Source organism: Panulirus ornatus, chromosome 22 (genome assembly GCF_036320965.1).
Source record: "Panulirus ornatus isolate Po-2019 chromosome 22, ASM3632096v1, whole genome shotgun sequence".
Lineage (NCBI taxonomy): Eukaryota > Metazoa > Arthropoda > Malacostraca > Decapoda > Palinuridae > Panulirus > Panulirus ornatus.
In genome coordinates this window covers 22,875,676-22,947,764 of record NC_092245.1, presented here as the reverse complement: position 1 = coordinate 22,947,764, position 72,089 = coordinate 22,875,676, and the positions used below count along the sequence as shown (strand labels likewise).

The following is a 72,089-nucleotide window of genomic DNA, read 5'->3' as shown; positions in this document are numbered from 1 at the left end:
GACTTAATCCTTGTGTAAATCAGGGATTCCATAATGATTACCTGACAGATCATCTCTCGTATAACTTCAAAGAAAAAAAGAAAAAAAGGACGACTGTGATATACAAAAAAAGAAGAAAAAAACAACAACTAACGTATCGTGTTTATACTCTCATTTTCTTTTCATGGGCGATCACCCATTTTCATTTTGTACCAGGCACTAATGAAAAACCACCGCGTAAAACAGTGACGATGAAGCTTTGAATCACATTAATCACAGTTTAACACAGCGAGATTAATCCCTTGGGTCTCAACACCATGGCAGTAACGTAGTGTTGTAGGAATACGGTGTTTTAATCTCACCTGTTGACACAAACGAGGAAATCCTCTCCTTCCCCCTCACCCCCTTTTTTTAATATATATATATATATATATATATATATATATATATATATATATATATATATATATATATATATATATTTTTTTTTTTTTTAATTTTCCAAAAGAAGGAACAGAGAAGGGGGCCATATGAGGATATTCCCTCAAAGGCCCAGTCCTCTGTTCTTAACGCTACCTCGCTAATGCGGGAAATGGCGAATAGTATGAAAAAAAAAAAAAAAAAAAATATATATATATATATATATATATATATATATATATATATATATATATATATATATATATATATATATATATATATATATATATATTCTTTTGCCCTGGACTGAGGGTTATGACCCCTGACCGTAAAGGTCATACATATTTAGGTCACACAGCGCTTATCCCTGCAGTGACCAGCATTGTGTGGTTGGTTTGTGGTAGACAACTGTATGTGGTTGGTCTGTGGTAGCTAACAATATGTTGTTGATTTGTGGTTAGGCAACTGTATGTGGTTGGTTTGTGGTAGCGAATAATATGTTGTTGATTTGTGGTTAGGCAACTGTATGTGGTTGGTTTGTGGTAGACAGCAGTATGTGGTTGGTTTGTGGTTAGGCAACTGTATGTGGTTGGTTTGTGGTAACCAGCAATAAGTTGTTGATTTGTGGTTAGACAACTGTATGTAGTTGGTTTGTGGTAGACAGCAGTATGTGGTTGGTTTGTGGTTAGGCAACTGTACGTGGTTGGTTTGTGGTAGATAACGGTATGTGGTTAGATTTTGATAGACTACGGTATGTGGCTGGTGTGTGGTAACCAAGAGTGTGTGGTTGGTTTGTGGTAAACATTATGTGGATGGTTTGTGCTCACCAATAGTGTGTGGTTGGTTTTGTGGTGTCTAGTAATGTCTGCTGCTACACAGGCATCAATAGTATATTGGGCTATTCAGTCACTAGCACTAGCAACATCCGGTGCTATACACTCACTAGCAATATTTGGTGCTATACACTCACTAGCAGTATCTAGTAGTATAAAATCACTAGCAATAACTGGTGCTATACAGTCACTAGCAACATCTGGTGCTATACATTCACTAGCAACATTTGGTGGTATACAGTCACTAGCAATATCTGGTGCTATACAGTCACTAGCAACATTTGGTGCTATACAGTCACTAGCAATATCTGGTGCTATACAGTCACTAGCAATATTTGGTGCTATACAGTCACTAGCAATATTTGGTGCTATACAGTCACTAGCAGTATCTGGTGCTATACATTGACCATTAATATGGTGCTACACTTGGTGATAAGCGGTACCGAATAACAAATACTGACAATATGAAGTACTGCTACGTAATGGCTAAGCTAATGATACGTGTTGTTTGATGCGTTAGCGTTGTTATATGATATATAGTGGTGCCAGCTATACAACTTCGGTATAATGCTATAAATCATATGGTTATCATATCCTCATACCAAAGGCTGACCTTCATATAACAGACGTTAAGTCACCAAAGGAAAAAAAAAAGAAACTAAAATCCTTTTGCAGACTTCGACTCTCTCGCCCTCTTGCACACCTGGTGTCTGACACACGAAGACGTATTGAGACAAAGGGAGCTTTGGGGGGTGACTGAAAAAGAAAATAGTTAACAGCCCAGAAAAGTCTGAATTCCTTTTGAGTTTTTCTTTCTTTTTTTTTCACTGGAACACAGTCTCCACCAAGGGAGTCTGGAAACCTGGAGCGGCCTGGCTGGACCTTGTGGAAAGAGAGTGAGCGCTTGGACGCAGCGGGAGAAGTAATCAAGGAGTAATCAAGTCATTCCTTACCACAGTCTGGACGTGTTGAGCTTCCCATCAGAGAGGGACAGAGTCAGGAACCCATCTGAAGAAAAGGAAGACTTCACTTCGCTGCGGAGGTGTAATCATCCCTGGCTATAATGACGAGCAAGGTAGTGGCGCTGTCATCACAAGTGTCAGAGGACGAGAGTTGAGAGGCTTTTCTGAGACCAATTCAACGAGGGAAGTAATTCCAAGTGAAATTGTTAAATTAAAACTAGTGAATAAAACCAGTTCAAATGATGAATCATAACTCAAAGCCATCCTGCATCAAACTGAGTAGGAAAAGAGTAAGGAATTGTCGTTCATTTCGTATCACTGTGTACTTCGAACGAGTGATCAGTCTGTGTCTTTCTTCGATTCAAGTGAAGCCACTGCCACACTCATCATATTGATCACTGAACTCACTCCATCATACACAGTTCAGCGACTATGACATTTGTGTTCCACAGTTCAAAATGATATTGTGGATATGATCGGCTTACGGGAAGAGTCAAGGACAAAGACGACTCTGTTGGTTACCAGGTCCAGGTGTCTGGGGATAGAAATATGAATATCTTTATGACTGTTGATTGGAGGAAGCTTTAGTGACTGTTGATTGGAGGAAGGAGTTAAAGGAGATGTAGATTTTGGGATGGACGAGAGAAAGAGAGGTTTGGTGGAGGGTTCTTGGGTGTGCGGTGACCAAGTGAAGGTTAAGAAGGGAGAGGAGAAGTGGGAGGGTAATGCAGCTTTGGGCTCGGCGGTAGAGTCAATCAGTCAAATGTCTTTGGGAGTCAGCTAGATACTGAGGATCTCTACCGTCATCACTTGTTCGGTTTTTTCTCCTTTTTGTTGTTAGCTGAGACGGCACGGGTAACTCATGCCCTCATCAAGGCCATCTCTTTGACACTATACATAGAGATATACCCTAGCCGAAGCCAGGTACCCATATCGTCAACTAACCACTGGGTATGGATGAACAGCTAGCTTGACTGTTGACCAACTGCCGCAACAAAGATACGGCTCGTGAATCGTCATGGTCCACAACGCTAATCGCTATCCCAGTAGTACATTTCTCCTGGTCTGGAGATGAGACAGTATGGCAGCTTACTGTCGCACACTGACACACCGTCCGGTTCAGCCGGAGACGTCACTCGATTAGAGATTCTTGCATCGTCTTCTGGAGACGAGGAAATTATAACTTCTGATAACAGGAGTCTTCACTATCTCCTTTAATTCCCGGGCGAGACTTGGTGAAGGTCATGTAAATGTCACTTGTTGCAGTTACAGAATGCATAAAGGATTCCCCAAATTCCATCTGTGGTTATTGGAATAGGACGATTACATTAATTTTCGTCGTTAGAATGACAGTACACATGATTGTAGTGTCCACAAATGTAACAGGGTCAGGAATTCTGCAGCATGTTGGAACGACCTTCGAGCTCGATGTTAAGATCCATGAGCACGACCTGAGCAACCGTTGAAGACGAAGGGAGGAACCTTCAGCACGATGGAACGACCCTCTCAATGTCTTGGTGAATCGTCCTCGCCCTAATGGTCTTAACTGTGTGGTGAAGGGTAGCACGGTCTTGTTCAAGGGCCGCACCGTCGTGCTCAAGGGTTACACCGTCTTACTCAGATCGCACCGTTTTGCTCAAGGGTCGTACCGTTGTGTTCAAGTGTGACACCGTCGTGTTGAAGGGCCACATCGTCGTTTTCAAGGATCGCCTCATCGTGCCCAAGGGCTGCATCGTCGTGCCCAAGGGCACCGTCAAACCCAAGGGAGGAACCGTCATGGTCAAGTATCGCACCATAGTACTCGAGGATTACCTTGTCTTAGTCGAGGATTGTACCGTCATACTCAAGGATCGCACTCAAGGCACATAACCATCGTACCCAAGCATCGTAGCGTCGTGCTCAAGGATCGTAAAAATCGTGTTGAAAAGATCGCATCGCCGTGTGGGTCAGAGGCTTTTAAAAACCGAGAGAGAGATTATACGAGGCTGTGATATGCAGCAATATCGTGTGACCGAAGGCAGGTTATCCGGTGGTTGTGGTGGCGTAGCCAACCGGCCGTGGTGGCTCTTGATGGGATTGTGGTGTCCTGGGATTCCACCCCCCACAGTTCCACACCAGCAGCCTCACCACTTCATCCCTTTTTTTTTTTTTCTTTCTTTTTTTGGAACTTCTGCATCGCACTATGTTCCAGAGCTCACACTGAGCTGGACCACCGCATTCCAGGTGACTGCAGCTCGACACATCCCTTGGGTACGGTGGTTCTGACCCTTTACGTGAGTAGGACGACCTTTGAGCACGACGGTGCGGCCTTTTGAGCACGACGGTGCAGCCTTTTGAACACGACGGTGCGGCCTTTTTAGCACGACGATGCAGCCTTTTGAGCACGACGGTGAGGCCTTTTGAGTGCGACGACGTGACTTTTGAGTGCGACGACGTGACCTTTGAGCACGAAGATTTGACCTTTGAGTATGATGACGTAATCTTTGAGCACGGCGGTTTGACCTTTAAGTATGACGACGTAACCTTTGAGCACGACGGTTTGACCTTTAAGTACGACAACGTGACCCTTGAGCACGACGGTTTGAGCTCTGAATACACTGACGTGACTCTTGAGCACGATAGGACGATCTTTGGGTACGATGGCCTGGCACTTGACCTGACACCTGAGATTCAGGTCAAAGGTCAGATCATATTATACACATGGGTCGTACCGTAATGCTCGCAGGTCGTAGCATCGTCTCAAGGGTCGCTTCTTCGTGCTCAAGGGTCGTGCTTGAGTCGTACCATCGTGCTTAAGGTCGTCCCGTCTTACTCAAGGGTCCATTTCCTTGTTCGTTTCGAGACTGAGAACGCGCTGATAGCGTAGTTGTGCTTCCCTTTCTTCCGGGGGATCTCGGACTGTTGAAATGGAAAATTAGAAATCAAGGGTGATGCGGTTTTCCAGGGAGGCCAAGATTTTTTGAGGAAGGAAATTGGACCTTGATCTTCAGTTGTTGTTCGGTCGCATACGTGAATATCTTTCATGATCAACTGAGGCTCGCGGGTCCCTCACGGACCACGAGCACAGGAAGAGAGTGTATGTAGTCTTGGAATGATTATACCTAACACCTGAAGAATGCATTTCGAGATAATTCGTCTGGTGGATGTAGCTTGACGTTGATAGCCTTAATGACCCTTGACAAGCTGATAGGCCTTAAGCCCAACCAACCAGCCTTGTGTTCCATAGACTCGTAATGAGGAGTCGAGGTCTTGGTACAGCAATACTGGCATAAGTACAGATGTCGCTGCTTCGTCCACCACCAGGAGTTGAGGTGATTCTTATACTAATGGGTCCAAGAGGCTCATGGAAGAATGGCATTGCCTCTTCCTATAATGATCTGTTCTGTTCTCTTGTCTTGCCTTATTAGTGGGCTGTCAAGACCTCAACTTCTCACAGTATGAAGGTAAGGACGTTGGTCAATCGTCCATTCCTCTCGCACCGTGGTTCAGTAGTTTCGTCAGTGGAAGTCGCATTTTTTCTCTTTAGATTTACATCCACTGAGGAAAGTAATAAAGAACATGGGTGTAAGATGCTGCTGCCCAGTGATTACTGTGAGACCGTTTGTAGTCAGCCGTCTTTCAGGTTCCTTCATATTAGGTCGGTCGATAATGTACACCAGAGGTCTCACCAGGAAGGAGCAGGTTCACAGTTTACAACGGTTTTACAAGTGTATTAACCCGTAAAGTGCGGAGGGAGGAAGAACTAAGAACCACACGACACTCTTTAAGAGGTACGATGGTCCCACGGGGCCTTTGTGAGAGTGTATGTCGTCTTAGACGTAAACCTTAACACCTGAAGAAGGCGTTGAAGATTATTATTTTTCTCTTTCGGTTGATGGCTGCACCTTGGCCATGACGGTCTTATTGCTCCCTGGCAGTTGATGATTCTTATAGCCAAGCCAACCAACCAACCTACCAATACAACATGCTGTACCTTACCACCAGATTTGTCATTTGTTACCTTTGCACTGTTTTGATGGTGGTGGTTCATTTAAGAGGTTTACGCCTGTGTACACTTAGGGCAGTATTGCTAGATGTGGACGTTCCTTGAGTAAAACTGTATGTGATTCTTCTTTCCTTCCTTTACCTTATTCACCTGTATATATATTTTTTGTTGATTTTTCTTATTTCCTATTTCCCTCGTTATTTTTGTATTCAGAGATCTTTTCTTTTGCATTGTATTTGTTCCACTTTACAACACATCCCTGGAATAAAAAGATGTTTGTTTATCTCTTTCACTTCAACTGGTTTACAGTTGCGAAATTTTATCACGGAACCACATCCTTGACACTGTGTATGTGCGCTGTCTTGAAAGCCTTTCACTCAACATGGAACTTGTTTCAATGTATGGGATCTCCATTGTAGAACCTCGTTTGTACTGGCAGACTGATTGTATTTCCATGTAGGTTAATCATAACATTCTGCTGCACCACATCCGCCACTCTCTCCTGCAGGCCTCTCATAACAGACAGTACACGATCTGCTTCCCCCAAGAACTGGGGTTTGCTGTATAGATGCCGCAGTCATTCTTCGTCTGAGCTTCTATTCATTATCTACGGGGATTTCATTCGCTCGTCTGTCTGTCTAGGGTGGTTCTTTTCCCACCTATTAAGATCCCTTTGTCTTATCAGCTTTCCTACCATAGCCTCTCTCAATCCATCCCTTTTCGTTCGGGTGTGATATTGCTTCTCGTTCATTGCTCTACAGCCATTATTTCGGCCACCTGCTCTCCTGAGCTGCCTGCGCACGTCTCAGGTTCTAAAACCTGGACCTGCGGCACGCCATTGGCCGCTTCTTCCTATGTTGCAGTGTGGAGGCAAGCCATGTAGAGCGAAACACTGGAATTCCCTTCCTTCTTGCGTCCTTCCCTCTTCAGTAACCTTTCCACTTCGACAAGTCGAGTCTACAAAACGCGAGAAGTTCAGACAAACTTTCCTTTTAATTCCTGTTTTCATTGAACTCTAACCTTAGGCCTTTCTAGCTGACGTGGGCTCCATCCGTGCAGGCTGTTGCCCGTATCATGTCGGCTACTGTGAGAGACTTGACGTCGGGTGAGGCATTGCCGTACCATCACCAGCTTGGTGGATTTCTGTCCTGATTTTCATTCTTTCGATGCCGTTGGCTTGTGGCAGGACGTCTCACGATCGTTGGTATGTCAGTGATTACTTCTTACGAAGCGACTTGGCGCAGGCTTGGGGATGAGATTCCATTTTCTTTGAACTGGGTTTCAAAAAGGCGTTTGATGACGTATGTCTGCCTGACGCAACGAACATCGATACATGATATTATTCCTTTGCCCACCGGTGCTCGTAAATGACCATAGACTGAGCAACAATTCTTTCTTTGACGTATAACGTAAATTCTGTTGTCCTCTTTTTTTGTGTAAAATATGCGTCGACATTCTACGATCAGGTGAGTTATGGAAGAGCACGTTAAGGAAACGCGTTGCGGCAGCCATGCACAAGCATCGGACCCAGAGTTTTTCGCCATACCTGACCATACCTCCCCACGCCTTGCAGGTGTATCCTTGCATTCCACGTCTCAATCAGCCAGGATTTGATGGTGCTCAGGCAGTGTCTTACTGCTCACAGGAACCACTGCATGAGGGAGTCAGCTTCCGAGTGAAGAGTCATGACGCGTCAGTCTTGCAATGTATTCCATGGGATTCCTTGTTTGAAGGTAGGGTCACGGAAAGTGGCCTCCAGCAGCCTGGCTGAGCAGAAGAGCCACATGACAGCCGTGGGGTTATAAGACTTACGGAAGTATCGTAAATTGTACGTAAGGTGAGGTATGACCCAGACTGAGCTTTTGGGGTGGAGGACCTTCGAGACCATTATGAGGTATACGTCAGGTAAGGTAAGGTCCCAGACTCCAGCTGTAGGGGAAGAAGACCTCCAAAATCATCGTAATGTATCCGTAAGGTAAGGTAGGGTAAGGTAAGGTCCCAGACCCCAGCTGTAGGGGAAGAAGACCTCCAAAATCATCGTAATGTATACGTCAGGTAAGGTAGGGTAAGGTCCCAAACCCCAGCTGTGGGGATAAAAGACCTCCAAAACCATCGTAGTTCATACGCCGAAACCATCATGATTTGTACGTAAGGTGAATCACTTTATTACTATTCTGAATTCTCGTATTGGCTCTTTGTACTGAGGGAGTTTAGCAATCCATTTCCTAACTTCACCAATCATCATCTGGGACTCATAACCCCAGAGTAGGTCAGGGAGCATCAACGCCTTAGACACACCTAAGTCTTTACCAAAGACATAGTTAGGCCCTCATACTCCCACCACTGGAGTCTTTTGCATCATGATAACCAGACCCTTACCACGTCTTTATCTATAGCTGTGAAGTGCACATCCAGCTGAGGTGAAAGTTGCTAGGCGGATGGAACAGGGCCATCTAAAGTGTCTCAAGATACTTGGATTTTGATCTTCATCTAAGAGACATAATCCCATCGGCTCGACTGCTCAAATTCAGGACCTCAGGAGGCAGGACTAGGGTCGTAGCTGATAGCAAACACTACAGCATCATCAGTATACTGCACGTCAGTGGCAGGTAAGCTACCAGTTGATGGCCTGTACTGAGTACGTACCACCAGACTAAACATATTTTGAGAAGTGTGGTAGGAAGGAACACAAGCCTGCCTCACCTCACATGTTACTGGTGAGTCACAAATAACCTCCTGACATTTGACGACGTCCTCGGTATCAGAGCAGAGCCCAGGTATCGGACCGATGATCTTGAGAGGCTGCCTCACGGAACGTAAGATCTCGACAGTGTGCCTCTAGATGAAGCGAACCACAAAGGCCCAGTTGAACCGCAGTGAGCTGTTTCAGTCGACACTGTTGATTGCGTTCTGAAACTTATGCGGGACAGATGTTCACTTATGACTCCGGCTGCTGAAGAACTCTGCCCTGGTGAAGAAAACCTCAGATTCGCACGGCATCAGAGATCACAGAGGCTCACACTTAGCTCACTAGCAGGGTAATAGCACTGTAGCGACAGCTATAATGTTACACCTCTTCTTACAGTTATAAACACATAAGGACCCTTTTCCAGGTACGAGAAATGGGAACCTTTGTGGCCACAGAAACCCGATTTAGGATCAATCTCTAGAAGTGGATGAACAATTGGGTTCACTGTGGACCGACTGCCACGACAAGGATACGAACCTACGCCTTCGATTCCTGGGGGGCCTCGTGAAATGCCTGACGATCAGCAACGCTAACCGCTACACCACGAAGGACAGCATCAAGACCAGGTCTTAGCAGATTCCTTCCAGATGCCTTGCCACAGGTGTCCTCTGAGACGCTTGCACAGTGTCCAAGAACCTCATCTACACTGGAAAGCTGGAAGTCAGTGCCAGAAGAACAGGCTACTGGACAAGACTATACACACTAACTCTCTACCATGAGATCATCTCATACCACAGACTAGAGCAGGATATGAGGACATGAAATAAAGTCATTAATCATTTCTAGTTCCATGTTCTAGACAATTTTTGGATATATAATGCCGCCACAGGATTAGTGAATATGAAGATGGGAAAACATTAGAAAGTACATTAACATTATACCTTGCTGAAATATCAAGATGGATTTGAGAAATGGTTTTGCATACGTTGACTTAGGAAAACTGGGTTTGAGTCCTGATGTTACGGTTAAGATTAAACAAATTGGAAAAAAAAAAAGTTATCCTCTTGGAAAGTGAGCGAAACTATGAAAATAGAGTATAAGAAATATTAAAGATAGAATTGATTAATCTTAACAACAAACTTGAAGAGAAAAATAGGCAATAGGACACCACAGGACCATTCATAAGTGAACGTTGGACCTTTATTAACGAGAACAAAATCCGGGACTCTGTAGGCATGAGAGCGTATATAGAGTTCAGTGTAAACAATGAACTGAAGGCTTAACTCAGTGCTTAGGCCCAAGAGCAGAAACCTGGCGGAGGATATTACATTATTTACGAAAGATGTTCAGAAATGTGGATTATACTCCAGTTAGTCCCTAAACGAACTTAATCTAACCTAGCCCAGCTTAACCTAACCTAGCCCAACCTATCCTAATCTAACGTAACCTAACCTAAACTGACCCAAGTTAACCTAACCTAACCTAACCCAAGTTAACCTAACCTTACCTAACCTAAACTAACCCAAGTTAACCTAACCAAACTTAAGTTAAACTAACCTAAGTTAACCTAACCCAACCGAAGTTATATTATATTACATCATGTACGAAAAATGTTGAGAAATGTGAAACTGATTATACTCCTGTATTTACACTCTGATGGCTGGAAGACTGATGGAAATAAGTATTATTGATGAGTTTACAAATTTCCTAAATAAAAAGTTCAAAAACCCATTAAAACATCAAGGCTGCCGGAGTACCAGAGTCAAGTTTTCCACAATTTAATGGAAAATCATTTAGCACAATAGATACTAGGATGAAAAATATAAGGAGTATCTGACGCCATCTATTTACGCTTCAAAAAGCTTTGATGATGCTCCGAATGGACGGCTGGGATGTTAGATACGATCACAAAGAGTTGCCGGATGAAAGACATACAAGCTCTTGTGTAACTTATGATGGACCATTAGTCTCGGTCTTTCGTTCCCATGTTCTCATAATGCTACAGATGATCCAGAACTAATGGACTTGAAGACGATAAGAACAAAGGAGATAAAACAAAACTTGCGAGTTTAGACGCTTAGAAAGTAAAGCATTTTTTTCTTTTTTTTTGGTAGAAACGAAAAGATAACCAGTGCAGTATGTGTGGAAATATACCTGCTGAAGTTCAAAGAAGTGTTCAAGAATCTTCGGAAAATATCGTCAGTGTAGATGTTGTCAGAAAACGGTGATCAAACTCGAAATATAAGCTGAGAGAGAGCTAGGTTTCATTGTGGGATACGCCCATTATGTTAGAAACCTCAGATCAGCAGGACAGAGCCTAGCCAATAACAGGTACTCAATACGTGAATTAAAAAACAAGCAAATATTGGTTAATAGGATAAGGGACTGAAATAACTCTATTGTTTGAACATAAGCTAAGGTTCCGTCGTGATGTGACGTTACAATGGTAATTAGAGAGTATAATGACATCCGCTAAAGATACGCTTTTTCAGCTTAGAGCTTAGAGGGAGAAGCTTGAAATATCCTACTGGGAAATACATCTTATAGAAACTCATTGAACACAGAGGTAAACAGCTTGTTGATCCTATTTATGGTCGCCAGACACTCTCTCTCTCTCTCTCTCTCTCTCTCTCTCTCTCTCTCTCTCTCTCTCTCTCTCTCTCTCTCTCTCTCTCAGAGTATTTCGATCACAGACAACGAACCCAAGCATGAACCAGTGATCATTATTTTTTACACAAATAAAAACGCCAGTATTGTCCTAAGACCTTCATTTCCCATCTTCTACAATTTTTCTATGACTTTGCAGAGCCTTAGCTGTCTCTTTATTCATGGTAGTAATTAGAACTGCTTCATAAAGGACTTCTTCCTATCATAATTTTGATATCGGTGTTAGATGCAATGGTGTACATTGGTTCAGCGGAGACTGGGTTAGTCGGCTCCATATTCTATGAGTCCCGCGGGTCAGCTAGTCAACCATGCGAAAGGAAAACGTGGAAGGCAGTAGTTCAGGGGGGACGAAAGTAATACTACAGTTGTTGTTGTTGAAGGCTCGCGAATCTCATTTATATCGATGGAACACCTGGGTACTAACCACATTTAGCAGGGTACAAAATGTAGAAGATGATATATATATATATATATATATATATATATATATATATATATATATATATATATATATATTTTTTGTCGCTGTCTCCCGCGTTTGCGAGGTAGCGCAAGGAAACAGACGAAAGAAATGGCCCAACCCACCCCCATACACATGTATATACATACGTCCACACACGCAAATATACATACTTACACAGCTTTCCATGGTTTACCCCAGACGCTTCACATGCCTTGATTCAATCCACTGACAGCACGTCAACCCCGGTATACCACATCGCTCCAATTCACTCTATTCCTTGCCCTCCTTTCACCCTCCTGCATGTTCAGGCCCCGATCACACAAAATCTTTTTCACTCCATCTTTCCACCTCCAATTATATATATATATATATATATATATATATATATATATATATATATATATATATATATATATATATATATATGGGAGGGTATTGATTGAGAGGGTGAAGGCATGTACAGAGCATCAGATTGGGGAAGAGCAGTGTGGTTTCAGAAGTGGTAGAGGATGTGTGGATCAGGTGTTTGCTTTGAAGAATGTATGTGAGAAATACTTAGAAAAGCAAATGGATTTGTATGTAGCATTTATGGATCTGGAGAAGGCATATGATAGAGTTGATAGAGATGCTCTGTGGAAGGTATTAAGAATATATGGTGTGGGAGGCAAGTTGTTAGAAGCAGTGAAAAGTTTTTATCGAGGATGTAAGGCATGTGTACGTGTAGGAAGAGAGGAGAGTGATTGGTTCTCAGTGAATGTAGGCAGGGGTGTGTGATGTCTCCATGGTTGTTTAATTTGTTTATGGATGGGGTTGTTAGGGAGGTGAATGCAAGAGTTTTGGAAAGAGGGGCAAGTATGAAGTCTGTTGGGGATGAGAGAGCTTGGGAAGTGAGTCAGTTGTTGTTCGCTGATGATACAGCGCTGGTGGCTGACTCATGTGAGAAACTGCAGAAGCTGGTGACTGAGTTTGGTAAAGTGTGCGAAAGAAGAAAGTTAAGAGTAAATGTGAATAAGAGCAAGGTTATGAGGTACAGTAGGGTTGAGGGTCAAGTCAATTGGGAGGTGAGTTTGAATGGAGAAAAACTGGAGGAAGTAAAGTGTTTTAGATATCTGGGAGTGGATCTGGCAGCGGATGGAACCATGGAAGCGGAAGTGGAGCATAGGGTGGGGGAGGGGGCGAAAATTCTGGGAGCCTTGAAGAATGTGTGGAAGTCGAGAACATTATCTCGGAAAGCAAAAATGGGTATGTTTGAAGGAATAGTGGTTCCAACAATGTTGTATGGTTGCGAGGCGTGGGCTATGGATAGAGTTGTGCGCAGGAGGATGGATGTGCTGGAAATGAGATGTTTGAGGACAATGTGTGGTTGTGAGGTGGTTTGATCGAGTAAGTAACGTAAGGGTAAGAGAGATGTGTGGAAATAAAAAGAGCGTGGTTGAGAGAGCAGAAGAGGGTGTTTTGAAATGGTTTGGGCACATGGAGAGAATGAGTGAGGAAAGATTGACCAAGAGGATATATGTGTCGGAGGTGGAGGGAACGAGGAGAAGAGGGAGACCAAATTGGAGGTGGAAAGATGGAGTGAAAAAGATTTTGTGTGATCGGGGCCTGAAGATGCAGGAGGGTGAAAGGAGGGCAAGGAATAGAGTGAATTGGATCGATGTGGTATACCGGGGTTGACGTGCTGTCAGTGGATTGAATCAAGGCATGTGAAGCGTCTGGGGTAAACCATGGAAAGCTGTGTAGGTATGTATATTTGCGTGTGTGGACGTATGTATATACATGTGTATGGTAGTGGGTTGGGCCATTTCTTTCGTCTGTTTCCTTGCGTTACCTCGCAAACGCGGGAGACAGCGACAAAACAAAACAAAAAAAAAAAAATATATATATATATATATATATATATATATATATATATATATATATATATATTTTATTTTGCTTTGTCGCTGTCTCCCGCGTTTGCGAGGTAGCGCAAGGAAACAGACGAAAGAAATGGCCCAGCCCACCCCCATACACAATGTATATACATACACGTCCACACACGCAAATATACATACCTATACATCTCAATGTACACATATATATACACACACAGACACATACATATATACCCATGCACACAATTCACACTGTCTGCCTTTATTCATTTCCATCGCCACCTCGCCACACATGGAACACCATCCCCCTCCCCCCTCATGTGTGCGAGGTAGCACTAGGAAAAGACAACAAAGGCCCCATTCGTTCACACTCAGTCTCTAGCTGTCATGCAATAATGCCCGAAACCACAGCTCCCTTTCCACATCCAGGCCCCACACAACTTTCCATGGTTTACCCCAGACGCTTCACATGCCCTGATTCAATCCACTGACAGCACGTCAACCCCGGTATACCACATCGATCCAATTCACTCTATTCCTTGCCCTCCTTTCACCCTCCTGCATCTTCAGGCCCCGATCACACAAAATCTTTTTCACTCCATTTTTCCACCTCCAATTTGGTCTCCCACTTCTCCTCGTTCCCTCCACCTCCGACACATATATCCTCTTGGTCAATCTTTCCTCACTCATTCTCTCCATGTGCCCAAACCATTTCAAAACACCCTCTTCTGCGCTCTCAGCCACGCTCTTTTTATTTCCACACATCTCTCTTACCCTTAACATTGCTTACTCGATCAAACCACCTCACACCACTCATTGTCCTCAAACATCTCATTTCCAGCACATCCACCCTCCTGCGCACAACTCTATCCATAGCCCACGCCTCGCAACCACACAACATTGTTGGAACCACTATTCCTTCAAACATACCCATTTTTGCTTTCCGAGATAATGTTCTCGACTTCCACCCATTCTTCAAGGCTCCCAGGATTTTCGCCCCCTCCCCCACCCTATGATTCACTTCCGCTTCCATGGTTCTATCCGCTGCCAGATCCACTTCCAGATATCTAAAACACTTTACTTCCTCCAGTTTTTCTCCATTCAAACTTACCTCCCAATTGACCTGACCCTCAACCCTACTGTACCTAATAACCTTGCTCTTATTCACATTTACTCTTAACCTTCTTCTTACACACACTTTACCAAACTCAGTCACCAGCTTCTGCAGTTTCTCACATGAATCAGCCACCAGCGCTGTATCATCAGCGAACAACAACTGACTCACTTCCCAAGCTCTCTCATCCACAACAGACTTCATACTTGCCCCTCTTTCCAAAACTCTTGCATTTACCTCCCTAACAACCCCGTCCTTAAACAAATTAAACAACCATGGAGACATCACACACCCCTGCCGCAAACCTACATTCACTGAGAACCAATCTCTTTCCTCTCTTCCTACACGTACACATGCCTTACATCCTCGATAAAAACTTTTCACTGCTTCTAACAACTTGCCTCCCACACCATATATTCTTAATACCTTCCACAGAGCATCTCTATCAACTCTATCGTATGCCTTCTCCAGATCCATAAATGCTACATACAAATCAATTTGCTTTTCTAAGTATTTCTCACATACATTCTTCAAAGCAAACACCTGATCCACACATCCTCTACCACTTCTGAAACCACACTGCTCTTCCCCAATCTGATGCTCTGTACATGCCTTCACCCTCTCAATCAATACCCTCCCATATAATTTACTAGGAATACTCAACAAACTTATACCTCTGTAATTTGAGCACTCACTCTTATACCCTTTGCCTTTGTACAATGGCACTATGCACGCATTCCGCCAATCCTCAGGCACCTCACCATGAGTCATACATACATTAAATAACCTTACCAACCAGTCAACAATACAGTCACCCACTTTTTTTAATAAATTCCACTGCAATACCATCCAAACCTGCTGCCTTGCCGGCTTTCATCTTCCGCAAAGCTTTTACTACTCTTCTCTGTTTACCAAATCATTTTCCCTAACCCTCTCACTTTGTACACCACCTCGACCAAAACACCCTATATCTGCCACTCTATCATCAAACACATTCAACAAACCTTCAAAATACTCACTCTATCTCCTTCTCACATCACCACTACTTGTTATCACCTCCCCATTTGCGCCCTTCACTGAAGTTCCCATTTGCTCCTTTGTCTTACGCACTTTATTTACCTCCTTCCAGAACATCTTTTTATTCTCCCTAAAATTTAATGATACTCTCTTACCCCAACTCTCATTTGCCCTCTTTTTCACGTCTTGTACCTTTCTCTTGACCTCCTGTCTGATTCTTTTATACATCTCTTATATATATATATATATATATATATATATATATATATATATATATATATATATATATATATATACATATATTCCCTCAAAGGCCCAGTCCTCTGTTCTTAACGCTACCTCGCTAACGCGGGAAATGGCGAAGAGTATGAAAAAAAAAAAAAAATATATATATATATATATATATATATATATGTATATATATATATATATATATATATATATATATATATATATATATATATATATATATGTGTGTGTGTGTGTGTGTGTGTGTTATTTTTTCCATGTTCTCGCCGTTTTCCGCGTTAGTGAGGAAATTCCAGAAACAGACCATAAAATGCCACATCCACTCACATCCATTTTCTAGCGGTCATGCGCAATGCACCGAAACCACAGCTCCTTCCTTATCCCCATCCAGTCCCCACAGACCTTTCCATGGTTTACCTCGAACGTTTCACATGCCCTGATTCAGTCCACTAACAGTACGCCGCCCCAAGTATACCACATCGTTCTAATTCACCCTATTCCGTGCACGCCTTTCATCCTCCTAGCATGATCAGACCTAGATCGCTCAAAATATTTCCCACTCCATCCTTCCATATCCAGTTTGGTTTCTCCATTCTTCTTACTTCCACTTTGGACACGGTGGCATCTACCAAGGGAAAATGGTGTCTGCATCAAATGAAGGTCCTCTGAACACTTTTGTGATCCTTTTCTAATGGATGAAGGACTTCCTGTGTCCTCCCTACACTGCGGAGGATGTGACCAACAGGATGTGACGGACGTCGCGATGGTGGTGGTGTCCAGTTGCCCAAGCTGTCGGCAGGGGTATGGGCGCCGGGGGAAGCTACTGCTGCTGCCTCTACTGAGGCTACATCCTCAGGAACTCCCCGCTGCAGACGTAAACGCGTCCAAAAAAAAAAGATCGGGAACCATCCGTTGATGAAGTAGCAAGCACTCCCTCACCATCTTTCAAAAGATCTTTCAGCCTCTCCGATACGGCATTGCGACACTCGAGCACGACGATACGACACCGTGAGCACGATAGAACGGGACGACACTTGAGCGTGGCAGGGCGACACTTGAGCACGACGGTGCGAAACGCGTGAGCACATTGGCACAGCCCTTGAGCACGACGGGACGACACTTGACCACGACGGTACAATCCTTGAGCACGACGATACGACACCGTGAGCACGATAGAACGGGACGACACTTGAGCTCGACGGGACGACACGAGCTCGACGGGACGACACTTGAGCACGACGGGACAGCCCTTGAACATACTATGGTACGGCCCTTGAGCACGACAGCAAGGCCCTTGGTTATTATAATGGCGTGGTCTTTAACTCTACCCCAAAAGGATAAGTCAAAGAGCAACCCGGTTTTACTGAAAAGGGTCGTACAGTCGTGCTGAAGGAGTCGTACTTTCGTGTTCACGAAGGTAAAGAACTTCCTATACGCCTCTTCCCGGCGTATCCTGGTCTGAGCATATTTGGGCAACGTCATCACGATTCCTTCTCTCACTGTAAATGCGTATGGCAGTGACATGAATTTGCTGACTGGAGATCCATTTTTTGATTTTCTAATGACCATAACTTTAAAACGAGGGCTTGCAGAAGATGACAACGTAGCGGGACAAGGCTAGTCACAGCCCTAGAGATTCAGTTCATGACGAGACATGACAACACCTGCCATACGACGTGAACCGTCATAACATTCTCAGAACTAAGAATCATGGCCTCTAGCCATGCCGACTTCCTGACTCATCCACCTTCATAAACATCCTCATTGACTGAGCGTCGGGGCCAACCATCACTCACGTCTGCCTCTCAGTTTTCATCTGTTGTAAACATTGTCGGGTCCCCAGCACCATGGCCATCAACACGCCTGCCTCCCGGCGAGATACTCCTTCGATAACATGGTCACGATCCTCAAGCCTGGCTATCTGACGTGCACCACTGATAACATCCTCATGACCAGACACCACCTCGCCTGCCTACCAACATAACCCTTCAGGACAGACTCATAAAGTCACATTGTGGGCTGCTTATAACGGAGCCTCTCCGAGGGAGGACTGTGCTGGTGGCTTGAATACTATGAAGGGTTCTGTGTATGGATAGATAAGCGAGGAAACAGAAGACCTGATGGTCAGTGACGAGCTTATCTGCTGGAGTACATGGGCTATTCAGACAACAGAAGACCTGTGGTCATGTGACGAGGTTGTCTGCTGGAGTACATGGGCTATTCAGACAACAGAAGACCTGATGGTCTGTGACGAGGTTATCTGATAGAGTACATGGGCTATTCAGACAACAGAAGACCTGATGGTCTGTGACGAGGTTATCTGATAGAGTACATGGGCTATTCAAACAGAAGACCTGATGGTCTGTGACGAGGTTATCTGATAGAGTACATGGGCTATTCAGACAACAGAAGACCTGATGGTCAGTGACGAGGTTGTCTGATGGAGTACATGGGCTATTCAGACAACAGAAGACCTGATGGTCAGTGACGAGGTTATCTGATAGAGTACATGGGCTATTCAGACAACAGAAGACCTGATGGTCAGTGACGAGATTGTCTGATGGAGTGCATGGGCTATTCACACAACAGAAGACCTGATGGTCTGTGACGAGGTTATCTGCGGGAGCACGTGGGAAAACCAGATAACAGAAGACCTGATGGTCTGTAACGAGATTATCTGATGAAGTACATAGGAGTTCCAGGAAACGGAAGACCTGTTGGTCTATGATGAGGTTATCTGCTAGAGGACAGAAACACTGCCCTACATTCCTGATCTGTTATGTACATGGAAAGAAGGATAGTGCAGCAGAAGGCTCTGCCTTACGCCTGGTGAAGCACACCTGCGATACGCTACGCAGTAGGATCGATATGTGGGGACGAGTAGGATGAATATTCCAGCACCCTGACACACTCTGAGTGTTCTGTACACGGCCTCTCTCTCTCTCTCTCTCTCTCTCTCTCTCTCTCTCTCTCTCTCTCTCTCTCTCTCTCTCTCTCTCTCTCTCTCTCTCTCGTAAACTTCTTTACTCTCGCACCTTTTGCTACCAACGAGAGAAAATGAACCACATACTACTTAGAAGTCACCTGATTAATCTAGACCGCATGAAATATTCTTTTTTTTTCTACCAAAGACATTATTGAGGCGTAGAATAAGCTCCCAGAACATGTTTTTTTTTTTATATAGCAACGCACTTTTGAATATTTCCAGTAAGAGGCTTGATCACCTCTCACTCTCCGGTATTGAATCATTCTTGTAAGCAATCATCGTAAGGTAGTGGTGTATTGGGCTATGTTCTAAATTCCTGGCCTCGCCCAGGCCTTGCTGCAGCAACGTACCAACATTAGCCACCCCGTATCACCTGCTTTAAGGGAACAGTTAGGAATTGTAGTGTAATCCTTCCACACACATACATGGTAAACATACATACATATACATGGTAAGTTGCGAGGCAGAAGCTCTAAAGTTAATCTTCATGATTATCTGTACAAGAAATAGGGAAGTGATTCATGTCTTTGTTGATGGGATGCATGATATAGTCACGGTCATTCTAATTTCTGTCTCTCGTATAAGATTTTTTTCCTTTCGGTCTATTTGTCCTGCAAGATATTTTTTTTTCTACCTGTTTCCCTGTCTGGCGTGTTGCCGGTGGGAGTGGCGGGTGAGGGAGAGCATCTTTGCTTAACTGTCCTTTTCTTCTAGTGCTTTTAAGGAGACTGTGCCTCTTTCTCAGTAGTGTTAAGACCTGACCACCTCGCTTGGACCTTGAGATCTGTTGGTATGTGTGTCTGTGAAACTCTTATGTAACCCTCAACACACACGCCCTTCGCTTCGCCCTCGCCTCATGGCAATAGCTCCTCCTCAGGTGCACGTAGGTGGAGAAATAGGTGAGTGTCCTCTCTGTTTGTTCGTGTTACGTTTGTCCTTTTGTTCTTATTCCTTACCTCCTCATAGACGTAAACTTAATCTCGTCCCCTTTTACGTGTCTTTTATCTCTGTTGAATCACCCTTTGACCCTCCACTATGTCAAAGCAGAGCATTGCGTCTGTAACATTGCTGGATCAATGCTCCCAGGTAGACTAAAGAGGAAGAGCCAGAAGCGCCACACGAATTTACCTGGACAAATTATCCCTGGCAGCTATGGTCCTCTCCGCACCTGCCCTCCTGTTTCAGGGCCATTCTCTTGAGTCGTGAGCAAGTCCAGGGTCTTCCAGTGTGTTCCTGTTTCCAGCGTCTTGTGGCAGAAATTCTGTTCTTGCTTCGGGGTCTTCAAGTATTTTGGACCATCTGCTTGTTTATCAAAACTCTTTTCTTATATTAGTTATTGGTTCCTAGTTCTCTTATGTTCTGTATTTCTGGGTCTTCAATCAAAGTTTTTATTTCCATTTATCATACCATTTGAAACTGTAGTCGAGATTTTTGCCTGCATTATTGTATCACATTCAGTATGTAACCATATATCTTGTGTATCACTGGAGTTAGAAGCCACATATTGAATCTTTTGTTCTCCTGTTTTCCTTCCAGTCCATCTTCTTTTACTGCTAATAGGGCTTTATTACGCCCTCTTTTGTTCTGTCAACCACCATGTCATTTCCTTGTCTCAGAAATGGCTTCCAATCCCTTTCTTTTCACCTTAAGTGGATCGTGTTGCAACGTCTTGCCTCATAACAAACCTCTAGAACCTCTCTAACAACAAGCAGTCTCTTTTCTTCACTAGTTTACTTAAGTGGGTTCAGATGTTCCCTTGTTTTAATCAGGTTTCCGTCCTTCTTCTTGTAACGTAATTTGGTTTCAGAACCTCTTCATGCATTCTTAGGTGGATTCCAGCATCTTTTCACTGTTTACATATAGATCTAATTTAGGTTCCAGACTTACGTATTTCATTCAGACTCCAGACCCTTCACGTTTATTTTCATTGGATTCCAAAGTCCCATAGATACGTTTAATCAAGCTCAAGGCTCCTTCCACATGTCTTGGACTTTTTGAATTCTTCACGTATTTAAGTTCCAGGCTTTTTTTTTCACGTGAATTTAATCTCCTTACTCAAAAGGAGATTACTTTTTACGTGATCGTGAATAATGCTTCTGTTATATGGAGGACGTGTGTGTGTGTGTGTGTGTGTGTGTGTGTTTGTGTGTGTTTGTACCATGGAAGCTCTGCAGAAATATACAGAGTGGAAAAATATGTGAAGGGAGCGAATTCAACGGGAGAGGTGAGAGGATTATGGGATTAGGAGTGAGGTTGGGGGGGGTGTGGTGGGGAATGTTCACTGGTACAGAGTGTGAGGGAGTGGCAGAGTCGGATGAAGCGAGTGCACTATCTAGGTGAAGATAGAGGAAGAATGGTGGGCTGAGGTACTTAGGGAAATGAGAAGGATATAGAGACAGACCATTGAACGATGAATCTGGGGAGAAGGGAGGTGAAAGTCCTAGCCACGGTAAGACAAGTATAGGCTTTCACTGTGTTTAACCGTCGATGGTTGAGAATAACCTGGACACATCTCGTGTAGTGGAGAGACAGTATTCCATGTGAGGAGGACGGGAGATGGTATCTTGTTGAAAATAAACAGCAGAGAAGCATGGGTCATCCTCCGGGTATTTTTCAGCCACAAGCTCCAGCCTCTCTTATATACCTTAGATTTCAGTCGTTTCCAAGTAACCTTTGTTATCTCCAAACCTTCTAGCTTTCTATCCATATCTTACTCTAATCCCATATTTTACGTGCCTTATACTCCAGAGTCTATTCATGTACCTTAGACATCGAAGTATCTCGTAGAATCTTGAGTACCTCAATATGGAATTCGTAGAATCTTAAGTACCTCAATTTGAAACTCGTAGAATCTTGAGTATCTCAATATGGAACTCGTTAAAGAATCTTGAGTACCTCAAGATGGAACTAGTAGAATCTTGAGTACCTCAATATGGAACTCGTTAAAGAATCTTAAGTACCTCAATATGGAACTCGTAGCATCTTGAGTACCTCAATATGGAACTCGTAGCATCTTGAGTACCTCAATATGGTTCCAGCCCCTTTCCGTGTATCCTGTGAAGACTCCAGGTTATTTCCAGGTATCGTAATCAGATTACATGAACCCATCGTACATTTCAGGAAGATTTCAGACGTTTGTTATAAAGTTCTAGGATTCCTCCTCGTGTTTACCTCAAGTTCCAAGTTCTTTCGTAATGTGTTTGTGTGTGTGTGTGTGTGTGTGTGTGTGTGTGTGTGTGTGTGTGTGTGTGTGTGTGAGTGCGCGCGCGTGCATACTTGTATACACTTATGCTTGAGTATATAGTTACCAATTTGTTCAGTATTGGGAGGGAGTTCTACACTTGTAGGTCCCTTCTCTTGAACTTTCTCTGCTATCATAAGTATTTTTAAAACTTTGGTATACTGTCATCTTTCACAATCTCATTGCTTAGTTAATTTCACTCATCCACTGCATTTATACTATGAAAGAGCCTTCATCTTGATAGCAAGTTTCTCCTTAATTTCGTGATACAGACTCTGGTTGTTCTCTTCTGCTATCTGTAAAGGACCTGTTGGCTGTTGATGTCTTCCAACTGGTCCAAAAACTTTGAGGTTGTCACCGAGACACCCCTTACTCTTTCTCCTCCATGTTGGACAGTGTATGGCCTTATTATAGCCTATCACTGTAACTCATTTCTCTAAATTCTGGTGCTGTCTTTGTTGCCCTTCTCTGAGCTTTCTCTATTAGTTCTTTGTGCTTCTTAAAGTGCGGGAATCAAACTTGAGACGCGTATTTTAGTTTTGGCTGAATGTAAGTTATGAACTCTTTGCTGAATATTTCCTTATTCATGAGCTTGAATGGAATTTCTATATCTGGCAGGAGACAGTTTGTGTCCTTAGTACCATTCTGAGGATGGGGGTCTGGCAACAGGTTAGGTGAAGTGTCCCCTCCCTCACACACACACACACACACACACACACACACACACACACACACACAAAATTCCTGTTGCTATTTCTTGTAGACGACATTCGTCTCGAGGTCTTTCACTGTGTCTCACCCCTGTTGCTTTGTGTTTACTCGGGCTGAATTTCATCCATCCATCACACAAAGTTTGGAGATTGTTTTGTGCTCAATTTATGATGTGATGCCACTCTTATCGCTCTACTTTCTTCATGACCTTGGCATCATCCCAAAACATGCTCAGGCATGAGTTCAGTCTTTGTGGTTAGTCCTTTGTATAGATCAAGAAAAACAATGTTTCCAGGACCGAGTCCTGTGGCACGCCACTGGTGACCACAATCCTTTTCGAAGAGGCTTCTCTGACGGGCGTCCTTTGTTCCCTCCCACTAGCCTGAATTTCAACCCATCCATTTCTCCCCCTATATTCATGCCTGAAGAAATAGCGCCTTTATCAGTCTCCTAAATGGTACAATATTAAATACTTTCCCACGGTCCAAATACAGAGGCCACGATCCTCTCCTGCATTTAACTTAAACACATATGGGAAAACTTCCTCACAACCAAGAGTTTTATACGGAACAAGACCTCTTGCCTATCTGTTTATGTCTTCAGTAGATATTTCAGTGTTTTTCAGGGCGCCCCCGGCAGTTCAGTCTCACTGGTTTTGGTGACCACAGTGTCTCTCACCGTAAATACTCCTTTGAACTTGTCATTCAGCCTCTCTTCACTCTGGGTCCCTTAGCCTGATTAGCTGGTCTTTCACTGAGATTTTGATTCTGACTGACGTACAAAGGAGGGTTACATTATCTCCTGCCTCCTCTATAATAGTCTTTTCAAAAGTTGTTCTGTTCCTCCCTTCTGGCCTTACTGTCCTTTTCTTCTGTTCTCATATACGTATCAAATGTTGGTTGGGGGGTTTGTTGCTGCCTCAGTGCTCATTTGATTGGCTTTGTTGTTGGCTCAGTGCTCATTTGATTGGCTTTGTTGCTTCCTCATGCTCATTTGATTGGCTTTGTTGCTTCCCATGTTCATTTGATTGGCTTTGTTGCTGCCTCTGTGCTCATTTGATTAGCTTTGTTGCTGCCTCAGTGCATTCCTAAGTTCTTTTGCGTTTTGAAATCTCTTACTTAACCACAGTTTTCGTTTCTTTTACCCTTCCTCTGTATGTGTGGGTGAAAGGTGCACATGTCCCTGTTCCTTTCTGATAAATTCTACAGAATCCCCCATAACAAAGATCTATATTATGTCTACAGAACTCCATTTTCCCATTCACGTGCCTATAAAGATTGCTGAGTTCTGTGTAGTTTCTATTATTATACTTTTTTTGAGCCGAGTTTCCTCTCTTACATACTTATGGTTTTATTTACTACATCGTACCCAAGCCTTACATAATCACTTCTTCCTATTGGTGTAACACTTATGATATTCTTAATCTCCATGCCAATATGTATGAGGTAATGTCTAGTAGTATTGGTGTATCAGCCCCTTGAATTCTAGTGTAATTACCTACTTAATACTGAATGGAGTTGGGTGTTCTACATTCGTAGGCCCAATATCTTGACACTTCTGTACAGCTTTTCAGACTTGTGTATGCTGGACACGTTTACAATGGTCTTACTTTGGTGATTCCATTCATCGATTATTCTTATACAATACTCCTTTATACTTTACACCTTTTTTTCTAACAAGTCTCTGGTTTAGATTCATGTTATAGCCTTTAGATGTTGTATCCTTGCATCTTCCGAAGAACTGTTTGCTTTCTAGACCATCAGGATGAATTAAGAACTTCAAGGTTGCTACCAGATCACTCCTTACTCTTCTCTCTTCCTTGGTGGTGGACACATCTAAGACGTCTAACTTTTCCTAATACTTCAAGCTTTCTTACTTCTAGTATCGTCTTTGTTAACATCCTCGATCCCATCTTTGTAGTAGTTAACTGTACATCTCTTTAGGGGCGGTGACAAAATACTGATGTGTGACAAAATACTGATGTCCGTGTCCTTCAGATCACCACTGTTGTCAGGGCATCGGGGAAGATCAATGAACTGAGGAGTATGCGGAAAATAATGCAGAGCAATGGACTAGAAGAACTGAGCATCGTATACATAATACCGTGTAGCGGATGTGAAAACGTGCGCTACTGAGAGACTGGTTGAGGGCTGGAGGAAAAGGGTATATGAGCGCAAGAGTGACTTCCAAAAAAACTGGACTTTGAACAACAAGGTAATAATACGTAAGGACGATAGTTCACATCTTCCTAGATAGTGTGATGTCTGGTGTTCCACCAGAGGTGCGCGAGAAAGGCGGGTCGAAGCAACATACATCCTGCTCTAACATTCTACGAATACTCGAGCTGGTTTTCTGATGTGGTCTAGGGCAGCTGAGCGGGTATACCCTGCAGGACTGGTCCTCTAAGAAAGGAAACAGAGCAGGAAGTGTAGCTTGAGCACTCGGGAGACTGCGTGCGCCACACGAAGCCTAATGGATGGATCCCCTTCGCTTCCCGCTCGACCCTAATGCTTTTGTCTGCTGGCCTGACCTTTGGATTAAACCTCCATTCCAAACTTGTGCTTTATTACCACTTCGATTCATTGTCCATCTATCTATCTATCTATCTATCTGTCTATCTATCTATCTATCTATCTATCTATCTATCTATCTATCTATCTATCTATATATATATATATATATATATATATATATATATATATATATATATATATATATATATTGTTACGAATTCAAATATAATATATATTCGGACAAGGTCGCCAATTTATATTGTTACGAACTCAGCACTTATTATAGCAAGGTCGCCAGCAACATATATATGTTACAAATACTCTACTGGTCCTCGTCTTTGCAAGGACGGTAGATTTGTAATATAGCACAACTCAGGATGACGCTATCTTAACGTTATAGGGTTAAACAAACACAAAGGTTAGAATTACTTATAATGAAAAGAATTCAAATGTACAAGGTGAACACATAAATCAGGCACGAATCATTTACGTTAACACTGAACATGAGTTTAACATTGAACATATGTTAACAATTCCAGATAAGATTTCAAACCAGGAGATCTCTTTCCGTTGACACTTTGCTCGATAGCATTACATTTAGTTAGATTCTGACGTGACACAGTAACAATCGTTGCACTTAGCTAACCTGACGCAACACAGTAACATCATTGTTATACTTAGTTAAGCTTGACTTGACACAGTAACATATCATTACACTTAGTTAAGCTTGGCATGACACAGTAAACATCTTACAACCTAGTCATACTTGACGGGACACAGTAACATCTTACAACCTAGTCATACTTTGACGGGACACAGTAACATCTTACAACCTAGTCAAACTTGACGGGACACAGTAACATCTTACAACCTAGGGCAGCGGTGGCTACGGGGTTCGAGACAGGGAAAGCCTACATTACCTTTTGTTGTTGGGCTCGAGACTGGTGAAGGAATCAAGGTCTCAGACGATTGTCTGAGCTTTTATCTGAATGACCAACAAGGCAGGAACAGCTGGCCACGCCTCGACCCGCCACCTAGTTCTGCTATAGGTCACAATGACACAATTGCCCTGGATAGGTCAAGAGACTGGTTGTCATGCCCTCTCCTCGACTTGATTGGCTGAAAGAGGCCTAAGGTCCGGCCTACACATGTGGCGTGCATCCAGCCTCCTCTGTTCCTTTGTCCACGCCGGCGGCGAACGCACGTGACGACACACCGTAGCTGTTCCCATGGTTGGACCTGACGCCGTTGACCTGACGTTTGGGTGTTACAGGGCTGGTCAAGGTCTGGGTCAAGACATGATTACTAAGGCAATCAACACGGTCAGGGAGGGTGAGATCCGGGCCGATAGAAGCCGCTCCCTACACCCAGGACACGTCATACACAGAGATACACCAAGACACATACGAACCACGTGGACACAAACACACGTGTTCCGTAACACCCCCCTCCTTAAAGGAGAAAATTCCTAGAAGAGGAATTTTCTAGCGTTAAGAGCGGGATAAACAATCGGCTAACACATTATGTGCGCCAGCAATATGGTGAATATCTAACTGTACTCTTGAAAAAGAAACAAGGCCCACCTGATTAATATCTGACTCCGATCCCATAACTTGTTAACATTTTGAAGGGTTGGTAGTCAGTACTGATTGCCTGAAGGACACAAATATATAAAGTGTTATAACACAAATAACAGACAAAGGTTCCATCTCCATGGTGGCTATTTGTTTGGGCTCAACCTTCTCTCTGTCCTCCTGCACGAGGACTTCAGCGTCAGCATCGCTGGCATTCACAGCTAATCTGGTTGGAGCCTGCAAAATATAACAGTTAAAAAAGGTAGTGTTCCTAATTGATGAGAGAGACTGTCTCACACTGCTCATTCCAAACATCAATAACTCTGTCAGAGGGGATTGCGAGTGTTGCAAAATTTACAATGACATCCTACAGTACCCAACCATATCCGAGTTCAGTTCTCTCACACCTCCGCCCGGGTCCCAGGTCTCCGAGACACTCGTAGCTAAGTCGTCGGCTTCCTCACACACGGCTACCGCTGGACGTAAGATGATGCAGACTGGCACCGTCGGTTCCAAAGGGGGAGGATCACGACTGAAACATCGCTCAGGCATGTTGATGTGGCATAAACTCTGACTTCTGCGCCTATCGGGGGTAGAGACAAGGTAATTTGAGTCTCCTACACTCCAGATGATGGTGTAGGGACCCTGAAACCGGGCAACCAAGGGTTGACCTGGCTGCTGTAGTAGAAGTAACACCTCGTCGCCCGCCTCAAACCTTCTCCAACGAGATCGTTTGTCAGGCCATATTGTCCTCCGTTCCGGAGTCTCTCTTGAATGGGTGCGAGACAAATCCTCAGTCTCATCCACTGATTCTTGTACAGACTCAGAATCAGCACGGGAGGTATCACACATCTCCTCCCTTATTTCATCCTCATGGAGAGTCTTCTCTCTTGAATGGGTGCGAGACAAATACTCAGTCTCATCCACTGATTCTGTACAGACTCAGAATCAGCACGGGAGGTATCACACATCTCCTCCCTTATTTCATCCTCATGGAGAGTCTTCTCTCTTGAATGGGTGCGAGACAAATACTCAGTCTCACTCACTGAATCTCGTACGGACTCGAAACTAGCACAGGAGGCATCACACAGCTTATCCTCACCAATTTCATCCTCATGGAGAGTCTTCTCTCTTGAATGGGATCGAGACAAATCCACAGTCTCACCCACCGAATCTCGTTCGGACTCGAAACTAGCACAGGAGGAATCACACAGCTTCTCCTCACTAATTCCATCTTCATGGAGAGTCTTCTCTCTTAAATGGGCGTGAGACAAATCCACAGTCTCACCCACCGAATCTCGTTCGGACTCGAAACTAGCACAGGAGGAATCACACAGCTTCTCCTCACTAATTCCATCTTCATGGAGAGTCTTCTCTCTTGAATGGGCGCGAGACAAATCCACAGTCTCACCCACTGAATCTCGTTCGGACTCGAAACTAGCACAGGAGGCATCACACAGCTTCTCCTCACTAATTCCATCTTCATGGAGAGTCTTCTCTCTTAAATGGGCGTGAGACAAATCCACAGTCTCACTCACTGAGTCTCGTTCGGACTCGAAATCAGCATGGGAGGTATCACACAGCTTCTCCTCACCAATTTCATCCTCATGGAGAGTCTTCTCTCTTGAATGGGTGCGAGACAAATACTCAGTCTCATCCACTGATTCTTGTACAGACTCAGAACCAGCACAGAAGGTATCACACTTCTCACTAATTTTGTCCTCAGGGAGAATCTTCTCTCTTGAATGGGCGCGAGACAAATCCTCAGTCTCAACGGAGTCCACACCAGGGGAGAGGGTCTCACACAGCTCCCTCTCACTAGACTCACTCGTAGGGAGAGACTTCACTTCCTCCGACTTAACGGAGTCTACCCCAGGGGAGAGGGTATCACGCGGCTTCTCCTCGCTGGCCTCACTCGGGGGGAGAGTCTTTAAATCCACTGTTTCAACGGAGGCAACTCCAGGGGAGAGGGTATCACACAGCTTCCTCTCGCTGGTCTTCACTTCCTCCGTCTTAACGGCTATGTCCTCAGGCACACGGCCTGCCGTGCCAGCTGTCATAAGCCTGGCACCATCGTGGTTGTAGACTATCTCTGGTACCTCTTCCTCAAGCTGCCCTGCCTCCGTGGACTCCACCGGGCCCGTAGGCAACACCGGCACTGGGTTCATCTTCCCACCCGCTAGGTCACTGCCTAACACAACGTCCACGTCTAAGACAGGTAACTTATCTACAGTCCCTACTAGGGCATGGTCCGTAAAGAGATCTGTTCCTACTCTCACATCAACTAGTGGAGCTTCCTTGGGACCCGACAGTCCATCAGGCAAGACGCGGTCTCCAAACTCTTCTCGCGGCACCAAGCCATCCAACATCGGGGACTGCAGCGCACCAGAATCCCGTGATACGGTTTCTTTTCGTCGTACACCACATCTACGAACACAACCCTCAGACAGGAACGCATTGTAGTTCCCACAGAACGGATTCTTAACTACTTGATTAACACTCTCGCAACCCCTCACTTTCCTAAGAGCAGGGACAGCCTTACCTACTTTATTAAGTGGACCTAAAGCTGAGAAGAGACTTACCGACCTACTTTTGGTAAAGTCTCTGGATTCCTTCGCTCGAGCCCAGCAATCCCTCACCTGGTGCCCAGCCTTGCCACAATTAAAACAACTCTTAACTCTGTTGGAGTATTTCCCCTGACTTCTATGAGTTACCGGCAAGGTAGCAGATTCAGGTGGGATTACATTACCATTGGTCCTCCCTCTGTCGTCATAGCCATTTGAACGTCTGCCCACGTCAAGTTTACTGAACTTCGGTACATGTAAGTTACCCAACTGAGACGACACTGGTCCTGATGGTGAAGCGTTTAGTCTAAGTCTTTCACGTTCGAAAGCTAACCTAGCTTGTTCAGTCTTCTTCCTCTGCACTTGTAACTGTGCTTGTGCATTGACCTTAGCTATCTCTAGCTGCTTTCGCCAATAACTGAGATCAACATTAATATCACTAGGGATATGGGGAAGGATAGAGACTTTGACCGACGTTAATGATTGAGCGGTATTGTCAACACTGATCAACGACATGATTAATGAATCAAGGAAAGAGATTCCGTTAAGGCAAGAAATATCCTGGCAAGGGTCGCCAGTTTATATGTTACGAATTCAAATATAATATATATTCGGACAAGGTCGCCAATTTATATTGTTACGAACTCAGCACTTATTATAGCAAGGTCGCCAGCAACATATATATGTTACAAATACTCTACTGGTCCTCGTCTTTGCAAGGACGGTAGATTTGTAATATAGCACAACTCAGGATGACGCTATCTTAACGTTATAGGGTTAAACAAACACAAAGGTTAGAATTACTTATAATGAAAAGAATTCAAATGTACAAGGTGAACACATAAATCAGGCACGAATCATTTACGTTAACACTGAACATGAGTTTAACATTGAACATATGTTAACAATTCCAGATAAGATTTCAAACCAGGAGATCTCTTTCCGTTGACACTTTGCTCGATAGCATTACATTTAGTTAGATTCTGACGTGACACAGTAACAATCGTTGCACTTAGCTAACCTGACGCAACACAGTAACATCATTGTTATACTTAGTTAAGCTTGACTTGACACAGTAACATATCATTACACTTAGTTAAGCTTGGCATGACACAGTAAACATCTTACAACCTAGTCATACTTGACGGGACACAGTAACATCTTACAACCTAGTCATACTTTGACGGGACACAGTAACATCTTACAACCTAGTCAAACTTGACGGGACACAGTAACATCTTACAACCTAGGGCAGCGGTGGCTACGGGGTTCGAGACAGGGAAAGCCTACATTACCTTTTGTTGTTGGGCTCGAGACTGGTGAAGGAATCAAGGTCTCAGACGATTGTCTGAGCTTTTATCTGAATGACCAACAAGGCAGGAACAGCTGGCCACGCCTCGACCCGCCACCTAGTTCTGCTATAGGTCACAATGACACAATTGCCCTGGATAGGTCAAGAGACTGGTTGTCATGCCCTCTCCTCGACTTGATTGGCTGAAAGAGGCCTAAGGTCCGGCCTACACATGTGGCGTGCATCCAGCCTCCTCTGTTCCTTTGTCCACGCCGGCGGCGAACGCACGTGACGACACACCGTAGCTGTTCCCATGGTTGGACCTGACGCCGTTGACCTGACGTTTGGGTGTTACAGGGCTGGTCAAGGTCTGGGTCAAGACATGATTACTAAGGCAATCAACACGGTCAGGGAGGGTGAGATCCGGGCCGATAGAAGCCGCTCCCTACACCCAGGACACGTCATACACAGAGATACACCAAGACACATACGAACCACGTGGACACAAACACACGTGTTCCGTAACACCCCCCTCCTTAAAGGAGAAAATTCCTAGAAGAGGAATTTTCTAGCGTTAAGAGCGGGATAAACAATCGGCTAACACATTATGTGCGCCAGCAATATGGTGAATATCTAACTGTACTCTTGAAAAAGAAACAAGGCCCACCTGATTAATATCTGACTCCGATCCCATAACTTGTTAACATTTTGAAGGGTTGGTAGTCAGTACTGATTGCCTGAAGGACACAAATATATAAAGTGTTATAACACAAATAACAGACAAAGGTTCCATCTCCATGGTGGCTATTTGTTTGGGCTCAACCTTCTCTCTGTCCTCCTGCACGAGGACTTCAGCGTCAGCATCGCTGGCATTCACAGCTAATCTGGTTGGAGCCTGCAAAATATAACAGTTAAAAAAGGTAGTGTTCCTAATTGATGAGAGAGACTGTCTCACACTGCTCATTCCAAACATCAATAACTCTGTCAGAGGGGATTGCGAGTGTTGCAAAATTTACAATGACATCCTACAGTACCCAACCATATCCGAGTTCAGTTCTCTCACACCTCCGCCCGGGTCCCAGGTCTCCGAGACACTCGTAGCTAAGTCGTCGGCTTCCTCACACACGGCTACCGCTGGACGTAAGATGATGCAGACTGGCACCGTCGGTTCCAAAGGGGGAGGATCACGACTGAAACATCGCTCAGGCATGTTGATGTGGCATAAACTCTGACTTCTGCGCCTATCGGGGGTAGAGACAAGGTAATTTGAGTCTCCTACACTCCAGATGATGGTGTAGGGACCCTGAAACCGGGCAACCAAGGGTTGACCTGGCTGCTGTAGTAGAAGTAACACCTCGTCGCCCGCCTCAAACCTTCTCCAACGAGATCGTTTGTCAGGCCATATTGTCCTCCGTTCCGGAGTCTCTCTTGAATGGGTGCGAGACAAATCCTCAGTCTCATCCACTGATTCTTGTACAGACTCAGAATCAGCACGGGAGGTATCACACATCTCCTCCCTTATTTCATCCTCATGGAGAGTCTTCTCTCTTGAATGGGTGCGAGACAAATACTCAGTCTCATCCACTGATTCTTGTACAGACTCAGAATCAGCACGGGAGGTATCACACATCTCCTCCCTTATTTCATCCTCATGGAGAGTCTTCTCTCTTGAATGGGTGCGAGACAAATACTCAGTCTCACTCACTGAATCTCGTACGGACTCGAAACTAGCACAGGAGGCATCACACAGCTTATCCTCACCAATTTCATCCTCATGGAGAGTCTTCTCTCTTGAATGGGATCGAGACAAATCCACAGTCTCACCCACCGAATCTCGTTCGGACTCGAAACTAGCACAGGAGGAATCACACAGCTTCTCCTCACTAATTCCATCTTCATGGAGAGTCTTCTCTCTTAAATGGGCGTGAGACAAATCCACAGTCTCACCCACCGAATCTCGTTCGGACTCGAAACTAGCACAGGAGGAATCACACAGCTTCTCCTCACTAATTCCATCTTCATGGAGAGTCTTCTCTCTTGAATGGGCGCGAGACAAATCCACAGTCTCACCCACTGAATCTCGTTCGGACTCGAAACTAGCACAGGAGGCATCACACAGCTTCTCCTCACTAATTCCATCTTCATGGAGAGTCTTCTCTCTTAAATGGGCGTGAGACAAATCCACAGTCTCACTCACTGAGTCTCGTTCGGACTCGAAATCAGCATGGGAGGTATCACACAGCTTCTCCTCACCAATTTCATCCTCATGGAGAGTCTTCTCTCTTGAATGGGTGCGAGACAAATACTCAGTCTCATCCACTGATTCTTGTACAGACTCAGAACCAGCACAGAAGGTATCACACTTCTCACTAATTTTGTCCTCAGGGAGAATCTTCTCTCTTGAATGGGCGCGAGACAAATCCTCAGTCTCAACGGAGTCCACACCAGGGGAGAGGGTCTCACACAGCTCCCTCTCACTAGACTCACTCGTAGGGAGAGACTTCACTTCCTCCGACTTAACGGAGTCTACCCCAGGGGAGAGGGTATCACGCGGCTTCTCCTCGCTGGCCTCACTCGGGGGGAGAGTCTTTAAATCCACTGTTTCAACGGAGGCAACTCCAGGGGAGAGGGTATCACACAGCTTCCTCTCGCTGGTCTTCACTTCCTCCGTCTTAACGGCTATGTCCTCAGGCACACGGCCTGCCGTGCCAGCTGTCATAAGCCTGGCACCATCGTGGTTGTAGACTATCTCTGGTACCTCTTCCTCAAGCTGCCCTGCCTCCGTGGACTCCACCGGGCCCGTAGGCAACACCGGCACTGGGTTCATCTTCCCACCCGCTAGGTCACTGCCTAACACAACGTCCACGTCTAAGACAGGTAACTTATCTACAGTCCCTACTAGGGCATGGTCCGTAAAGAGATCTGTTCCTACTCTCACATCAACTAGTGGAGCTTCCTTGGGACCCGACAGTCCATCAGGCAAGACGCGGTCTCCAAACTCTTCTCGCGGCACCAAGCCATCCAACATCGGGGACTGCAGCGCACCAGAATCCCGTGATACGGTTTCTTTTCGTCGTACACCACATCTACGAACACAACCCTCAGACAGGAACGCATTGTAGTTCCCACAGAACGGATTCTTAACTACTTGATTAACACTCTCGCAACCCCTCACTTTCCTAAGAGCAGGGACAGCCTTACCTACTTTATTAAGTGGACCTAAAGCTGAGAAGAGACTTACCGACCTACTTTTGGTAAAGTCTCTGGATTCCTTCGCTCGAGCCCAGCAATCCCTCACCTGGTGCCCAGCCTTGCCACAATTAAAACAACTCTTAACTCTGTTGGAGTATTTCCCCTGACTTCTATGAGTTACCGGCAAGGTAGCAGATTCAGGTGGGATTACATTACCATTGGTCCTCCCTCTGTCGTCATAGCCATTTGAACGTCTGCCCACGTCAAGTTTACTGAACTTCGGTACATGTAAGTTACCCAACTGAGACGACACTGGTCCTGATGGTGAAGCGTTTAGTCTAAGTCTTTCACGTTCGAAAGCTAACCTAGCTTGTTCAGTCTTCTTCCTCTGCACTTGTAACTGTGCTTGTGCATTGACCTTAGCTATCTCTAGCTGCTTTCGCCAATAACTGAGATCAACATTAATATCACTAGGGATATGGGGAAGGATAGAGACTTTGACCGACGTTAATGATTGAGCGGTATTGTCAACACTGATCAACGACATGATTAATGAATCAAGGAAAGAGATTCCGTTAAGGCAAGAAATATCCTGGCAAGGGTCGCCAGTTTATATGTTACGAATTCAAATATAATATATATTCGGACAAGGTCGCCAATTTATATTGTTACGAACTCAGCACTTATTATAGCAAGGTCGCCAGCAACATATATATGTTACAAATACTCTACTGGTCCTCGTCTTTGCAAGGACGGTAGATTTGTAATATAGCACAACTCAGGATGACGCTATCTTAACGTTATAGGGTTAAACAAACACAAAGGTTAGAATTACTTATAATGAAAAGAATTCAAATGTACAAGGTGAACACATAAATCAGGCACGAATCATTTACGTTAACACTGAACATGAGTTTAACATTGAACATATGTTAACAATTCCAGATAAGATTTCAAACCAGGAGATCTCTTTCCGTTGACACTTTGCTCGATAGCATTACATTTAGTTAGATTCTGACGTGACACAGTAACAATCGTTGCACTTAGCTAACCTGACGCAACACAGTAACATCATTGTTATACTTAGTTAAGCTTGACTTGACACAGTAACATATCATTACACTTAGTTAAGCTTGGCATGACACAGTAAACATCTTACAACCTAGTCATACTTGACGGGACACAGTAACATCTTACAACCTAGTCATACTTTGACGGGACACAGTAACATCTTACAACCTAGTCAAACTTGACGGGACACAGTAACATCTTACAACCTAGGGCAGCGGTGGCTACGGGGTTCGAGACAGGGAAAGCCTACATTACCTTTTGTTGTTGGGCTCGAGACTGGTGAAGGAATCAAGGTCTCAGACGATTGTCTGAGCTTTTATCTGAATGACCAACAAGGCAGGAACAGCTGGCCACGCCTCGACCCGCCACCTAGTTCTGCTATAGGTCACAATGACACAATTGCCCTGGATAGGTCAAGAGACTGGTTGTCATGCCCTCTCCTCGACTTGATTGGCTGAAAGAGGCCTAAGGTCCGGCCTACACATGTGGCGTGCATCCAGCCTCCTCTGTTCCTTTGTCCACGCCGGCGGCGAACGCACGTGACGACACACCGTAGCTGTTCCCATGGTTGGACCTGACGCCGTTGACCTGACGTTTGGGTGTTACAGGGCTGGTCAAGGTCTGGGTCAAGACATGATTACTAAGGCAATCAACACGGTCAGGGAGGGTGAGATCCGGGCCGATAGAAGCCGCTCCCTACACCCAGGACACGTCATACACAGAGATACACCAAGACACATACGAACCACGTGGACACAAACACACGTGTTCCGTAACAATATATATATATATATATATATATATATATATATATATATATATATATATATATATATATATTTTTTTTTTTTTTTTTTTTTTATACCTCGTCGCTGTCTCCCGCGTTTGCGAGGTAGCGCAAGGAAACAGACGAAAGAAATGGCCCAACCCCCCCCCATACACATGTACATACACACGTCCACACACGCAAATATACATACCTACACAGCTTTCCATGGTTTACCCTGGACGCTTCACATGCCCTGATTCAGTCCACTGACAGCACGTCAACCCCTGTATACCACATCGCTCCAATTCACTCTATTCCTTGCCCTCCTTTCACCCTCCTGCATGTTCAGGCCCCGATCACACAAAATCCTTTTCACTCCATCTTTCCACCTCCAATTCGGTCTCCCTCTTCTCCTCGTTTCCTCCACCTCCGACACATATATCCTCTTGGTCAATCTTTCCTCACTCATTCTCTCCATGTGCCCAAACCATTTCAAAACACCCTCTTCTGCTCTCTCAACCACGCTCTTTTTATTTCCACACATCTCTCTTACCCTTACGTTACTTACTCGATCAAACCACCTCACACCACACATTGTCCTCAAACATCTCACTTCCAGCACATCCATATATATATATATATTTATTTATTTATTTATTTTTTATTTATTTATTTTGCTTTGTCGCTGTCTCCCGTGTTAGCGAGGTAGCGCAAGTAAACAGACGAAAGAATGGCCCAACCCACCCACAGACAAATGTATATACATACACGTCCACACACGCAAATATACATACCTATTCATCTCAATGTATACATATATATACACACACAGACATATACATATATACCCATGTACATAATTCATACTGTCTGCCTTTATTCATTACCATCGCCACCCCGCCACACATGGAATAACAACACCCTCCCCCCTCATGTGTGCGAGGTAGCGCTAGGAAAAGACAACAAAGGCCCCATTCGTTCACACTCAGTCACTAGCTGTCATGTAATAATGCACTGAAACCACAGCTCCCCTTCCACATCCAGGCCCCACAGAACTTTCCGTGGTTTACCCCAGACGCTTCGCATGCCCTGGTTCAATCCATTGACAGCACGTCGACCCCGGTATACCACATCGTTCCAATTCACTCTATTCCTTGCACGCCTTTCACCCTCCTGCATGTTCAGGACCCGATCACTCAAAATCTTTTTCACTCCATCCTGCTACCTCCAATTTGGTCTCCCACTTCTCCTCGTTCCCTCCACCTCCGACACATATATGCTCTTGGTCAATCTTTCCTCACTCATTCTCTCCATGTGCCCAAACCATTTCGAAACACCCTCTACATATATATATATATTATCCTTGGGGATAGGGGAGAAAGAATACTTCCCACGTATTCCCTGCGTGTTGCAGAAGGCGACTAAAAGGGAAGGGAGCGGTGGGGCTGGAAATCCTCCCCTCTTGTTTTTAATTTTCCAAAAGAAGGAACAGAGAAGTGGGACAAGTGAGGATATTCCCTCAAAGGCTCAATCTTCTGTTCTTAACAGTACCTCGCTAACGCGGGAAATAGTGGAGTTAAAAAACAAACAAAAAAAAAAAAAAAAAAAAAAAATATATATATATATATATATATATATATATATATATATATCCCTGGGGATAGGAAAGAAAGAATACTTCCCACGTAGTCCTTAACGCTACCTTGCTAACGCGGGAAATGGCGAATAGTTTGAAAGAAAGAAAAAGATATATATATATATATATATATATATATATATATATATATATATATATATATATATATATATATATATATATTTTCTTTTCTTTCTTTCAAACTATTCGCCATTTCCCGCATTAGCGAGGTAGCGTTAAGAACAGAGGACTGGGCCTTTGAGGGAATACCCTCACCTGGCCGAATTCTCTGTTCCATCTTTTGGAAAATTAAAAAAAAAAAAAACGAGAGGGGAGGATTTCCAGCCCCCCGCTCCCTCCCCTTTTAGTCGCCTTCTACGACACGCAGGGAATACGTGGGAAGTATTCTTTCTCCCCTATCCCCAGGGATAATATATATATATATATATATATATATATATATATATATATATATATATATATATATATATATATTTTTTTTTTTTTTTTTTTTTTGCTTTGTCACTGTCTCCCGCGTTTGCGAGGTAGCGCAAGGAAACAGACGAAAGAAATGGCCCAACCCACCCCCATACACATGTATATACATACGTCCACACACGCAAATATACATACCTACACAGCTTTCCATGGTTTACCCCAGACGCTTCACATGCCTTGATTCAATCCACTGACAGCACGTCAACCCCGGTATACCACATCGCTCCAATTCACTCTATTCCTTGCCCTCCTTTCACCCTCCTGCATGTTCAGGCCCCGATCACACAAAATCTTTTTCACTCCATCTTTCCACCTCCAATTTGGTCTCCCTCTTCTCCTCGTTCCCTCCACCTCCGACACATATATCCTCTTGGTCAATCTTTCCTCACTCATTCTCTCCATGTGACCAAACCATTTCAAAACACCCTCTTCTGCTCTCTCAACCACGCTCTTTTTATTTCCACACATCCCTCTTACCCTTACGTTACTTACTCGATCAAACCACCTCACACCAAACATTGTCCTCAAACATCTCATTTCCAGCACATCCATCCTCCTGCGCACAACTCTATCCATAGTCCACGCCTCGCAACCATACAACATTGTTGGAACCACTATTCCTTCAAACATACCCATTTTTGCTTTCCGAGATAATGTTCTCGACTTTCACACATTCTTCAAGGCTCCCAGAATTTTCGCCCCCTCCCCCACCCTATGATCCACTTCCGCTTCCATGTTTCCAGCCGCTGCCAGATCCACTCCCAGATATCTAAAACACTTCACTTCCTCCAGTTTTTCTCCATTCAAACTCACCTCCCAATTGACTTGACCCTCAACCCTACTGTACCTAATAACCTTGCTCTTATTCACATTTACTCTTAACTTTCTTCTTTCACACACTTTACCAAACTAAGTCACCAGCTTCTGCAGTTTCTCACACGAATCAGCCACCAGCGCTGTATCATCAGCGAACAACAACTGACTCACTTCCCAAGCTCTCTCATCCCCAACAGACTTCATCCTTGCCCCTCTTTCCAAAACTCTTGCATTCACCTCCCTAACAACCCCATCCATAAACAAATTAAACAACCATGGAGACATCACACACCCCTGCCGCAAACCTACATTCACTGAGAACCAATCACTTTCCTCTCTTCCTACACGTACACATGCCTTACATCCTCGATAAAAACTTTTCACTGCTTCTAACAACTTGCCTCCCACACCATATATTCTTAATACCTTCCACAGAGCATCTCTATCAACTCTATCATATGCCTTCTCCAGATCCATAAATGCTACATACAAATCCATTTGCTTTTCTAAGTATTTCTCGCATACATTCTTCAAAGCAAACACCTGATCCACACATCCTCTACCACTTCTGAAACCACACTGCTCTTCCCCAATCTCATGCTCTGTACATGCCTTCACCCTCTCAATCAATACCCTCCCATACAATTTGCCAGGAATACTCAACAAACTTATACCTCTGTAATTTGAGCACTCACTCTTATCCCCTTTGCCTTTGTACAATCGCACTATGCACGCATTCCGCCAATCCTCAGGCACCTCACCATGAGTCATACATACATTAAATAACCTTACCAACCAGTCAACAATACAGTCACCCCCTTTTTTAATAAATTCCACTGCAATACCATCCAAACCTGCTACCTTGCCGGCTTTCATCTTCCGCAAAGCTTTTACTACCTCTTCTCTGTTTACCAAATCATTTTCCTTAATCCTCGCACTTTGCACACCACCTCGACCAAAACACCCTATATCTGCCACTCTATCATCAAACACATTCAACAAACCTTCAAAATACTCACTCCATCTCCTTCTCACATCACCACTACTTGTTATCACCTCCCCATTTGCGCCCTTCACTGAAGTTCCCATTTGCTCCCTTGTCTTACGCACTTTATTTACCTCCTTCCAGAACATCTTTTTATTCTCCCTAAAATTTAATGATACTCTCTCACCCCAACTCTCATTTGCCCTTTTTTTCACCTCTTGCACCTTTCTCTTGACCTCCTGTCTCTTTCTTTTATACGTCTCCCACTCAATTTCATTTTTTCCCTGCAAAAATCGTCCAAATGCCTCTCTCTTCTCTTTCACTAATACTCTTACTTCTTCATCCCACCACTCTCTACCCTTTCTAATCAACCCACCTCCCACTCTTCTCATGCCACAAGCATCTTTTGCGCAATCCATCACTGATTCCCTAAATACATCCCATTCCTCCCCCACTCCCCTTACTTCCATTGTTCTCACCTTTTTCCATTCTGTACTCAGTCTCTCCTGGTACTTCCTCACACAAGTCTCCTTCCCAAGCTCACTTACTCTCACCACCCTCTTCACCCCAACATTCACTTTTCTTTTCTGGAAACCCATACAAATCTTCACCTTAGCCTCCACAAGATAATGATCAGACATCCCTCCAGTTGCACCTCTCAGCACATTAACATCCAAAAGTCTCTCTTTCGCGCGCCTGTCAATTAACACGTAATCCAATAACGCTCTCTGGCCATCTCTCCTACTTACATAAGTATACTTATGTATATCTCGCTTTTTAGACCAGGTATTCCCAATCATCAGTCCTTTTTCAGCACATAAATCTACAAGCTCTTCACCATTTCCATTTACAACACTGAACACCCCATGTATACCAATTATTCCCTCAACTGCCACATTACTCACCTTTGCATATATATATATATATATATATATATATATATATATATATATATATATATATATATATATATATATATATATATATATATAACCGTGTGCTCAAACTGATGTCTTTTTAAAAAGAACATATTGTTCATCATCCGAACACGAGAGATGGGACAGAACATGTTGAATCATCACAGCTGTACATTTCTTTTCTATTTTTTCCTTTCCTTTTTTACTGACTTTCCTTTAATCTCCTGCACCAGGCACGACATGGAAAAAAGATAAAACATAAAAGGTGAAAATGTTTGAGAGTGAAATAGATCAACATGAACACGTCACATGATGCCCAGAAGGGCGCCTTTGTGCCTCCCACCTGTCCTCACCATTATGCTTGTGCCACCCACCTGTCCTCACCATTATGCTTGTGCCTCCTACCTGTCCTCACCATTATGCGTGTGCCTCCCACCTGTCCTCACCATTATGCTTGTGCCTCCTATCTGTCCTCACCATTATGCTTGTGCCTCCTACCTGTCCTCACCATTATGCGTGTGCCTCCCACCTGTCCTCACCATTATGCTTGTGCCTCTTACCTGTCCTCACCATTTTGCTTGTGCCTCCCACCTGTCCTCACCATTATGCTTGTGCCTCCCACCTGTCCTCACCATTATGCTTGTGCCTCCTATCTGTCCTCACCATTATGCTTGTGCCTCCTACCTGTCCTCACCATTATGCGTGTGCCTCCCACCTGTCCTCACCATTATGCTTGTGCCTCTTACCTGTCCTCACCATTATGCTTGTGCCTCCCACCTGTCCACACGATTATGCTTGTGCCTCCCACCTGTCCTCACCATTATGCTTGTGTCACCCACCTGTCCTCACCATTATGCTTGTGCCACCCATCTCTCCTCACCATTATGCTTGTGTCACCCACCTGTCCTCACCATTATGCTTGTGCCACCCATCTGTCCTCACCATTATGCTTGTGCCTCCCACCTGTCCTCACCATTATGCTTGTGCCACCCATCTGTCCTCACCATTATGCTTGTGCCTCCCACCTGTCCTCACCATTATGCTTGTGCCTCCCACCTGTCCTCACCATTATGCGTGTGCCTCCCACCTGTCCTCACCATTATGCGTGTGCCTCCCACCTGTCCTCACCATTATGCTTGTGCCTCCTACCTGTCCTCACCATTATGCTTGTGCCTCCTACCTGTCCTCACCATTATGCTTGTGCCTCCCACCTGTCCTCACCATTATGCTTGTGCCTCCTACCTGTCCTCACCATTATGCTTGTGCCTCCTACCTGTCCTCACCATTATGCTTGTGCCTCCTACCTGTCCTCACCATTATGCTTGTGCCTCCTACCTGTCCTCACCATTATGCGTGTGCCTCCCACCTGTCCTCACCATTATGCTTGTGCCTCCTACCTGTCCTCACCATTATGCTTGTGCCTCCTACCTGTCCTCACCATTATGCTTGTGCCTCCCACCTGTCCTCACCATTATGCTTGTGCCTCCTACCTGTCCTCACCATTATGCTTGTGCCTCCTACCTGTCCTCACCATTATGCTTGTGCCTCCTACCTGTCCTCACCATTATGCTTGTGTCACCCACCTGTCCTCACCATTATGCTTGTGCCACCCATCTGTCCTCACCATTATGCTTGTGCCTCCCACCTGTCCTCACCATTATGCTTGTGCCACCCATCTGTCCTCACCATTATGCTTGTGCCTCCCACCTGTCCACCATTATGCTTGTGCCTCCCACCTGTCCTCACCATTATGCTTGTGCCTCCCACCTGTCCTCACCATTATGCTTGTGCCTCCCACCTGTCCTCACCATTATGCTTGTGTCACCCACCTGTCCTCACCATTATGCTTGTGCCTCCCACCTGTCCTTACCATTATGCTTGTGCCTCCTACCTGTCCTCACCATTATGCTTGTGCCACCCATCTCTCCTCACCATTATGCTTGTGCCTCCCACCTGTCCTCACCATTATGCTTGTGCCACCCACCTGTCCACCATTATGCTTGTGCCTCCTACCTGTCCACCATTATGCTTGTGCCTCCTACCTGTCCTCACCATTATGCTTATGCCTCCTACCTGTCCTCACCATTATGCTTGTGCCTCCTACCTGTCCTCACCATTATGCTTGTGCCTCCTACCTGTCCTCACCATTATGCTTGTGCCTCCTACCTGTCCTCACCATTATGCTTGTGCCACCTACCTGTCCTCACCATTATGCTTGTGCCTCCTACCTGTCCTCACCATTATGCTTGTGCCTCCTACCTGTCCTCACCATTATGCTTGTGCCACCTACCTGTCCTCACCATTATGCTTGTGCCACCCATCTGTCCTCACCATTATGCCTTTGACGGTCATCACTTGTTGATGATGAGGGAGAATGGGTTGAACTACTCCCGTGCTCTGCCTGTGAAGCTACTGACCGCTGCTTTTCTCTGACTCTCAAAGATCTCAGCGTCTGTCCAGCTGTTCATTGTATCAGTTCCACACAGGCCTGATCAAGCGGTCAACACATGTGTTACTCACAGGCATCTCGACACCTGTTTTATGTGGCTTACAAAACCCTTGAACACTTGTTTTGTGTGGCTTGCGAACCCTTGAACACCTGTTTTATATGGCTTACAAAAATCCTTAACACTTGTTTTGTATGGCTTACAAATCCTTTAACACCTGTTTTATGTGGCTTATAAACCCCTTAACACCTCTTTTGTGTGACTTGAAAACCCCTTAACACCGGTTTAATGTGGCTTACAAACCCCTAACACCTGTTTTATGTAGCTTGCAAATCCCTGAACACCGGTTTTTGTGGTTTGCAAACCCCTAACATCTGTTTTGTGTGACTTGCGAGCCTTTTAACACCTGTTTGTGTGGCTTGCAAACCCCTTAACACCTGTTTCGTGATTCACAAACCCTTTAACAACGGTTTTGTGTGACTTACAAACCCCTGAACACCTGTTTTGTGATTCACAATCCCTTTAACAACGGTTTTGTGTGACTTACAAACCGCTGAACACCTGTTTTGTGATTCACAATGCCATTAACACCTGTTTCGTGTGGCTTACAAACCCCTGAACACCTGTTTTGTGATTCACAATGCCATTAACACCTGTTTCGTGTGGCTTGCAAACCCCTTAACACCTGTTTTGTGATTCACAAACCCTTTAACACCTGTTTTGTGTGACTTACAAACCCCCTAACACCTGTTTCGTGATTCATAAACCCTTTAACACCTGTTTTGTGTGACTTACAAACCGCTGAACACCTGTTTTGTGATTCACAATGCCATTAACACCTGTTTCGTGTGGCTTACAAACCCCTGAACACCTGTTTTGTGATTCACAATGCCATTAACACCTGTTTCGTGTGGCTTACAAACCCCTGAACACCTGTTTTGTGATTCAGATACCCCTTAACACCTATTTTGTGTGGCTTACATACACGTTGACAACTGTTCATTGTGAATCTCAGGATATTCAACACCTGTTTACCTTGAACCACAAACCTGTGCATACCTGTTACTGGCCAAAGAGCACATGTTTAATGCAATTAACAGGCCACTAAACACCTGTTCACTGTAACTCCGACGTCAAAAATACATCTGGTTAATGTGACTCATAGGATACTCAAAACCTGATTAATGTCACACATGCCACTCAAAACCTAATTGATATCACTCATATACCACTCAAAACCACCTGATTAATGTCACACATATGCTACTCAAAACCTGATTAATGTCACTCATATGCCGCTCAAAACCTGATTAATGTCACACATGCCACTCAAAACCTAATTAATATCACTCATATACCACTCAAAACCACCTGATTATTGTCGCTCATATGCTACTCAAAACATGATTAGTATCACTCATATGCCACTCAAAACCTGATTAATGTCACACATGCCACTCAAAACCTAATTGATATCACTCATATAGCACTCAAAACCACCAGATTAATATCACTCATATGCTACTCAAAACATGATTAATATCACACATATGCTACTCAAAACATGATTAATATCACTCATATGCCACCTAAAACCTGACATTAATCAGAACCCGATTACTGTCACTCATATGCCACTCAAAACCTGATAAATGTCACTCATACGCCTCTCATCACATGTTTAATGTCACTCACAGGATAACAAACAGCAATTTACTAGTATTCATAAACCACTCATTATCAACTTAACAAGCCTCAGAGACGACTCAGCGCTTGATTAATGTACACTCACGGGAACACTCAGCACCTGCCAGGTGTGAATGGTAGCTTTAGCAAGACCTTTGGACGACAAAGCTTCTGTTTGAATGCGAGACACAAGGCTTATAAACACAATGCCATTTATCTCTCATCAAACTGGTGGCAACACACTGCTCAAAACATGCTGTTGTTAGGGATTTCGTACGCTAGGAATAAACACAAAACGTATTTTATCTTAATGTGATCCCAGATCCCTCGGTTCACTCCCAATCTCCCTCTGAAACACACATACACACACACACACACACACACACACACACACAATTTAGCTGTAAGTGTGTGTATGTTCAGTGTAAAAGTAGCATCTTGAGCATGGGGTACTTGAGATTGGAGTTTATAATGTAAAAGGGATGTGCGGTGGTGTCCAGAATACACGAGAGAAAGTGTGACCGGTACATGTCTCGGTGGTGTAGTTTGATGTTGGGTGTATGTGTGGTGGAGTGGTGGTAAAGACACGGATGGGAAGGCACCTACTTTGTGCTGGTCCGTTCATTTTAGTATGGGGATTGGGGGAGGAATGGGATGTATTTAGGGAATCAGTGATGGATTGCGCAAAAGATGCTTGTGGCATGAGAAGAGTGGGAGGTGGGTTGATTAGAAAGGGTAGTGAGTGGTGGGATGAAGAAGTAAGAGTATTAGTGAAAGAGAAGAGAGAGGCATTTGGACGATTTTTGCAGGGAAAAAATGCAATTGAGTGGGAGATGTATAAAAGAAAGAGACAGGAGGTCAAGATAAAGGTGCAAGAGGTGAAAAAAAGGGCAAATGAGAGTTGGGGTGAGAGAGTATCATTAAATTTTAGGGAGAATAAAAAGATGTTCTGGAAGGAGGCAAATAAAGTGCGTAAGACAAGGGAGCAAATGGGAACTTCAGTGAAGGGCGCAAATGGGGAGGTGATAACAAGTAGTGGTGATGTGAGAAGGAGATGGAGTGAGTATTTTGAAGGTTTGTTGAATGTGTTTGATGATAGAGTGGCAGATATAGGGTGTTTTGGTCGAGGTGGTGTGCAAAGTGAGAGGGTTAGGGAAAATGATTTGGTAAACAGAGAAGAGGTAGTGAAAGCTTTGCGGAAGATGAAAGCCGGCAAGGCAGCAGGTTTGGATGGTATTGCAGTGGAATTTCTTAAAAAAGGGGGTGACTGTATTGTTGACTGGTTTGTAAGGTTATTTAATGTATGTATGACTCATGGTGAGGTGCCTGAGGATTGGCGGAATGCGTGCATAGTGTCATTGTACAAAGGCAAAGGGGATAAGAGTGAGTGCTCAAATTACAGAGGTATAAGTTTGTTGAGTATTCCTGGTAAATTATATGGGAGGGTATTGATTGAGAGGGTGAAGGCATGTACAGAGCATCAGATTGGGGAAGAGCAGTGTGGTTTCAGAAGTGGTAGAGGATGTGTGGATCAGGTGTTTGCTTTGAAGAATGTATGTGAGAAATACTTAGAAAAGCAAATGGATTTGTATGTAGCATTTATGGATCTGGAGAAGGCATATGATAGAGTTGATAGAGATGCTCTGTGGAAGGTATTAAGAATATATGGTGTGGGAGGAAAGTTGTTAGAAGCAGTGAAAAGTTTTTATCGAGGATGTAAGGCATGTGTACGTGTAGGAAGAGAGGAAAGTGATTGGTTCTCAGTGAATGTAGGTTTGCGGCAGGGGTGTGTGATGTCTCCATGGTTGTTTAATTTGTTTATGGATGGGGTTGTTAGGGAGGTAAATGCAAGAGTTTTGGAAAGAGGGGCAAGTATGAAGTCTGTTGTGGATGAGAGAGCTTGGGAAGTGAGTCAGTTGTTGTTCGCTGATGATACAGCGCTGGTGGCTGATTCATGTGAGAAACTGCAGAAGCTGGTGACTGAGTTTGGTAAAGTGTGTGGAAGAAGAAAGTTAAGAGTAAATGTGAATAAGAGCAAGGTTATTAGGTACAGTAGGGTTGAGGGTCAAGTCAATTGGGAGGTGAGTTTGAATGGAGAAAAACTGGAGGAAGTGAAGTGTTTTAGATATCTGGGAGTGGATCTGGCAGCGGATGGAACCATGGAAGCGGAAGTGGATCATAGGGTGGGGGAGGGGGCGAAAATTCTGGGGGCCTTGAAGAATGTGTGGAAGTCGAGAACATTATCTCGGAAAGCAAAAATGGGTATGTTTGAAGGAATAGTGGTTCCAACAATGTTGTATGGTTGCGAGGCGTGGGCTATGGATAGAGTTGTGCGCAGGAGGATGGATGTGCTGGAAATGAGATGTTTGAGGACAATGTGTGGTGTGAGGTGGTTTGATCGAGTAAGTAACGTAAGGGTAAGAGAGATGTCTGGAAATAAAAAGAGCGTGGTTGAGAGAGCAGATGAGGGTGTTTTGAAATGGTTTGGGCACATGGAAAGAATGAGTGAGGAAATATTGACCAAGAGGATATATGTGTCGGAGGTGGAGGGAACGAGGAGAAGTGGGAGACCAAATTGGAGGTGGAAAGATGGAGTGAAAAAGATTTTGTGTGATCGGGGCCTGAACATGCAGGAGGGTGAAAGGAGGGCAAGGAATAGAGGAATTGGATCGATGTGGTATACCGGGGTTGACGTGCTGTCAGTGGATTGAATCAGGGCATGTGAAGCGTCTGGGGTAAACATGGAAAGCTGTGTAGGTATGTATATTTGCGTGTGTGGACGTATGTATATACATGTGTATGGGGGTGGGTTGGGCCATTTCTTTCGTCTGTTTCCTTGCGCTACCTCGCAAACGCGGGAGACAGCGGAAAAAAAAAATTATTTATTTATTTATATTTATTATACTTTGTCGCTGTCTCCCGCGTTTGCGAGGTAGCGCAAGGAAACAGACGAAAGAAATGGCCCAACCCCCACCATACACATGTATATACATACGTCCACACACGCAAATATACATACCTACACAGCTTTCCATGGCGTGTGCCTCCCACCTGTCCTCACCATTATGCTTGTGCCTCTTACCTATCCTCATCATTATGCTTGTGCCTCCTACCTGTCCTCATCATTATGCTTGTGCCTCCTACCTGTCCTTACCATTATGCTTGTGCCACCCATCTGTCCTCACCATTATGCTTGTACCTCCTACCTGTCCTCATCATTATGCTTGTACCTCCTACCTGTCCTCATCATTATGCTTGTGCCTCCTACCTGTCCTCATCATTATGCTTGTGTCTCCCACCTGTCCTCACCATTATGCTTGTGCCTCCTACCTGTCCTCACCATTATGCTTGTGCCTCCCACCTGTCCTCACCATTATGCTTGTGCCTCCCACCTGTCCTCACCATTATGCTTGTGCCCCCTACCTGTCCTCACCATTATGCTTGTGCCCCCTACCTGTCCTCACCATTATGCTTGTGCCTCCTACCTGTCCACACCATTATGCTTGTGCCTCCCATCTGTCCTCACCATTATGCTTGTGCCCCCTACCTGTCCTCACCATTATGCTTGTGCCTCCTACCTGTCCTCACCATTATGCTTGTGCCCCCTACCTGTCCTCACCATTATGCTTGTGCCTCCCACCTGTCCTCACCATTATGCTTGTGCCCCCTACCTGTCCTCACCATTATGCTTGTGCCTCCTACCTGTCCACACCATTATGCTTGTGCCTCCTACCTGTCCTCACCATTATGCATGTGTCACCCACCTGTCCTCACCATTATGCTTGTGCCTCCCACCTGTCCTCACCATTATGCTTGTGCCTCCCACCTGTCCTCACCATTATGCTTGTGCCCCCTACCTGTCCTCACCATTATGCGTGTGCCTCCCACCTGTCCTCACCATTATGCTTGTGCCTCCTACCTGTCCACACCATTATGCTTGTGCCTCCTACCTGTCCTCACCATTATGCTTGTGCCTCCCACCTGTCCTCACCATTATGCTTGTGCCACCCATCTGTCCTCACCATTATGCCTTTGACGGTCATCACTTGTTGATGATGAGGGAGAATGGGTTGAATTACTCCCATGCTCTGCCTGTGAAGCTACTGACCGCTGCTTTTCTCTGACTCTCAAAGATCTCAACGTCTGTCCAGCTGTTCATTGTATCAGTTCCACACAGGCCTGATCAAGCGGTCAACACATGTGTTACTCACAGGCATCTCGACACCTGTTTTATGTGGCTTACAAAACCCTTGAACACTTGTTTTGTGTGGCTTGCGAACCCTTGAACACCTGTTTTATATGGCTTACAAAAATCCTTAACACTTGTTTTGTATGGCTTACAAATCCTTTAACACCTGTTTTATGTGGCTTATAAACCCTTTAACACCTCTTTTGTGTGACTTGAAAACCCCTTAACACCGGTTTAATGTGGCTTACAAACCCCTAACACCTGTTTTATGTGGCTTGCAAATCCCTGAACACCGGTTTTTTTGTGGTTTGCAAACCCCTAACATCTGTTTTGTGTGACTTGCGAGCCTTTTAACACCTGTTTGTGTGGCTTGCAAACCCCTTAACACCTGTTCCATGATTCATAAACCCTTTAACACCTGTTTTGTGTGACTTACAAACCCCTGAACACCTGTTTTGTGATTCACAATCCCATTAACACCTGTTTCGTGTGGCTTACAAACCGCTGAACACCTGTTTTGTGATTCACAATGCCATTAACACCTGTTTCGTGTGGCTTACAAACCCCTGAACACCTGTTTTGTGATTCAGATACCCCTTAACACCTATTTTGTGTGGCTTACATACACGTTGACAACTGTTCATTGTGAATCTCAGGATATTCAACACCTGTTTACCTTGAACCACAAACCTGTGCATACCTGTTACTGGCCAAAGAGCACATGTTTAATGCAATTAACAGGCCACTAAACACCTGTTCACTGTAACTCCGACGTCAAAAATACATCTGGTTAATGTGACTCATAGGATACTCAAAACCTGATTAATGTCACACATGCCACTCAAAACCTAATTGATATCACTCATATAGCACTCAAAACCACCTGATTATTGTCGCTCATATGCTACTCAGAAATGATTAGTATCACTCATATGACACTCAAAACCTGATTAATGTCACACATGCCACTCAAAACTTAATTGATATCACTCATATACCACTCAAAACCACCAGATTAATGTCACTCATATGCTACTCAAAACATGATTAATATCACTCATATGCCACCTAAAACCTGACATTAATCAGAACCTGATTACTGTCACTCATATGCCACTCAAAACCAGATAAATGTCACTCATACGCCCCTCATCACATGTTTAATGCCACTCACAGGATAACAAACACCAATTTACTAGTATTCATAAACCACTCATTATCAATTTAACAAGCCTCAGAGACGACTCAGCGCTTGATTAATGTACACTCACGGGAACACTCAGCACCTGCCAGGTGTGAATGGTAGCTTTAGCAAGACCTTTGGACGACAAAGCTTCTGTTTGAATGCGAGACACAAGGCTTATACACACAATGCCATTTATCTCTCATCAAACTGGTGGCAACACACTGCTCAAAACATGCTGTTGTTAGGGATTTCGTACGCTAGGAATAAACACAAAATGTATTTTATCTTAATGTGATCCCAGATCCCTCGGTTCACTCCCGATCTCCCTCTGAAACACACACACACACACACACACACACACACACACACACACACACAATTTAGCTGTAAGTGTGTGTATGTTCAGTGTAAAAGTAGCATCTTGAGCATGAGGTACTTGAGATTGGAGTTTATAATGTAAAAGGGATGTGCGGTGGTGTCCAGAATACACGAGAGAAAGTGTGACCAGTACATGTCTCGGTGGTGTAGTTTGATGTTGGGTGTATGTGTGGTGGAGTGGTGGTAAAGACATGGATGGGAAGGCACCTACTTTGTGCTGGTCCGTTCATTTTGGTATGCATGGTTTCTTGATGGTGTCCATGTTAGGGGAGATGGGACCCGTACATATAGCTTGCTAAAGTGTAGTGCAGGAGTTCAGCATTTCATTTGAATATGTGGAAGGGGGATTGGTCGTTGGTTATAAAGTGATTTGGGAGGAAGGGGTCTGGTGCTGTTGCAAAACTGTCAGTGTTGAGCGTATTGAGGTGAAACTGTAATGGGAGGAAATTTTTGTTCCAATATGCCGCAGTCAGGATTCCAACCCATGGGTTCGACCGTGAATATATATATATATATATATATATATATATATATATATATATATATATATATATATATATATATATATATATATTTTTTTTTTTTTTTTTTTTTTTAACTATTCGCCATTTCTCGCGTTAGCAAGGTAGCGTTAAGAACAGAGGACTGGGCCTCTGGGGGAATATCCTCACCTGGCCCCCTTCTCTGTTCCGTCTTTTGGAAAATTGAAAAAAAAAAACAAGAGGGGAGGATTTCCAGCCCCCGCTACCTCCCCTTTTAGTCGCCTTCTACGACACGCAGGGAATACGTGGGAAGTATTCTTAATCCCCTATCCCCAGGGATATATATATATATATATATATATATATATATATATATATATATATATATATATATATATATATATATATATATATATATATATTCCTACGAGTCCACAGGGCAAATGAAACACGATAAGTTCCCAAGTGCACTTTCGTGTAATGATCACATCATCAGGGGAGACACAGGAGAGAAATGTAAGTCAGTTGATATACAACGAAGAGACGTAGCAAGGATGCCATTTGGTAAACATGTGATTGTTTCGTGGACTCATAGGAATATACTTGATCAAGCGCAAAATTATGATTCTTTCCAATATATATATAAAGCAAAAAGAAAAACTGAAGGACAAATGTTCGTTCAAAATCAAGCACTTATTACCGCAGGACAAGACTTCATAATGTTCGTTCATTTTACCTGGTGAGGCTCACTCCACGACAGCTGATCTCCCGTCGCTCCGACAGCACGACAGTACGACCCTTGAGTATAATGGCCTCACCCTTGACTTGACCCATAAGGCTCAGGATCAAAGACTAATCTGTCATACATATGGGTCATATCTTCATGTTCGAGGTGTCGTGGAGTCGTCATGCTCAAGGCTTGTATTGTCGTGTTCAAGGGTCACACCGTCTTGTGATGTCGTAGTCAAAGGTCGTGTCGGCGTGCTCACAGGTTCGTCGTGCTCAGAGGTCGTGTTGGCGTGCTTAAGGGGTAGTAAAGTCGTGCTCAAGGGTTATTCGCATTGCTTAAAGGGTATATCGTTGTGCTCAAGGGTCATACTGTCCAGGTCAAGGTTCATAACGTACTAGTGTTCAGTAGTTGGCCAGTAGTTCAGCAGCTTCACCTCCAGGAGGCGCCGTTGTCGTTGTACAGTGGCATTCTCCATCATGTATGCCCTATCTGCCCGCAACGTAATTAGATCGTGTGCAAGTATAACACCGTAATTAGTGCTCTGACGTCACTGCTCATTGTGCAGCTAGGCTCTCGCATCAATAGGACGTGATCATTAGCACTGTGTCGTCTGTTCCTGTCACCCAGGATCACCCATATCAAGGTCTTCATTCGTAAAGGAGGTCACCTCTCCACGTCCTGACGTACATTATCACTGTCATGGAAAATGCTTAGGTAATTTCTGAGGACGACGGTAATGCTCTGATCTTGTGTGTAGCTATCTATATCCCTCTCGATGCAGGGGCTCAGTGGAGTGTTTGGTGTATTGAATTATCCCTCGTTGTCTTCATATGGGGTCCGTACTCCCTTCATGTGGTTCATAATGTATGCCATCCAAGCCCCTTTGATGTCCCCCCCCCCCCCTCGTACTCATCACGTACGAGAATAAGGAAACGTAATCCGAATTGTTAATGGGTATTTTTTAATTGAAAATCATTTTCATCAATGGTATCATGTCATTATATTACTGTGAAACAAATGATAAATGTCGAGATATCGTCTCATTGGATCTGCGCGGGCCGCTTCCATAGTGAGAATGTATGTGGTCTTAGAATACATCTGAAGGTGTTGAAGATTTTTTGACGGCCTGGTGGACGTAGCTTCAAGTTGAGGGTCTTAATGGCCCTGGCAGGTGATGAGCCTAAAGCAAGCAACGAACCTCAGACATTTCGCGTCCGTAAAGATCTTCAGGTGTGATCAAGACGAACCATCCATGGTTCGGTGAGTGTCTGTGTATGTGATGATCTTTCTGCAGTCAGGTAGTATCATGGAGCAAGTGCTCATACGACTGTGCTCTTGAACCCTGGGGGGGGAAAAAAATATGAGGAACAATTATGGTAGATTTTCTGTGTGTTATACGTAGGCGTCTTCTGTAGGTTTCATGGTAAGTATTATTGACATACTTATTCCAGGTAAGTGTTGAAGGCCTTCCATCCATATATTCTTAATAGCGTGTTCCATATCCATTCAGTTTAGTTTTTTTATAAATCGTTCAGTCGACTGGTATAATTGCAGCTCAGTTTCATAATGAGGATTAATTTCTCGTTTTTGATCCATGTTCTTTAGGGCAACTTAGAATACAAGGGGATCATAATCAGCATATAACTACAGAGGAAAGAGTCGAATTCTCCTCATACGTAACGGCGATTACCCGTTATGCAATTGTCATACGTAACAGAGAAGTAATTTCCCCCAGGATGTATTTGTCTTGCGTGGAGCAACACGACATAATGTTAGGCCAGCTGGATTTCTGTAACTGGGTCAGCCCTCCGGAGACCCGGCACATTTGCTGCGCCTCACCTCACCTGGACAGACCACATGGGCTGGACGAAATAGGCTCGTCAGGATTCCCAAAGCAGGACATTACAAACGTGAACTTCCTTTTGACACTCGAGGGCTGAGGAGTGAGGATGGATATGAGGTATTTCAGAGACTTGTATGTACCTGATCCACTACCATGGGAACTGTGAATGGGGTATGAATGATAGATGCATACGCTCATACGTAGAGAGAGAGAGAGAGAGAGAGAGAGAGAGAGAGAGAGAGAGAGAGAGAGAGAGAGAGAGAGAGAGAGAGATGGATGGATGGGAAGGTAGGTAAATATCCAGAAAGAAAAACATTGTCAAATGAAATCTCGAGGAACCAACATAACGCTTCAGGTGTATGATCTTTGCCATATTCGTTCGTGTGTCTGAGGTAAAAGAATGGAGGGAAATCAGATGATCCGACACAATCGGTTCAAAGACATGTCTATGAGATGTTAAACTTGTCTCGTCTCGTACACCATTGAGCCTGTCACCCGAACCTGCTTATAAAGACGCCACAGCCACTGACCAGCCTCCTCACTCTGACAGATCGAGATCACAATGTACACACTCGAGGATGACCAAATCAGCGCATTTTGAATTCATCGGTATAATATCCATCAAGTTCTCAAGGAACAGAGGACGCGAGGTGTTCCGTATTCTCCATCAGGTTCCATTGTGATATTATGAACCAGAGACGCCTCTTACCTCGCTCCCAGAAAAGGCAAACATAATCAAGTAACATCCAAAGACAAGAGAAAAACCTCGTTGATAAAACAATACATATACATATATATATATATATATATATATATATATATATATATATATATATTCTCCCTGGGGATAGGGGAGAAAGAATACTTCCCACGTATTCCCTGCGTGTCGTACAAGGCGACTAAAAGGGGAGGGAGCGGGGAGGGGGGGGGGGGGGGCTGGAAATCCTCCCCTCTCGTTTTTTTTTTAATTTTCCAAAAGAAGGAACAGAGAACGAGGCCAGGTGAGGATATTCCCTCAGAGGCCAAGTCCTCTGTTCTTAACGCTACCTTGCTAACGCGGGAAATGGCGAATAGTTTGAAAGAAAAGAAAAAGGTATATATATATATATATATATATATATATATATATATATATATATATATATGTCTTGTTTTTCTTCTTCTTCTTCTTCTTCTTCTTCTTCTTCTTCTTCTTCTTCTTCTTCTTCTTCTTCATCTTCTTCTTCCACATTCGCCATCTCCCGCTTTAGCAAGGTAGCGTTAAGAACAGAGGACTGAGCCTCAGAGGAAATATCCTCAGTTGGCCCCCTTTTCTGCTCCTTCTTTTGGAAAATTAAGAATGAAAGGGGAGGATTTCCAGCCCCCCGCTTCCTCCCCTTTTAGTCACCTCATTCGACACGGAATACGTGGGAAGCATCCTTTCTCCCCTATCCCCAGGGATAGTGTATATATATATATATATATATATATATATATATATATGTATATATATATATATATATATATATATATATATATATATATATATACATACATACATAACGTGTGAGGAGAGACGCCCTCAGGATACAAAGAATGGAGAGAAGTGAATGACCAGAATGCTTCACGCTCTGCTCCCCCACACGATGCTACCTCTCACCCGCTGCTGCAGATGATGAGCGGGTGATGCTCCAAGTGTCTGATGCTCAGTAATCGTAGTCACATGTGTGTTCAACACAGGGCAAGACCATAGAGCTCACACAACGGTGGGATAATGTTCATACAGTCTGTGTGATGGGTCTGCTAGACATGGGTCTAGTATACACAGTCTGTTTGGAAGAACTTTTAAGTCGTTCTCACTCATCATGATGTGCAGAGGCCATACCAGTCATGTGTGTGTGTGTGTGTTTGTGTGTGTGTGTGTGTGTGTGTGTGTGTGTGTGTGAAATCTTGCACAAAGGCCCATCCCTGTGTAACACACACTACGAGTTTTAGTAGCTTAACGGCTTCTGTTTTCACTTTCATGGCCTGACTGAGATGTTTCCCCAGTAGTCATACACGAGAGAGGTGGTAATGGGTTTGCGCGTTCGTAAGACCCGCCGGATGAAGGACACAGAAGCAGTCGTCTACGGATGGCGTGGACGTGTAAGAGAGAGAGAGAGAGAGAGAGAGAGAGAGAGAGAGAGAGAGAGAGAGAGAGAGTCGCTGTTACACAGGTCGCACGTTGTTTCCACACGGGGCAGCGGTCCAGGTGAGGGAGTCCAGGCATGAAGCACAACTCACTCCGCCGGAGGAGGATGTGAATACGAATGTGACATTTGGACGGGCGGCCACATACCAGCAGTCGTAAAAGCATGAAGCATACGAGGGAAGAGGAGGTGTGGCTTAAGGCTCCTTTGAGAAATAGACAGAATAATTCCTTTGTATGGTGTGACTTGTACGTAGAATGAGTAAGATTGCTTATAGCATGATATGAGAGGGATAGACAGAGTGGGAAGGTGGAAAACGGGGCGAGGCAATGAGACTGAGAAACGTGAAGACATGACGAGTGTGGAGAGGTAGGAAGGAAAGAGAGAGACGAGGATGTGAAAGGCGAGATGTGTTCCGTCCATAAAGGCATTAAATGAGGGTCATTTCTCTTGTACTACGTACTTGTAGTACATTGTCAACTTGCAAGTACATTTTGATAGACGGGATATCCTACTTCCATAGAACGAGAAAGACCGAAGATGTGAGGGCGGATGCTCGCAAGCAAGAGACTCTTGTGTCTCTTGTGTTGGGTGTGTCGACACTGTCTGTGGCTTTCCTGGCCACAACATTTGTTCAGCTCTTATACCTCAATATTGGTATGCTTTGGCTCGTTGGCAGACTTTATGATACTTTATTGAGGTTCTTTATACCATGTCATCATTTCTTATCGAAGTATTTGTAAGTATTCGTTCAATGATGTCTCGTATCGTTGATATTTTCTTTCCTTTTACTTGTGTCTCTTGTGTTGGGTGTGTCGACACTGTCTGTGGCTTTCCTGGCCACAACATTTGTTCAGCTCTTATACCTCAATATTGGTATGCTTTGGCTCGTTGGCATACTTTATGATACTTTATTGAGGTTCTTTATACCATGTCATCATTTCTTATCGAAGTATTTGTAAGTATTCGTTCAATGATGTCTCGTATCGTTGATATTTTCTTTCCTTTTTCTTTGCGGTTTTCAACTCATTTGTCGGGGAGGGGAGATGCTATAGGCATGAGCTAAACGGTGCTCCAGACCTTACACGCCTCACCGTTTTGCTGTTCGGGAACCTGGACATTCTAAGACGATAAAGTTGGTAAAGTCTGCGTCCAGTTCTGTGTACAGGGTTTTCACTTCTCCTAAGAAGTGTTCATTGATTTCTTTCTTACGTTTACCTTGTATTAAGAATAAACAAAGATATATTAACTCAGTTATTACCTCTTATACACCCCTGTAGGAGCTGTATACCCTAGTATTGAACAGTATATATATATATATATATATATATATATATATATATATATATATATATATATATATATATATATATATATGTATATATAACAAGTAGTGGTGATGTGAGAAGGAGATGGAGTGAGTATTTTGAAGGTTTGTTGAATGTGTTTGATGATAGAGTGGCAGATATAGGGTGTTTTGGTCGAGGTGGTGTGCAAAGTGAGAGGGTTAGGGAATATGATTTGGTAAACAGAGAAGAGGTAGTAAAAGCTTTGCGGAAGATGAAAGCCGGCAAGGCAGCAGGTTTGGATGGTATTGCAGTGGAATTTATTAAAAAAGGGGGTGACTGTATTATTGACTGGTTGGTAAGGTTATTTAATGTTTGTATGACTCATGGTGAGGTGCCTGAGGATTGGCGGAATGCGTGCATAGTGTCATTGTACAAAGGCAAAGGGGATAAGAGTGAGTGCTCAAATTACAGAGGTATAAGTTTGTTGAGTATTCCTGGTAAATTATATGGGAGGGTATTGATTGAGAAGGTGAAGGCATGTACAGAGCATGAGATTGGGGAAGAGCAGTGTGGTTTCAGAAGTGGTAGAGGATGTGTGGATCAGATGTTTGCTTTGAAGAATGTATGCGAGAAATACTTAGAAAAGCAAATGGATTTGTATGTAGCATTTATGGATCTGGAGAAGGCATATGATAGAGTTGATAGAGATGCTCTGTTGAAGGTATCAAGAATATATGGTGTGGGAGGCAAGTTGTTAGAAGCAGTGAAAAGTTTTTATCGAGGATGTAAGGCATGTGTACGTGTAGGAAGAGAGGAAAGTGATTGGTTCTCAGTGAATGTAGGTTTGCGGCAGGGGTGTGTGATGTCTCCATGGTTGTTCAATTTGTTTATGGATGGGGTTGTTAGGGAGGTGAATGCAAGAGTTTTGGAAAGAGGGGCAAGTATGAAGCCTGTTGGGGATGAGAGAGCTTGGGAAGTGAGTCAGTTGTTGTTCGCTGATGATACAGCGCTGGTGGCTAATTCATGTGAGAAACTGCAGAAGCTGGTGACTGAGTTTGGTAAAGTGTGTGAAAGAAGAAAGTTAAGAGTAAATGTGAATAAGAGCAAGGTTATTAGGTACAGTAGGGTTGAGGGTCAAGTCAATTGGGAGGTAAGTTTGAATGGAGAAAAACTGGAGGAAGTAAAGTGTTTTATATATCTGGGAGTGGATCTGGCAGCGGATGGAACCATGGAGGCGGATCATAGGGTTGGGGAGGGGGCGAAAATTCTGGGAGCTTGAAGAATGTGTGGAAGTCGAGAACATTATCTCGGAAAGCAAAAATGGGTATGTTTGAAGGAATAGTGGTTCCAACAATGTTCTATGGTTGCGAGGCGTGGGCTGTGGATAGATTTGTGCGCAGGAGGATGGATGTGCTGGAAATGAGATGTATGAGGACAATGTGTGGTGTGAGGTGGTTTGATCGAGTAAGTAACGTAAGGGTAAGAGAGATGTGTGGAAATAAAAAGAGCGTGGTTGAGAGAGCAGAAGAGGGTGTTTTGAAATGGTTTGGGCACATGGAGAGAATGAGTGAGGAAAGATTAACCAAGAGGATATATGTGTCGGAGGTGGAGGGAACGAGGTGAAGTGGGAGACCAAATTGGAGGTGGAAAGATGGAGTGAAAAAGATTTTGTGTGATCGGGGCCTGAAGATGCAGGAGGGTGAAAGGAGGGCAAGGAATAGAGTGAATTGGATCGATGTGGTATACCGGGGTTGACGTGCTGCACGTCAGTGGATTGAATCAGGGCATGTGAAGCGTCTGGGGTAAACCATGAAAAGCTGTGTAGGTATGTATATTTGCGTGTGTGGACGTATGTATATACATGTGTATAGGGGTGGGTTGGGCCATTTCTTTCGTCTGTTTCCTTGCGCTACCTCGCAAACGCGGGAGACAGCGACAAAGCAAAAAAAAAAAAGAAAAAAAAAAATAAATATATATATATATATATATATATATATATATATATATATATATATATATATATATATATATATATATATTTTTCCTAGTGCTACCTCGCACACATGAGGGGGGAGGGGGATGGTATTCCATGTGTGGCGAGGTGGCGATGGGAATGAATAGGAGCAGACAGTGTGAATTGTGTGCATGAGTATATATGTATGTGTCTGTGTGTGTATATATATGTGTACATTGGGATGTATAGGTATTTATATTTGCGTGTGTGGGCGTGTGTGTGTACATTGTGTATGGGGGTGGGTTGGGCCATTTCTTTCATCTGTTTCCTTGCGCTACCTCGCAAACGCGGGAGACAGCGACAAAGCTAAATAAAAAAAAAAATATATATATATATATATATATATATATATATATATATATATATATATATATATATAATCTTCCCTGTCTTTGTAACTCACCATACCTTCGCGTGATATACCAAGATATATATAAACCAAATCACGTAACGTCTGGGACTCGTAATGTAAACATTGTATAAGGTAAGGTAATTTTTTGTTTCCCAGGAAGTTAAGTGTGCCATACCTTCCTCTCATTCCGTAGTAAGAATATGGTTCTTCTGGAAATCCACTCAAAGGCTCCTCAGTATGATCAATAACTGCATAACCCAAAAAGGAAAAAAATTGATCTGTGACAACCATAACACGGAGATGAATTTTGTGACTCCATCTCAAAACTAATTGTTTAATTTGTTTATGGATGGGGTTGTTAGGGAGGTGAATGCAAGAGTTTTGGAAAGAGGGGCAAGTATGAAGTCTGTTGGGGATGAGAGAGCTTGGGAAGTGAGTCAGTTGTTGTTCGCTGATGATACAGCGCTGGTGGCTGATTCATGTGAGAAACTGCAGAAGCTGGTGACTGAGTTTGGTAAAGTGTGTGAAAGAAGAAAGTTAAGAGTAAATGTGAATAAGAGCAAGGTTATTAGGTACAGTAGGGTTGAGGGTCAAGTCAAATTGGAGGTGAGTTTGAATGGAGAAAAACTGGAGGAAGTGAAGTGTTTTAGATATCTGGGAGTGGATCTGGCAGCGGATGGAACCATGGAGGCGGAAGTGGATCATAGGGTGGGGGAGGGGGCGAAAATTCTGGGAGCTTGAAGAATGTGTGGAAGTCGAGAACATTATCTCGGAAAGCAAAAATGGGTATGTTTGAAGGAATAGTGGTTCCAACAATGTTCTATGGTTGCGAGGCGTGGGCTGTGGATAGATTTGTGCGCAGGAGGATGGATGTGCTGGAAATGAGATGTATGAGGACAATGTGTGGTGTGAGGTGGTTTGATCGAGTAAGTAACGTAAGGGTAAGAGAGATGTGTGGAAATAAAAAGAGCGTGGTTGAGAGAGCAGAAGAGGGTGTTTTGAAATGGTTTGGGCACATGGAGAGAATGAGTGAGGAAAGATTGACCAAGAGGATATATGTGTCGGAGGTGGAGGGAACGAGGTGAAGTGGGAGACCAAATTGGAGGTGGAAAGATGGAGTGAAAAAGATTTTGTGTGATCGGGGCCTGAAGATGCAGGAGGGTGAAAGGAGGGCAAGGAATAGAGTGAATTGGATCGATGTGGTATACCGGGGTTGACGTGCTGCACGTCAGTGGATTGAATCAGGGCATGTGAAGCGTCTGGGGTAAACCATGGAAAGCTGTGTAGGTATGTATATTTGCGTGTGTGGACGTATGTATATACATGTGTATGGGGGTGGGTTGGGCCATTTCTTTCGTCTGTTTCCTTGCGCTACCTCGCAAACGCGGGAGACAGCGACAAAGCAAAAAAAAAAAAGAAAAAAAAAATATATATATATATATATATATATATATATATATATATATATATATATATATATATATATATATATATATATATTTTTTCCTAGTGCTACCTCGCACACATGAGGGGGGAGGGGGATGGTATTCCATATATGGCGAGGTGGCGATGGGAATGAATAGGGCCAGACAGTGTGAATTGTGTGCATGGGTATATATGTATGTGTCTGTGTGTGTATATATATGTGTACATTGGGATGTATAGGTATGTATATTTGCGTGTGTGGGCGTGTGTGTGTACATTATGTATGGGGGTGGGTTGGGCCATTTCTTTCATCTGTTTCCTTGCGCTACCTCGCAAACGCGGGAGACAGCGACAAAGCAAAATAAAAAAAAAATATATACATATATATATATTTATATATATATATATATATATATATATATATATATATATATATATATATATATATATATATATATATAATCTTCCCTGTCTTTGTAACTCACCAAACCTTCGCGTGATATATCAAGATATATATAAACCAAATCACGTAACGTCTGGGACTCTTAATGTAAACATTGTATAAGGTAAGGTAATTTTTTGTTTCCCACGAAGTTAAGTGTGCCATACCTTCCTCTCATTCCGTAGTAAGAAAATGGTTCTTCTGGAAATCCAATCAGAGGCTCCTCAGTATGATCAATAACTGCATAACCCAAAAAGGAAAAAAATTGATCTGTGACAACCATAACACGGAGATGAATTTTGTGACTCCATCTCAAAACTAATTGTTTAATTTGTTTATGGATGGGGTTGTTAGGGAGGTGAATGCAAGAGTTTTGGAAAGAGGGGCAAGTATGAAGTCTGTTGGGGATAAGAGAGCTTGGGAAGTGAGTCAGTTGTTGTTCGCTGATGATACAGCGCTGGTGGCGGATTCATGTGAGAGACTGCAGAAGCTGGTGACTGAGTTTGGTAAAGTGTGTGAAAGAAGAAAGTTAAGAGTAAATGTGAATAAGAGCAAGGTAATTAGGTACAGTAGGGTTGAGGGTCAAGTCAATTGAGAGGTAAGTTTGAATGGAGAAAAACTGGAGGAAGTGAAGTGTTTTAGATATCTGGGAGTGGATCTGGCAGCGGATGGAACCATGGAAGCGGAAATGGATCATAGGGTGGGGGAGGGGGCGAAAATCCTGGAAGCCTTGAAGAATGTGTGAAGTCGAGAACATTATCTCGGAAAGCAAAAATGGGTATGTTTGAAGGAATAGTGGTTCCAACAATGTTCTATGGTTGCGAGGCGTGGGCTATGGATAGAGTTGTGCGCAGGAGGATGGATGTGCTGGAAATGAGATGTTTGAGGACAATGTGTGGTGTGAGGTGGTTTGATCGAGTGAGTAACGTAAGGGTAAGAGAGATGTGTGGAAATAAAAAGAGCGTGGTTGAGAGAGCAGAAGAGGGTGTTTTGAAATGGTTCGGGCACATGGAGAGAATGAGTGAGGAAAGATTGACCAAGAGGATGTATGTGTCGGAGGTGGAGGGAACGAGGAGAAGAGGGAGACCAAATTGGAGGTGGAAAGATGGAGTGAAAAAGATTTTGTGTGATCGGGGCCTGAACATGCAGGAGGGTGAAAGGAGGGCAAGAAATAGAGTGAATTGGAGCGATGTGGTATACCGGGGTTGACATGCTGTCAGTGGATTGAATCAAGGCATGTGAAGCGTCTGGGGTAAACTATGGAAAGCTGTGTAGGTATGTATATTTGCGTGTGTGGACGTATGTATATACATGTGTATGGGGGTGGGTTGGGCCATTTCTTTCGTCTGTTTCCTTGCGCTACCTCGCAAGCGCGGGAGACAGCGATAAAGCAAAAAAAAAAAGAAAAAAAAAAAAAATATATATATATATATATATATATATATATATATATATATATATATATATATATATATATATATATATATTTTACGCGCTCTCATAAAAAAGACAACGTATTACAAAGCTTTTCCTTTGTCTGCCATGTTTCAAGCGTGATGAGCGACACATTAGTCTCATTATTTCACGAGATTGCAACTTGTTTATGTAAGCACACACACACACACACACACACACACACACACACACACACATGACCGCAGATCAAGCCACCTCCATAACCATCCTCACTTCTCATTTCCCCTCTCACGGATAATGAGGCAACGAGTACCACCTAACCATCGTTAGCCAGGGGGAAGCGAGTTTGTTTTTGTTTTTTCTCCTCCCTCTCCCTTTTTTTTTTTTTTTTGTCCTGGAGTAACCAGGTACTTCACGATTTAATTATCGTGAAGGTGGCAAGAGTAAAGGGGGGGTTAACGCTCGTTGCCTGCGTCACTGGAGCGCACCAAGAGAGGTTTAACGAGTCGTGCGACCTCGACACCTGGTGTGTGACGAGCCTCTTCCGTCACACGTCACTGGGAAGATTTTTTTCCTTCCTTTTTTTTCCACGCTGAAACGCATCGTTTATCATTGACCTTCTGACCTGCGGCCTCGTTATCGATGTGACATCACGCGTCTCAGACTGAGAGCCCTTGGAAGGCAGACACTGTAGGCCTGGGTTCGATCTCTGGGACTAACGAAGGAGAAATCATTTCACAAGACTTTTAGAAAGTCATCAATTCCTTAACATATCTATTGCATCTTCGTGTAGGAAAGAAAGATTAGTTTCCAGTTGTTCATAGTTAACCGAGATGGTTAGCTTAGTGAGGGGTGTGAGGTGGGGAGGGCTTCGTTTCTAGGCAGAACCTAAGGAGTAACTTATGAGTTAATGCCTCACTGGCCTGGATGGCTGGGAGTGGCTGCTATCTTGTACCATGGAAGTGTTGAGACATATACGACTTGTACAGCTGCACAATTTCCTTACTATAAATGTTGCTCTTGGCCTCGACCCCCGGAAGAGAGCGGCTATAAAGTGTGTGTGTGTCTCTGAGTCTCATTACCTGTTCAGGAGGTGAGAGCTTTTTCACTTCTGGCGCTTATGAATAAATCCTCTCTCTCTCTCTCTCTCTCTCTCTCTCTCTCTCTCTCTCTCTCTCTCTCTCTCTCTCTCTCTCTCTCTCTCTCTCCGGCAGCATTAGCCATGACTAACAGACAAAGAGGCCAGTGGACTTAAGTTTCCAGACAAAGAGGCCATTAGACTCCGTGTCCCGAAAGGGAGATCAATAGACTCCATGTCCAGACAAGGAGGCCAGTGGACTTTGTTTTTAGACAAGGAAGCTAATGGACTCTTATCCAGACATGGAGGCTAATAGACTCTGTGTCCGTCTTCAGACATGCAAGCCATTGGATTCCATGCTCAGACAAGGAGGCCGATGGACTCTATTTCAGATAAAGAGACCAGTGGATTACTCGTCTTAATAAGAAAGGCAATACACACATTCCTCTCCATACGAACACTCACAACTCTCACATGTCTGTATTACTTTTTGCTCAAAAGTTCGAAAGTTCCTAGCTTGTATCTCGTCTCGGTATTGACCATATGAGACATAATGGTTCTATTGTGAGCCCAGGGCTCTGACCCCTCAAGAATAAGTGTTATTCACTCAGCTTTTAAAATCTCTCGCCTGGGTATACAGTTCTGTCCATCACATATATTTTTGTGGCAGGTGATCTAACAGTTGAAAACTATCACCAGGTTCATTTCGCTCCTCAGTAATCAGTTACTCTTGAAAGGTGACTTCGGTGTGTTTCTCGTCGTGTCCTTTGAGGCATATCTGAAAGTGGTTTGGCCAGAAATGACTTGCCGACGAGCCCCTGCCTCTTGTTTCGATTCCAGTCACCTGTGGCTCTCGTGCTGTGCGCTCAGGGAGAGGCCTCCTCTTCCTCCTCCTCCTCGTCCTCCTCCTCCTCCTTCACCGCTCACGGTATCGTGGAAGTGATCTTGCACACCGCAAGCCCCACACCGGCTGTGAATGAGAGTCACAGGCTTGTGTAAACAATGGAGATGTTGTTCCGTATGGCTGATGATTTCATTACAAGATGTCTGCGGCATCTTAACAAAGTGGACAGATACGAGGGGAAGGGATGAACGATCTCTAATGGCAACGCTGATGACCCTATGTATATATGTTACGTATTCCTTGTGTCTCAGTAGTAGGTTGGGGATGATGAAAGGTTTCTTTACTGAGCTGTCTGTCTTTGAACACAAATAGCTCTGTGTCTTAGATCCGTTCATTCTCTCTTTGCCTCATAATATCTTCAGAGGAGTCCACATTTCCCTGCCACTGGAAGTAGCGCAGTCTTCGGCTGCAGAAGCCTCTGGAAAGACGACCTGGGTCACACCAGGACTCTTAGAAAGAGGTCCTGGGTGATTATAAAACCATATTCAGGAGTTGGAATGGTAACTGAAACTGAGCTTTATTCCGGACGTTTCGACCCTACGAACTGTATCAATAGATCGAGCAAGAAAAAATTCTAGATGCATCCCAGCCGATTATCCGTTAAGATCGTGGGAGCTGAAGTCCTCAGATTTGTTCAAGCGGCCTGCCACACCCCAGCCAAGACCCTGATGATCAGTCACGTAGTAGAGCCATTGCTGTGGCTCTCGCTTGCGCTGCAGTGGTATGAGTGCTAACCTCACGGCTTTCCTGGTGGCTTCCTCCATGCCTTTCCGTCTCACTTGTACCTGCTGACTGCTGGAGAGGTGAGATCTGTAGGCAGTGTGTATTACCATCACCATTGCGTCTAAAGTCCTGTGCCGCCTTAACAGCCATTCTGGGTACCTGAATTCTTTCACTGAAGCCACTGCCAGTTTTACTAGTATTGGATTTTCCATATTCACATCACTGTATCTTGTTCATAGGATCGTTCTCCAACCGTTTCGTACTTGGGACCCATTTCAGACCTGTCTTTTTCCATCTTTTCTCTCTCCTAGTCTGCTGACGATCTCCCTCAAATAATCACTTTCGATGCTAGCGTGCTTGAAGTTACGTCCAGTTATCATCAGCCTAACTCCTCATCCATCGTCCTGATTCATGTATGTTCCACACCTAATATTTTTTCATTATTTTGATTGGCTTTTATGTGATCTTTATACGTAAGTCCTTTGGCTATGCCAGATTGAATTCGTCATCCAAGTATTCACTGCTGCAGATTCTAGTGCACGTAAGAAGAGCCTTTATAAAAACCATCTTTACCACAGGTTCCTCTGCTATGAGCCTCCCAGAGCACTTACGATGCTGCCCACATCTACCGGGCGAGACCACAGGTCAAGAAGTGTAGTGACGTTGTGTGTGTGTGTGTGTGTGTGTGTGTGGGTGTGTGTGGGTGGGTGAGTGTGTGTGTGTGTGTGTGTGTGTGTGTGTGTGCGTGTGTGTGAGTGAAGTGAGTTCAGAACGACTGGGGGATTAAAGCGTTCAATATTATTTGTATGGGAGATACATCCTGGGAATGATGGGTCCAGTGACATGGGATAGACGAGAATGAGTGATTCGAGTATGCCGTGGGAGTGAAGTTTCCGATGGGTGTAAAGAGAAGCCGAGAATGAATGATTCGAGTATGCCGTGGGAGTGTAGTTTCCGATGGGGTGTATGTCTGGTGGAGAGTAGTTTAAGACTAGGATAAAACAGTTTTCGTTTAGTAAGGAGTACAGAGACCTAAGAAGGCACGAGAAACTCTAGGTACTCCCAAGTTTCCTTAGTCTAATCGACAATTTTGAGGTTTTATTTCATTCTAAGAGAGGCGAGGTAAGGGGTCTGGATATGTTTGGTGAGGAAGGTGTAAAAACATATAAGATGTCTTTGCTAACTTGGGGCAAATCACTGGGATGTAGGATAGAGAAATTGCCAATTTGACAGTTGTATCCATTAGGTCCTTCCCCAGATAGATTTAGAGGTGGGAGGCCTCACTAGGGTTCTTTTGATACTGAACCTTGTAGTGAGAAAACACGAGTTAACACGCATAAAGATGTCACGCGTATATTAGGACGTCATACAAGGAGCAAACTAAGTTGTCTACAAATGAAATCACTCGGGATCTGCAACGTCTTTGCTTCCCGTGAGCCACAAGACGCCCCATCTAGGAAAACGGATTCCATTGTTACGCGACGGTATAGGAAAAAAAACTATTTCCAGCACGAGATGATTCTAGACGTGGATTCTCTCTCCAGTATCTCACAGCAGACCCAAGTTCCTGGAAGACTTGTTATATTTATGGATGAAAAAGTGTTTCTCATCAGCTGAAGCAGGGGCAAGACTGTGCTGCAAGACCAGGCCACACTCACTATGATGCTAAACACGACCCAGAGAAAGCCAGGAGTGAAAGGGTGCGTGCAAATTTTAGGGGCTGGTACCGTGCGTTTATACCAGGAAAGCTGGTGAAAGTAGATGGAAGGTTCATAGACTAAGATTACGTTTATAATTTAGAGGCGATGTATTTGCCATCATTGCAAGCCATTGCAATACCTCCTCGACACTGTATTACACTCGTGCAATATAACAGTACCATCCACGCGAGCAGTGTGGTGAGGGACTGGTTCGCTCAGCCCTTGGAAGTGGAAGTCCTCGTCTACCCTTCTGAGGCTTGTGATCCGAACCCGATCGAGAATTTATTGGTCATCATGTGTCGCGAGTGAGACGTGGATGACGAAGTTAGTGGCGACGCCATTGGACAGAAGGTCCGAAATGTGTGTGAGTCAACGAAGCCCTCGGTGGTGTCCTAATTCCTGACTGAAGGGGTTCGATACCCAGGAGTATATGTGAAGTGGCTGACGCTCCGGAAGGCTGAGCCTTTGAACTGAAAGTCATGTCCTGTAATCACTTTATGATCATAAGATTAAGATGATTATTTCCATGTGATTCTGTAAGTTTACCTCTAATAAAGAAGACGTCATGGTGTATTGTGTATGAATTAAATAGATCCATACTCGACTGTCGGAACATGTGGAGTTTTTTGTTCTATAAACGTTATAAAATTTATGAAATAATATTCATTTAATATCTAAAAAGTAAAAGTATCTTTATGTAATCCGGTATCGATAATAATTTTGTATTGTTTACATGTTACAGTAATTACAGTGATTGCATAAAAGTAACAATAATAGCGAATACTGTGACTCCGTTTTCGAACGTTACTGAACCTCCATTACGTATACAGCAAAAAACGTAACAAACCATCGATGGCCAATTATTCACCTATATTGTAGCTTTCATGACAACAACATGTCAATATACGGGTTTGTGATCTGATTTATACGAGAGATTTAGTTTCAATAAAGTTTACAGAGAATCTACCCAAAACATTACTAAAGGACAAAAAAATAAAGTTCGTCATAAGATATTTAGTCAAAAATGTGAAATATCACAACTGACTTTAAATTTAACACACGTGGATTTCTTACGTATGTTAGTAATCATTGTAGTATTAACCCGACCACTGTTACTTCTGCAACCTCCTAGTGTTTTTAAATTACATTTTTTTTCATTTTTGTAAACCCTCACTATGGCAATCTGAACGTTATCAGTATATGACGATTTCGTTACGTCATTCACCACCCCACCCACCTCCAACCCTCCCCGTGCACCTCTTAAACACCCTGTGCGACATCTGTTGATTCAAAAAGGCACTACCATCTGCTGCTTCGTTGTCCGAACCTCCTCAGATGGTTTGGCTTCGCATTCCTTGGGTAGGGTAGAACCATGGCGCAAACTTCTGAAACCATCACCGCCTTCCCCAGTATTTCATGCCTTCTCAACGTTGAATCTTGCATCAGTTACGGTAGCCGAGTCTCCTCGTCCGTGCGAATGTATACACCCCCAAACACATTGTAGTAGTGACGTGTCAGCTGCAGGCGACTTTGTGAATCTTCTGCCGGGAGTACCATGCCTGATGTGGTCGCCAGCAGCGCACGCAGCCCATTGAGGACGAGAAGGTTTTCTCATCGGAGAAATTAACTCATATACTCAGAAGTCTAGAGACCCGTTCACCTCCCTGTGTGAGAACCTGATCCTCCTCATGTGGCGTCGCTCGTCTAGTTATTCTATGGTGATGGGTGTTCTACGGCGCACGCCAGCTTTATGAAGATTGTTTCGCAGTGTAGAACTAGCCAGTGGGAGTTGGAAGGAGATCCAAGGCAGCTTAAACACTAGAGGAGGAACCCGCTGCCACCTCCTCAAGGATTTGTTGGTCTTCTGCAGGTGTGTGGTAGTCCTGGGTGCACGTGACCCTCACACGATCGCGTACATTCCCTCGCTCGTCTCATTTTCTACTCCGTGTGTCATCTGTAGCCAGCCACACGCCAGGTTACATGGCTATGGCAGCAGCAGACATTCCCTCCCTGCGTCATTCCCATGATTCTTATGAACGTTATTTTTTTTTTTCTCATACAGTTGATCCATTTGGCCTGATGGTCTTAACTTTACGTTATTCTGATATGATAGTAGTCCCTGTTGCTAGTACCTCAGCTTGGGTTATCACAGTGATAAATCTAAACGACACTTTTGAGCGATGTTTCAAACGGCAAGGTAGTATGATCACGCTAGGTGACGGTAGGGAAGGAAGGAGGGAGGAGAATGTGGCATGCTCATAGCAAGGGCAGTGGTAGACGGAAGTGGTGATTATCACGTCTCAGTGTCGTCATATATTTCATCTCTCAAATGTAGTCTTCAGTGTGAAAAGGACGCCAGTAGCGCTTGAAGTGTAGAAATGCCTCCTGGCAGCAGAAGCCAGCGTACGACAACTGCAGTGGAATGAGTTTAAGATTCTCGTCAACTTTTACCATAACGGCAGCTCATATATTCTCATCAACCAAGTTTTCGCAGCTTGTTTTCTCTCTGCTGATGTTGGTCAGCTTTATGCAATTAATGTCTCCTTATTGTAAGAGTATAGCATAAATTATAAGTATTCTAACGTACGTGGCATACCTAACCTTTACATTATTCCCAAGTCGTTTGTCGTACACTTATGTGGTCTCTGCGAATTTAATCGGCCGACAGAACAAGACACACGTATTTATTTATATCTATGAAGAGTTTATGTTTGCTTGATCAGAATCTTTGAAGAAACTGGTCTAAAATGGCCCACACATTTTCAATTTTGCGTGGAAAGTTACCCCGGCTTAAATCACCCAGTTTGTTTACTCCATGCTGCAGGCAGTTGCGGTGACCATGTCCAAATTTCTCAAGTCGTGTTTATGGAGTTATTGTTAATATGACCTCAGTATCATCCTGTTAGTGTCATATGAAAAAAGAAAGCGTTTCATTCTGGATTAAGCATAGTACCATCTGTATTTATTCAGTCGTTTAAAAAAAGGAAAAAAAAAGGTTGAATAGATTCGTTGGTTTTGGGGGTGGGGGAGCCAGCAAGCCATAGGACCTTTGTCACTTAGTGCGTCTGTAGACACAGTGAGGGTAGGTGCGTCTTCACGTAACACTTCCCTCCGTGTCCCTCCCTTCCTGTGGAAGCAACTAATTATGTTTTCTAGCGGTTGGTGCCAGTGTTTGGTGGGCTTTTGGTGACATTTTGTAGAGCTGAAAATGAATTCGACAGAAAAAGACTTTATCACCGAACATGATTTTGCATTATTCATTCAGATACATATTAACTTTTTTTTTTTAAGTCGACCAACTTACCCTGAGGGTTTGAAGGCTTAGGAAAAAAAGCATATTATTACCGTGCTTATAGAACAACAATGATAATAATGAAAAGAATTGCTGTGCTTATAGAACAATAGAAAAAATTATTTTGCTGTGCTTATAGACAATTGTACATTGACATTTGAGCAAGTTACGCGACCATGGAACACGGCTGGATGATGGTCTAATTAAGGTAAGTACAATTCTTCGATTGTTTAAATGGCAGAAGAGACAATTAGCTGTGTTGTATGTTAAATGTTACATTTTAATCCCGGTTGAATATTTAGGTTAGCAGGCGCTTCTTGAATAATGAATGATAAATGTATTATAGGTTATCGTAGGTGTTTCAACGGGAGGCGTGCGTTCGTAATGTTAAACAGCTTTGATCACTTATACGTTATAGATTAGCTGGGACGGTGCCGTCTGTATTTCAGTGTTCTTAATTTGTTCACCTATTTAAACAGTCAGAAGGGGGAGTGTTCATTGTATGTCTGACAGTAGCCAGGGGAGTGTGTGTGATTCGAGGGAAATGCGTATTTTAAGTATGATTTTTCGTGGAGGAGTGCAAATTATGCATGACTGGGGAGGGGATGATATAGGGAGTAGATATTAAATGTTACACCGGCTGACATGAGAGGGGAAGTAGCGAAAGGGGAGAATGAATCCTTCTTCTTTAATATGCCATCTTATATATATATATATATATATATATATATATATATATATATATATATATATATATATATATACACAATGACTGTCCTTTAGCAGATAACCTCGTTCTGTGAAATGACTTTCCCACAGACTTATAATAGTGCTGACCAACGCAGTCATCTTTCTGCCACACTTTACCCTGTGTGTTGTTGTGACACCAAAACAAACAAGCCCCCCACCCCACCCCTACCCTTTCCTCTTCCATTCCCAAAGAAAGAAGCGAACAAAAAAGAAAAGAAATAAGTCGTTATTTGACATTCCTTCCATCCTTCAAGACAGATTCTCCTTCCTCCCTTCGTAAACATTTCTCCTTCATCCCTTCGTAAACAATGTCAGTAAAGTGACTCCGTGCCATCCATCGCTCACCATATAGTACCTTGCCAGAGCTCAGGACCCCACCAGTGATGATGGGTCTCGTTTGCGTAGGCTAGGAAAAGCCTTCATGACTCACCCCAGCACAAGGCACTCTCGACTTGATATGATACTAGTCAAACCCATGAAACCTGTTAATTTACCAGAGACATAGTCAGTGACGGTGAGGTTTTGACTGACGTCCTCTGGGGAGGCGAAGTCGTTTACATGCTAAATATGCTGCTCAGT

The 72,089-nt window shown here is 43.8% G+C and overlaps 1 protein-coding gene and 1 long non-coding RNA gene across 4 annotated transcripts; both read right to left on the bottom strand.

The window, feature by feature from the left end:
* Positions 1 to 26,121: 26,121 nt before the first annotated feature.
* Positions 26,122 to 28,193, bottom strand: LOC139756486 (uncharacterized). The gene is made up of 2 exons (XR_011714359.1): positions 26,537 to 28,193; positions 26,122 to 26,497 (listed from the first exon to the last, which is right to left on the bottom strand). It is a non-coding gene; the product is annotated as an uncharacterized lncRNA (long non-coding RNA).
* Positions 28,194 to 30,634: 2,441 nt separating this feature from the next.
* Positions 30,635 to 36,173, bottom strand: LOC139756630 (uncharacterized). 3 transcript variants are annotated; one of them, XR_011714403.1, is made up of 3 exons: positions 35,564 to 36,173; positions 30,983 to 35,524; positions 30,635 to 30,824 (listed from the first exon to the last, which is right to left on the bottom strand). XR_011714403.1 is itself a non-coding variant. In XM_071676300.1 (2 exons), exon 2 carries the CDS (start codon positions 34,869 to 34,871, stop codon positions 32,145 to 32,147), a length of 2,727 nt encoding a protein of 908 aa, XP_071532401.1. In that variant the 5' UTR covers positions 34,872 to 35,524; positions 35,564 to 36,173; the 3' UTR covers positions 30,635 to 32,144. The 3 variants fall into 3 exon arrangements, 1 of the variants encoding a protein (XP_071532401.1); XR_011714402.1 differs by having other exon boundaries at positions 30,635 to 31,049; positions 31,088 to 35,524; XM_071676300.1 differs by having other exon boundaries at positions 30,635 to 35,524.
* Between the last annotated feature and the right edge of the window lie 35,916 nt (positions 36,174 to 72,089).

Coding starts and splice junctions, on each gene's coding strand:
- LOC139756630 (XM_071676300.1), bottom strand. CDS start 34,871: ATGTCGTTGATCAGTGTTGACAATACCGCTCAATCATTAACGTCGGTC.